This window comes from Taudactylus pleione, unplaced genomic scaffold (genome assembly GCF_031769625.1).
Source record: "Taudactylus pleione unplaced genomic scaffold, aTauple2 ptg000378l, whole genome shotgun sequence".
Classification (NCBI taxonomy): Eukaryota; Metazoa; Chordata; class Amphibia; order Anura; family Myobatrachidae; genus Taudactylus; species Taudactylus pleione.
In genome coordinates this window covers 129,982-202,070 of record NW_028284779.1, presented here as the reverse complement: position 1 = coordinate 202,070, position 72,089 = coordinate 129,982, and the positions used below count along the sequence as shown (strand labels likewise).

Genomic DNA, 72,089 nt, shown 5'->3' with positions numbered 1-72,089 from the left:
TGCACACACATACTGTGACGCGTATGCATGCACAGTGAGTAACAATGAGCTGATTGCGTGTATATTCGCAGTTGCGATCCTTGCTGAATCAGGTCCTAAGCTCAGTCACATTATACCAGCCTGTGCTCCATCATTCCACCAGACTGTGCTTAGTCACATTATACCAGCCTGTGCTCCATCATTCCACCAGACTGTGCTTAGTCACATTATACCAGCCTGTGCTCCATCATTCCACCAGACAGTGCTTAGTCACATTATACCAGCCTGTGCTCCATCATTCCATCAGACTGTGCTTAGTCACATTATACCAGCCTGTGCTCCATTATTCCACCAGACTGTGCTTAGTCACATTATACCAGCCTGTGCTCCATCATTCCACCAGACTGTGCTTAGTCACATTATACCAGCCTATGCTCCATCATTCCACCAGATTGTGCTCTGTCGCATTATACCAGCCTGTGCTCCATCATTCCACCAGACTGTGCTTAGTCACATTATACCAGCCTGTGCTCCATCATTCCACCAGACTATTCTTAGTCACATTATACCAGCCTGTGCTCCATCATTCCACCAGCTTGTGCTCTGTCACATTATACCAGCCTGTGCTCCATCATTCCATCAGACTGTGCTTAGTCACATTATACCAGCCTGTGCTCCATCATTCCACCAGACTATTCTTAGTCACATTATACCAGCCTGTGCTCCATCATTCCACCAGCTTGTGCTCTGTCACATTATACCAGCCTGTGCTCCATCATTCCACCAGACTGTGCTTAGTCACATTATACCAGCCTGTGCTCCATCATTCCACCAGACTGTGCTTAGTCACATTATACCAGCCTGTGCTCCATCATTCCACCAGACTGTGCTTAGTCACATTATACCAGCCTGTGCTCCATCATTCCACCAGACTGTGCTTAGTCACATTATACCAGCCTGTGCTCCATCATTCCACCAGACTGTGCTTAGTCACATTATACCAGCCTGTGCTCCATCATTCCACCAGACTGTGCTCAGTCACATTATACCAGCCTATGCTCCATCATTCCACCAGCTTGTGCTCTGTCACATTATACCAGCCTGTGCTCCATCATTCCACCAGACTATTCTTAGTCACATTATACCAGACCAGGGCTGCCATCAGCAATTGTGGGGCCCGGGACTGACAAAATAGGCAGGGCCCCTGGGCCCCCATCCCCCCACTACCGCTAAACGTGCATACACACGCAGTGATTTTTTTGGACGACTGAACGATAACGATATCGTTATCGTTCAGTCATCAAAAAAATCGGTTAGTTTTTGCCACAAAACGATGAACGATAACTACCAATGCGCGCTCCCGTTTGTAGTTGGTAGTTAACGTTCATCGGCCGAACATCCCGTCCAACCTGACAATATTATCAGGTTGAACATGTTCGGGGATGAGGGAGGGAGCTCGGCACTGAATGAAATCGTTCTTGATTTCGTTCAGTGTTTGTGCTCAGTGTCATTAACGACACTGAGCACACCCCTGCCGGGGACTCATGGGACGATTTAGTTCATGGAGCGAATCGACCCGTGTGTATGCTCTATAAGTCTCATTAATCATGACTTACCTTATCGCCTTGAAGAATGCTCCTTTCTTCTGGCTTCCTATCCTTCAGGTCTGGCTGTCGTAGCTCCTCTGACCTCTCCCTTCCAGCGGCGTGGCGTCATGAAGTCACACGCTCCAACTCCAGAGAGAAAAAAATATTGAACAAGAGCAGGGGCAAACGAAAGATTTTCTGGGGGGGGGGGTTGTTCTAATATACTGTGTGTGTATGTGTGTATATATATATATATATATATATATATATATGTATACACATACATACACGTATATACACACTAGCATATTCACACTAACACATACAGACACATAATTATATACACTAGAACATACACACTAAAAAATACAGACACATACACATGCTAAAACAATACATACTTCTAACTTACACTACTGAAGCAACAGCAGCTTGGTAATAGGGGGGTGGGCACCTTGCATCGTTAGGCTCTGCCCCCTCCGTGATGACGCGATTTGCGGCCGTGCGGGGGCGGGGCTTGTCACATTGGCTCCACCCCCATTGCGATCAGCATGAAGGGAATTATATCGGTCCATCGGAGGAAGGGGAGAGGGCTCTCTGGTTGGAGCGGGTGCGGGCACACGAGTAGTGCAGGTTGGCAGGTTGTAGCAGCACCCCACTCCCTTTTAACTCCAGGGGGTAGTGCGAGCTATCTATGCATTGGTGGTAGAAGAGGGTAGGAGCCGGCGCGGGCCCCCTCCCATTCTGCCAGTGTCCGGGCCCAGGATTCCAGTCCCGGCATTCCCCCCCTGATGGCGGCCCTGCACCAGACTGTACCTGCACCTCCATCATTACACCAGCTGCCCCCTAATGATTATACAGCCTGTTCCCCATCACATTATACCAGCCTGTGCTCCATCATTCCACCAGACAGTGCTTAGTCACATTATACCAGCCTGTGCTCCATCATTCCATCAGACTGTGCTTAGTCACATTATACCAGCCTGTGCTCCATCATTCCACCAGACTGTGCTCAGTCACATTATACCAGCCTGTGCTCCATCATTCCACCAGACTGTGCTTAGTCACATTATACCAGCCTGTGCTCCATCATTCCATCAGACTGTGCTTAGTCACATTATACTAGCCTGTGCTCCATCATTCCACCAGACTGTGCTTAGTCACATTATACAGCCTGTGCTCCATCATTCCACCAGATTGTGCTCCGTTACATCATACCAGCCTGTGCTCCATCATTCCACCAGACTGTGCTTAGTCACATTATACCAGCCTGTGCTCCATCATTCCACCAGACTGTGCTTAGTCACATTATACCAGCCTGTGCTCCATCATTCCACCAGACTGTGCTTAGTCACATTATACCAGCCTGTGCTCCATCATTCCACCAGATTGTGCTCCGTCACATTATACCAGCCTGTGCTCCATCATTCCATCAGACTGTGCTTAGTCACATTATACCAGCCTGTGCTCCATCATTCCACCAGCTGCCCCCTGATGATTATACAGCCTGTTCCCCATCACATTATACCAGCCAATAAAATAAGCAGTTAACCTAAACTAAATGCACCTGATATTTGCAGTTAGGTAACTATGCCAATGTTATTAAATAAACCTTAAATTTCTTATATTCGGAATATGGTACAGAGAGTCCCTGCATTATTCTGTACTATTTGATGCTATATACTGCCCTGTGATGTCCTATAGCTTAATGTATTACCAAGTGATGGCTGATGTTAATCTGTGCTGTCCTTTTACATCATATACTGCCCTGTGATGTTCTGTTCCCTTATCTACTGCTCAGTGATGTTCCATCTCTCATTGTACTGTGACTCTCTCCCTATACTTCTCTTGTATAACACAAGCTACCCTGTGTCTTACATACTACTGCTCTATGGGTGTTGTATGATTTGTCCACAGTTATCATGTCTACATGGATAATATGTCGACAAACCATCCCTGGTGGCCCAGTGGTCACTTACCTTCTCCAGGCCTCAGCGGCTGCTCCAACGGTTTGCGGGACCCGTTGACCATGTGACAGTCACTTCCGGGGCGGATCTGTGATGCTCCAGCGTTCCAGTAAGTATTTCTCTCCTTATCCCTAATCCCCTGCCCAGTGCCTAGCTCTAAACCCCTCCTTACCTCCGCGGCGCTTACCCTAAACATCTGCATCCTCAGCATTTTACATGTTCACAGTTCCATTGCCGACATGTTGCCTGTCAACAGTTTGAACCATGTTGACATTATGGTGTTGACATGGTTACGGTTGACCTTCTGCCTGGATACCTGCTCTATTACTCTTTACTGTGATGCTATACACTGCCGTGTGCTACTGTTCCTTGATTTTCTATGAAAGATGTACTTGATAGTAAAGGTGCATACACACGAGACGATATCTTTGAACAATAATGATATCGTTCAACGATATATCGTTCTGTGTGTATGCAATGAACGACCAACGATATTGTCCATGCATGCAGGCCAACCTGGATGATATTGTTCATTTTCCATATGGGAGAACAATCGTTGGTCGTTGAAGATATCTTTGGTGTGTGGATGAACAATATCGTTCATCCAGCACACCGGGAATTTCAAGGTAGATCATTCAGCGATATTGTTCGCTGAACAGATCGCCCCGTGTGTACCCAGCATTAGAAGTAAATTGTGTGGTTTTGTATTGGGCAGCACGCACATTCCCAATGCAATCACTAACAATGATGTTTTCAAGCTATTAGGCATCATTGCCCGAATGCTCAGCTTGGAGGTGACGATATTGGATCAGAACCTCTATACACACCTTCCTATACCTTCTAATATCCTGCCTATACCTTCTAAGGATGACGCTAATTTGCATTCGCAGTCATACAGTAAATAAAGACTTAGACCTGGAATCTGTGGTTCCAAAGCACAAAGTATTATTCAAGTAAAAGTACAGTCAGTTACACGCTATGATCTGTGTACAATTTAGCGCAAAGGAATTATACAGACCCAAGTACAGTATACATACGCAGCGCCTCTGGTCCAGATGTTAGGTATCAGCAAGTAACCCCTCGTCCATCAGCATTCAGCATGAAGACTAAGACCCGGTGTTTGAGCACATGTTTATACCCCCCCAGAATAGACAGGACAATAGAGAAGTTTGTTGCTGATATCATTGGTTCCCAGGGGAGAAGCATCTGTTACAGAGCATTTAACAGGCTGGTTCAAATAGACTCACCCAGCCTCTAACAGCTGGTGATCTCTGCCCACCCGCCCCCTGCAACATCATAACAGTTAATACATTTTGTTGCTTGAAGTCTCTGCGGTCCATAACTCGAGAATGCATGATGCAATCTCCCCACCGATATCACCAGAATACTGTGGAAAGAGTACGCATCAGTACAAAACCAAACACGGCTTTCTTAGCATGTATAAAACCTTAGTTATCAAATATCTTTATTTTACAGCATTTATACTAACTGAACCAACTTAAATCTTATACCTTAATGCTAATGGAACCTTGTAAGTGAATATGTAATGTGTGAGTGTACTGGGTTTGATATGAAGACGCTAGTTAACTGGGGACAGATGCGTGCGCATTTAGCTACTAAACAGTATTTTTCTTATGCATTCGCTAATGGGCGTCATGTTAGCAGCTCAATTGTGCGTAATGTGCGGTGTTTATGCATGAGATTCCATCTATGATGGACTTATCATATATATATATATATATATATATATATATATATACATGTACATACATACACACACACATATCATTCCTCACTCACAGTTTCAGACTGCAATGCAAATGTTTTATCTCCAGCTGTGAAGCTGGGGCCATTCTGTCTGGGTGTGGGGCTAAAACCTGTTTAGGATTCAGACACATTCAATTGTGTAGACCAATGCCTGGATTATATTACAATTGCCACAACTATACTTATCTGTATACAGGGATTCCCAATTTGTATGTAAAGCACTCACAGTTTCTGGTGCATTGTCTATTCTATTTACTTTTTCTCAAGAGGCTGTTCTTCTAGTTGCCCTTGGTAGATTATCAAAAACATTGCCATCTGTTCTTAGCTTGTGAGTTGTAACTTAAAGTGACGCTGGTCGCAAAATGGCGTTTTGCAGATTCTTGTTTCTAAAATGGAGTCTAGCTGCCATTCGCAAGATGGCGTCATGCACGCTTCAATTCTAAACTGATCTTGTCTCAACAAATTATCCAACTTTGACAGAGGGAACAGTGGGCCTGATTCAGACCCGCTCGCTAAGATGCATACTCTCGCTGCTGCCGATGGTATGCAGTGTGCGTGCATGGTGCGTATGCATCGCAGTGCGCGTGCACATACCTTAGCGAAAGTTCACAATGCATTTGCTCGCTGCACATAGACAGCCCAGCAGAGTGAGTGACAGGGGAAGCCGTTTGTAGGTGGTAACAGGCGTGCCTGAGCATCTCAACAGTGTTTAGAGGTGTGCATAATTAGTACACGTCACCTGGCTTGATTTTACACTGAAGTGCTCGCAGTGCTTGTGGCAGGGTATGGTCAGCCTCAAGCGCTGCGATAGCATCTGATGTTACCCGATGTACCGATGGTTGCATACACTTCCTGGACATGACGTGCACAAGTGGGTGTCTTAAGACAGGCTGGTGAGTGTCTGGATACACTATGTGATCGCTCTCTAAGAAATGCTGGGCTTGCTAATGCATTGCTGTGCGGTAGCACTGCCTATGCAATTTGCATACACATCGTGCGAGCAATCGCATCTAGTGAGCGGCTCTGAATTAGGCCCAGTGCCTAGTGAAGAGCTGTCTTCCTCTGTCCTGCTTTGTGATACCATATGCTTCCCTATTTGGTAATGTTACATACTGATCGGTGATGACCTGTCTCACACTATACCGCTTTGTGTTACCATATGCCACCCAGTGCTCATTTGTACCAAAGCATTCTGGTTGGTAATGCTCTGTGTCGCACTGTACTGCTCTGTGTTACCATATGCTGTGCTGTTCAGTAGTATTAGGGGTAAATTTACTATAGTGAGAATGTTTAGAAGTGGAGATGTTGCCCATAGCAATCAATCAGGTTCTTGCTATTATCTTGTAAAAGGTGCTAGTTAAATGTTAAGTAGAATCTGAATGGTTGCTATGGGCAACATCTCCACTTCTAAAAACTCTGACTTTAGTAAATATACCCCTTACAGTCTACACATACTGTACGACCAAGCGGTGTCCTATCTAGTGCTAAACTGCTCTGTGCTACTATATGCCCTCCCCCCTATACTCTTTTGTACCATTGCATTCTGTACATACTCTTCGGGGGTGTTCTGTGTCACATAATGCTGCTTTGTGTTACCATATGCTCTGCTGTGCTGCTCAGTAGTATTACAGGCTGCACATATGAACAAGTGGTGTCCCATCTAGTGATATACTGCTCTGTGTTACCATATTTCCCTCCTCCCCATGGTCTTCAGTTTCAATGCATTCTATACATACTCCCCAGGGGTCTCCTGTGTTGTCCTATACTGCTATGTGTTACCGTATGCTGTTGTGTTCAGTAGTAATACATTACACACATATGCCAAAGTGGTTTCCTGTTTAGTACTATACTGCTCTGTCATACCATATGCCCCCACTTTCACCCTGCCCCCGTGCTAGGGGCATGCGACCAGTGCCAGTACACAGAGCTCTGTGGGTCGGCACCATCGCCATCCCATAACCCTTGCCTCTGGCTAGCAGAGTGCCTGGAACGACACCCTGCAGCCAGGTTCACTGCTGTGGCGCTGCCAGAACGTCCTTTAGACTCTCCAGACAGGCACTCTGCAGTGTGTGCATCCTCAGGACGCTACAGTCAGTGCTGCCGCCACAGCATGGCGTACTAATGTCATGCGCCCGACGTCATGATGATGGACGCTAAGAGGGCAAGGCCGGCACAGGGCACATTTGAGCCCTGTTACTGCACTACTCTTCTGTACCATTCCATACTGTGCATACTTCCTAGGGATGTCCTGTGGCATCCTATACTGCTCTGTGTTGCCGTATGCTGTGCTGTTCAGTACTATTACATTATGGCCTACACCCAGATGGCGCCCTGTATAGCATTATACTCCTCTGTGATGCCATATGCTCTGCTGTGCTGTCATTGCCCCACCACCCATTACACAGCTCGGCAATACACCCAATTCATTAGGGAAGCGGGTGGAATCCAAGAGGGTGGCCTTCTTTAATGGGAGTCTCCCAGACATTCCGGGAGAACAGACAAGTGTGCCCCTGACGCCGGGTTACAAGATACAGTTATCTTAGGCTGGTCTGTGCTGCACTATGCTACCCTATCACGGTGACCAACCTTTTTGATACATTAGGGACTTCTATCACATTATCCCACTTAGTTATTACAATCTATTACAAATGTATCAAACGTATTTTGCCTACATGTGTATATTTGCAGGTTACCAAGAATTGCACCTAACCGTGTAAAATACTCTTTGTTTTTTGAAGACTGATTGTGTCATAGTGATACACAATTCAATTACGTTTACAATAATTCTGAAGGTCTAATACACAACCTATTGCACCAACAGCATTTTTACCTCTTTACAGCCTTATTACTTATGTAATAGATGAAATTATAATTGTATACAATATTCTCACTTTTCTATGGGATTCTCATATCAACCTGAGGATTCTCTCATTGGCTGTCCAAGGCCCAATGGCATGACAGCCAACAGTAGAAACTAGGATTGACGACGGGATCCTCTTCTTAACTTTACTATTCTCTGGACTACCACACCAGCAGATCTCTCACTCCTCCTCCTCTGCAATATTGTATGAGACTGAGCAGCAGAGCCTGGTTGTGGAATCTTTAGCCCCCCCTATACTGTATATTATAATAACCTTTATTTTTCTACGTTTGAATATAAATCTCCATATGATTACGATATCTTGAGATCACTAATATGTCCATTTGAAGCAATACACCTCTGACCCAGTTTGTGGAATTAATTTTCCAAACACTTTTTCTATACCCTCTCAGTGGATCTCATTTCAGCCTATCGGAGCACCTATCTGTGGTCCAATGGTGGTAATTGGGGTTGATGACCAGGACCACTGTTGACTACTATTCCTAGGGGTTACCTAACTAGGAGATCTCTCACTCCATTTCCTCTACTTTTTAGTGTGAAAGGAGCAGCAGAGCCTAGTACTGGATCTGATACCTCTTACTCTTCTACCTGTTATCTATGTTACGATCCTAATTGGACATTACCATATAAGGCTGTCATTTTTACATATCCATTGAATACAATTTTCTAACATCTTTGACCTGGTGTTTTTTATATCATTGTCATACATGTTTCATGTTGTATTGTCTACTACATGTTTTTTCTATATTTCGCCAACCATATATGGGTTACTATAACCTAGATTACTTTACTCACCCTTATCACATCTTTTGTCAGGTATCTTTATATCTGTGTAAGTCCTTTTATACTTTATTGAATATTAATAAAAGCTAAGTTTTATCTATGTTATTTGGCTAAATAGAGTGCACCCCTATAGAGTTTTTTGGTTATAGGTTTTTGCGAACCATTAACCGCCTGTTTTTCTCCTTTTTTAATGGGAGTCTGGAAGAACTACCCAAAATTTGTGAGTCTCCCAGACATTCCCGGGAGAACAGACAAGTGTGCCCCTGACGCCGGGTTACAAGCTTAAACGATTTCAAACTGCACGAATACCTCATGTTTTCATTTTACTAGATACACAGAGATTTGCAGCTGTAAGCACAGGCGCTAACAACAAATTCAGGGGGTGTTTCCCAGAGTGATGGGAGACAGGTTATTGGCATGGAATGCTTGTATAAAGCAGCGCTACAGCAGCACATCCCAGCTGAGGACCGTGGTATGAGCAAAGGACTCACGCATCCGCTTCAAATGAAATGCCCCGTAATGCCCTCGGTATATATCTGACTTACAGTCTTCCTGCACCCAGCCCTCTCCATGCCACACTGCTCTATATATGAAGGACCTATAAATGTTCTGGATAAAACCATAAAAGCACTATTCCCCTAAGATGACAGACATACCGGAGCTCTCCTCCTCTGCACACTGCACTTTTTTATACGAACTCTTCTCTTTACACTTTTTGTTGAGTATATAGTAGAAACCTATAATGAAATTTTAAGTTTTCAGAAAACTACAGACAAGTTAAATAAAAGCATTGCAAGGAATTTTTTTAACAAGAAAAAAAAAAATCTGAGTAAAAGGCTGAATAATCCTTCTTGCGTCCAGCAGGTGCCATCATAGAGCTAAAAATCCAGCATTAGCAGCGAGTTCCTGGCTCCTTCTGCATCATGTGTGTGAGATAGAATCACACTCGGGTTTATTTAGTAAGAGACGGCTTGTAAAAGACTGATACGTAAAAGGATAATGGTATTGCTATTAAAAGCATTGTCCTTTCAAATTTGGGGCTTAAACACAGCGGTAAGCAAAAGCCGCCACTTTGTAAATAAACCCTTGAGTCTGCTCCCAGGGGACCCATAACCTGACACCACACCATTTGCTCATTTTTATAATCGTTATCTTCACAAAGTGGGTGACATTCCTCTTCCAGGGAGAATTGGAATAATATAAAGTACATTAGGGGATGCATTGCACCTTATAATGCACAAGTTTTCCTTGTGCATTATAACTCAGACTATCCAGAAGTTCTAGAGAGGGAATATAGGGGCATGGGGTAGTTGGGAACTATAGGGATCAAGCAGCCAGGGGTGAGGGGGGGTAATATTATAATTTTACCTTCTAGTGCAGGAATTTCTTGGACACAACAATACATCCGGTATCACTGGTCCAGACCGCAGCGGCCAACCGTGCCTCCTGCAAGCACTGATCGGATCAGACCCAGGAAGGAACTGGCTGAGATTGGGTGCTCAGATGCGGAGGAATGGGGCCCAATTCACCAGCCACATTGCTGCATGTATGGAAATCTTCAGGGATTGGAAGAATGACCACAGGAGTGTTCAGGTGCATCTGGGGCCCAGAGTAATATGAAGGGGTTCTATGGCATAATAACAGCTTGTTGTCTGGCATTACATATATATGGGACCATATATTCCCGACTGTACTTTTTATGAATATTAGAAGTCACCGTCGTCTAGCAGTCGGGAAGCCGAAGAACGGAATCCCGACCGCCGGCTTCCTGACTGTCTAATCCCAGCAAGGGTTAAATTACAGGCGTCGACATCCTGACGCCTGTCATTTTACCTACGTCGGGAGCACGACACCCGGCTTACCGATCGAAGATAAACAGGGCGCGGACAACCGCGGGGGGAGGGTTGGGTTTAGGGCTCCCAGGGGGGGATTAGGGTTAGGCACCCCCCGGGAGGTGAGGGTTAGGCTAGGGGAAGAGGGGGTTAGGGTTAAGCACCCACAGGGGGGGGGCTTAGGTTTAGGTGGCGGGGAAAGGGGGGTTAGGTTTAGGCACTTTGAAGAGGGATTAGAGTTAGGCACTTGGGGTGAGGTTAGGGTTAGGCACCCCTAAGGGAGGGTTAGGGGGTAGAATATACTTACCTTGGACGATCAGGATTTTCACCCCTGCCGTTATCGTTATCATGGCCGGCGGTAAATCATACCGAACCCGTTATTTGACCATATAATACAGTTAGGGCCCGCATAGGTGACCCTGTAACCTTTATAAGGGCTGCATGTTAACCTTTTCTTTTTTTTACCAGTTATTTATATAGCGCAAGCATATTCCGCAGCGCTTTACAGAGAATATTTTACCATTCACATCTGTCCCTGCCGCAGTGGAGCTTACAATCTATATTCCCTACCACATGCTCACAAACATACACACTATGGTCAATTTTGTGGGGAGCCATTTAACCTACCAGTATATTTTTTGGAGTGTGGGAGGAAACCGCAGTACCCGGAGGAAACCCACGCAAGCACAGGGAGAGTATACAAACTCCACACAGTTAGGGCTATAGTGGGAATCGAACCCATGACCTCAGTGCTATGAGGCAGTAATGCTAACCATTACACCGTCTGTGCTGCCTTTGTGAGATATGTATCACCAACCAATCAGCTGCTAACTTACATTTTGCAGGCTGTGGTTAAGAAATGATAGTTTGGAGCTGATTGGTTGGTGATATATATTTCACAATTTTATCTCACATCAAGCTTTGATACATATGCCCCTTAATCAAAGACAGAAATGTCTATATGTAACATATCAGCATTTTAAACAAGTATTACAGGCTGGAACAAACGCGACAAAGCAGGAAGGAAATTGGGGGCTGCAGGTGAAGGGCCACACGTGGCTCTAGGTCTGTATAACAACATTAGGGAGACTTGCAATAAGTGACAGGAGAATGTGCATTGTTCCTTATAATACACTAGTTTTCCTAAAGCTCAATCATAAAAATGACATTGAAAGGGATCAGCAATGCCTGTGTGTTCTGTGCATTTATTACATAGAAGGTGAGGGATGTGACAGGACCCTCTGCTGTCTAGAATGCAGCAATGTGAGTCTGTATAATATCCATGGTGCTGCTGCTGTACACTACAGAAGAACGATCTATATATATATATAGAGAGAGAGAAGGCTCCTCCCAGGGGGGGCAGGGACATGGAGGGGAGGTTCTGCCTGTAACTATTGCTCTGGGTAGACGCTGACACACATCCAGCGAGCAGCAGCCGAGGTGTGCACACAGTGTCCGGCTTCCAGACAGCAATCACCATATAGCCGGCAGCAGCAGCAGCAGGGAATCAATCATTCTTCTCGGGCCCTCCCGCACTGGAATTATTACCAACATGGATTGAAAGTTATTTGGCTTCAACTTTTTTTTGTGGTGGGATCTGTTACAGTTTTGGTTTTGTGGCTTCATGGAGTGACCCCCGGGCTCTGACACCGATCTACAAAGTCCAATCTGGGAGTAGAGGGGGGGTGGGGGTCTCTCTCTCTCTCTCCTGGGATCTTACCATATACCATCGGGGGCTATTTGCACCACTGCGGATGTTACGGGGAACCATGAACTTTCTGGTTTCTTGGATCAACTGGGGCTTGCCTGTGCTGGTCTATATCTACACTGCCCAGGTAAGAGCGGCTCCCCAGGCACTCAAGGTTACCTCTTGGGGGTGGGAAGGGGAGATCGCCCCCCAGCTCTGGCGAGACGGGGGCATCAGGCTGGTATATACCCACTTCTCTGTGCTGGACCCAGGGACAAAAGATGAAATTACCCCAAGGTCTCTGGATCCCCAGGGAATCAGTGGGTCGAACAGGGGGCGTGTAGGGACAGAGATGAGGAACGCTGAGTGTTACATTGTATCCATCAGGCATGTGATCTGCTACAATGTTGCACTTGGATATAACACGTTTACTGTATGAATGAAGTTTCCCTGTTCAGCATGTCCTATGCTTATTCCCATCCTGGATACCTAGCCCTATCTATAGATCACCCTCGCTTAAGAAATGGCCATCACATACAGTGTAGATTAGGTAGACATAGTTGTGCTGTCATCAGCAGTCACATCACATAAATCAGGACAAGGGGGGGGTCATTGGTAGCCGTTCTGCACAGTGGCCAGTGACAGCCGGTGGAGCACGTATGCCCGTCCCTGAGAAGGAGCGCAGAACGCACTGTTACATATGGCACCGTGCACCGAGCACCCCATTGTATGCGCAGGTGGAGCAGTGTGACCGGAGTGCTGATGGGTCATTCTGACGACAGAGATCAGTAGGCCGGCCTGGGAAGCGGCTCGGGCTGCACGTAGACTATTCCCTAATGTAAACCAGCCTGGAAACAGACTAAAGGGCTTTAAATCTCTTTCATGTGACTGGGCCCAGCTTTTTTCCCCCTTCATCTCCTCTGCACATTGGCAGCATTCACTAGGCCCCAGTTCATGCTGTGACTTGGAAAAAATGTCCTTGAAGAAGGTAGAGAGGGTGAACTATAGAGAGCAGGGCTAGGATTAGGGAAGGGACCTTGTGCTCCCTTTTTATAGAAAAAAAAAAAAAGCCTAATTGTTTTTGCAGCACTTACAGTTACAAAGCTCAACTAATGATTGTGGCAAGACAGGCGGAGTGAGAGGTGTTAACTGTTTCCTTTCCAGTCACCCCACCAGGTGTGCTGCTCACCTGTCTACCTGATCCCAGCACAACAGGGATCCAAAGAGTCCTTAATCCCATCATCTGCCCTACATTAGTACAGGAGGGCAGCTGATGTACCAGTGCACCCTGCTTTCTGTGACCTGTGTTCAGTCACATGTATGACGTGACATGACCCATGGTAGTCCATCTCTGGGCAGTGTTTGGGAAGCTTGGCATGGACTAGTGGAATTGTCTGTTTGGAGAAGTGATTACAACACATGCCTGGTGCTGACTCCATAACCTTCTGCAGGGAACTGTCCTTGTTTCAGGATGGAAACATCTGACTACTTTAACTTTCAGTTTGTGAGGCAGAAAAATGCTGAATCCCAAGAATCCGCCACTGGTTTTCAAAATCACTGCACTGTACAGTTTCTGTAACTGAATGATTGTTAAGGGTATCTGGAAAACCTGGACAGAAATTTAACCTCAAATTCTATAGTCTAGTTCAGTCTAAAATACATATACGTTTTTTTTTTCTCTTAAGCATAGTGTTCCTAGAATTTAATGTATTTTAAAGGAGAGTAACAGTTTTTTTTTTTTTTTACAGGCTGCAAATGTAGTTTTTTTTATGTGGTCATTAAAGGGTTAATTCTCTTTACCATTAATGTACTTTACCACTGTCAGGAGTCTCATACAAAAACTTGCACCCATTACACAAATAAAGGCTTTATATGGCCGTGTCAGCAATCGCTGTTTGTGTGTGTGTATAATATATATAAATATTACACACAAATACTGCCATGGAAATATGGATGAGGCTCGAATGATATGTTGGTAAATTAGTAGCTGATGTACTTTGTTTTACTTACTGTTGGCTAAAATCGAAGAGAAAAAAATAAGTGAGTACTTGTACAAAATAGAATGAAATGATGATGATTAATAATTCATTAGGATTTTTTTTTTAGCATTAATAATAGAGAACTGTGGGGTCTGCCCAGCATAGCGCAGGCTAGGAACCCCTATATTGTGGAATACTCTTGTGTAACCTGACGCTTAAGGACACTTTTGACAACAAAAACCTGACACAGATCACACAATTGGTGCAAAAGACTCTTTTCCCAGTGTCCGGTTATCTTCCCAGATCACAGTACTAGTAGCGAGAGTCCTTACAGGAGCCCTGCACTGTGTGACAGATCCCCAATGTAGTCCTCTGTCTGGCCCTAATGCCATCATTTACTGCTACTATAAACAGTAATGGTAAAGTGTAAAGCTGGCCACACATCTAAAGATTATCTGTCCAACCAGCCAACTAGTTGATTGGCTGGAATGAAAATCTGGTAAGGTATGGGAGTAACTGATGATCAACAATTTGCTCCTAAATGCCAGAAAACAGATGAAAATGGTCGTTCAGACAAGTTTGTTAAATGTTTGATCTAAAGAATTTGTTCAAACAGGTTTTGTCCATCTTCTGGCATTTTGGAGAAAATTTGCTGATTGTCATTTGCTTTCATACGTTACCAGATTTTCATTCCAACCAATCAACTAGTTGGCTGGTTGGACAGATGTGTGGCCAGCTTAAGAATATGAACTGCACGGTCTCTGCACTAAAAGGCCATTGTTTAAACTATATATATATATATATATATATATATATATATACATACACACAGTATATATGATCTATATTTCTACTGCATGAGAATCTGCTCCGTCTCCTTGCAGCGTGCTATAGAGCTAGTTATACTGTATTCTGCTGAAACAGCCAGCGAAGCATCAAGTGGCAGATGCATTGTTTGTGGGTGAGATGATGGCAGCTCCTTTCCTGCAAGGGAAAAGGTCCCGGGTGCTGCAGCTCCTCTGTAGGGTCTCCCTCCAGGCCGTGGGTGTCTGATGCAGATTCAGGGGCCTATTTACTAAGCAGTGTTAGGAGACCGAGTGAGAAGTGATAAGGTGCCAGCCAATCAGCTGCCAACTGTCATCTCACAGGCTGTGTTTGAAAAAAATGACAGTTGGGAGCTGATTGGCTGGCACCTTATCACTTCTCACTCTGTCTCTTAACACTGCTTAGTAAATAGACCCCTAAAAGTACATGCAGGACCCACATAGTTTTATCCTTAGATGGGACTCATTCTAGACGCACAGTAATCTCCTACCGGATCCCTGACCGCTGCAAAGTCACCAATGCTGGTCGGCAAGCAGAGACCTGTCAGTGTAGCATTAATATCCTGTGATTAGCTGGATCCCAGCATTATGATATGAATCAGTTTTGCAGCTGTGAGCAAGGTCCCCTCTAATCCTTGGACTACTGCAGCAGTATGTGGGGGCTTCTGCATTATAGGCAGGGGGGCGTCCTCAGCGCCCTCTCTCCACTGTGTGTCCTCTGGTTTTGTTGCGGTTCAGGATTGCTCTGATAATTCTGGCTGGCCGGTAGCCAGACAATATATTTCAGCTCCTTGTAAGCAGTGATTTTATTGGCCGCCGCAGTCGAGCACTTGTGAGCAGCTGCCGGATTGGGCTGCAGAAGGCCATTCGTTTGAATGTCGTACCCTCCACATATGCTTGGTTTTATTCATAACTGCAATTAGGGGAAGGGTATAGAATAAATGGGTGGATGAGAGGGTCTGCTGCTGCTCCATGCCCAGCTGTTATACTTTCTCCTCCAGAAACCCGCCTAGATTGTTAGGAAAGAAAGAGAAATTCAGATTATATAGTGTGTCTAGCTATATGTATGTGTTCTGTAGGCCTTTATTTACTGTATGCTTTCCAGTGTATTGGTCACAATAAGGGCATATGTATCAAAGCTTGATGTGAGATACAATTGTGAAATATATATCACCAACCAATCTGCTGTAAACTATCATTTCTTAAACACAGCCTGCAAAATGTAAGTTAGAAGCTGATTGGTTGGTGATATATATCTCACAATTTTATCTCACATCAAGCTTTGATACATATGCCCCATGCGGTCTGCTCTCTGTATCCACATTAACCAGCTAATCCCATGTACACTGACTGTACTATCAGCCAGCAACTTTATTTTTGCCTTTTTATTGGGGGGTTGGCCCATGCTGAGCTGTACTGATGTCCTGGAATCTGTGGATGGCCATTGGGGATAACCGGCAAGGGTGGGGTGTCACTTCACTCCCTGCTGTTCAATTGCTGCCTATATTGCACCCGCTAGACCTGCTGACGGAACGTGCAATTCCTGCAAAGTTTGTCTGTAGATGAATATAATTGAATGGTGAAAATGCACCATGCCATGGTTTAATCAATAGGATTCGGATGACAAATTAGAGGGAATTTTTTTATTTATTTTTTGTAACCGTTGCTATGGCAACAACCACTGACTGTCCTTAGAAACGAGATGCGGTTCACAATGGCGCCTTGTCAAGGTAGTAGGGCCACACACTCATTCCTCATTGTATGTGTGTGATCATATTATATACACTATATTAGGCACCACGGATGGACTGTGGTTGGTATTGCTGCCTCCCAGCATTGGGTTCATGTGTTTGAATGTCTATCTTGTATGTTCTCCCCATGGCTTTCTTCCCACAGTCCAAAAAACATACTGGGAGGTTTATTGACTGCTGACATAGTGGCCTCTAGCCTGAGTTAGGGAATTTGGGGTTTAATCTATGATGCCGGGATTGATGTAATCGATTTCTGTGTACGGTGGTGTGTACTATTGTGGTGCTACAGTACGTTAACAGTAAAATATATTAGGGAGAAGTTTAGCCTTGGTAAGATAACGAACTCCCAGCTAATTTTTGCACATATGTAATATAAGCTATGTAGAATGGAGTCGGCCTGTTACACATTGCCCCAGGCCGCGTAAGCTGCTCCTGCTATTGGATCATAGACTTTGAACCCATCAGAGCCAACGTTGAAACAAGTCTGAAGCTCGCACGGAATTAACATTCAAAGCGCCGGGCCCAAGCTGTCCTGTTTGTTTCGTCACTGTGCACAGAGGCAAGGGGTGAACAAACGCACGCATACAGCCAGTGATGCAAAGCTTTGTACATCTAATTGTTACATGGCTCGCTACCGATCTATCAGTGTGTCATATCCCTTCTCTTGGTATGTAGGACTGTATGATGGGATAATCCAACAGAAGGCGTAATTACAAGGCAACATATGGCGTGTTAAAGCACTGTTATATGAGCAGAATGGTGATTTCCACTACATGCTATTCGTACATCTTACAGAATTTGTGGGGTCTATTTACTAAGCAGTGTGAGGAGACAGAGTGAAAAGTGATAAGGTGCCAGCCAATCAGCTCCTAACTGTCATTTTTCAAACACAGTCTGTGAGATGACAGTTGGGAGCTGATTGGCTGGCACCTTATCACTTTTCACTCTGTCTCCTAACACTGCTTAGTAAATAGACCCCCGTGTCTGTTGCACACATGACAAATTCAGGGCTGCAAACGATGAATGACTAGATCTCTGGGCATGTGGATTCACCCTGATCTTGCGGTGTTTCCAGTCTTTTATTACGCCATGAATGACAGTATGATAAATGCTGTATTGCACTAACTCAGCCCCTTCAGATATGTGTTTATAGAGGAAGAAATACTCTGTGCTGCTTTCTCTCTTTATTGTGTGTGTTTAAGGCAATTGGCAGAGAAACGGCTGAAATGGTTTTTGTTTTTGTTACTGGACATGTTTCCTGACAGTGCAGTTTGCAGTTGTCCTGTTGCAGTCTCCAACACTGCGCTTTGGTGCTATCCTGCGGATTTTTAAATATGGAAGCCATTGTCTCGCCATTTGTTGTACATCGTCTGCCGCAATTTACAAATCTTCGTGCATTTCATCATGGGCTTAATTTAAGCCACAGAGATGAATATATTGTATGTTTAAGCACAGATTTTAATACTGTATTTTGCATGGGTCACACAAACTATTTTGCCCAGAAAGTTTTATATTTTTACAGTGTTGTTGTTTTTTTTTTTGTTGTTTTTGGATATACATATGACCTATAAGTATGTTTTTGTTACAGTGATAGCCTGATTCTGAAAACCATATAGGTTAATTGGGGGGAATGGAACAATATCACCAGGTGAGACTGACTGCTGCACAAGGCCCTTGTAGAGAGACACTGGATGTGCGATCTATGATTCCAAGCCCTTAAAACGGCAACAAATATTATTAATTTGTTGCTGTATATTGGTTTATAATCGCTAGACCTAAAACCTACACTTATGATGATGCCCCTTTAAATCTGAGACAGACAGGGAAATTTATAAGTGACCCTATATTTTCCCGAAGGCCCTGGGGCAGGAAGTAATGTTTGAGTATTGACTCTTAAGGAAGTTGTTGAATATTCATAGTCCTGATAATAATCCTGCTTCCTTTCAATTGAACATTATGGTTTCCTGCAGTACTTGTCTACAGGAATATTGAATTCTACCTATCTGACACTGCTGGCAGGGCTAGCACAGGGCTGGCTTGTCAGTCTAGCACCTACGTGGGGATCACAAGGTCATAGGAAAACCAACAGAAGCACAAAATCAAATAAAAGTTGTACACAAGCTGTGAAGGCCAGCGAGGGCGGCCATAGCACGGTAAGCCTGTGTCCTCGGATTACTGAGGGGCCGCAGAGTGTTTTTCACTTTTTTCCCCTCTTGTCACTGGATAATCTACATATTTATTACACTCTAAAGGGAGATGTATCAAACCTTTGAGAAAGATGACACTGGGTTGGTGGTTGTAATGGGGTCGAGGGAGGTTACTGAGAACTTCTCAGTGTTTCCCGTCTTCCTGCAGTTATACCTTATGTATACCGTGCACTACGATTTACTTATGTTTATCATAAAAATACAAAGGTCCTAAAAAGTTTGCCCAGCTCTGGTTACACCCTTCAGTAACATTGCCATGTATGGGTTAGGATCCTGTTCTCAATGTAAATAGGAAGGAAAGGCTGGACATAAAATAAACTTTTATAACGCATGTGTGGCTCTAGACCTTGGGATATATCATTGTTATTAAGGAAGCAAATCATTCTCTGTTGTGGGTAGAACTAATATACTAGAGTAGAGGTTCTGAGATTAGAGGACTGTGCAAATAATTGTATCATCCGATACGAGTGCCGCTTTTCCGAGCTCCATAGTCACTGGATGGCTAGGTCCAGGCTTCCACTCAGGTGTGGCGGCCGTTTGCACCATTAGAACCTGACCCCACCAGTGCTCAAGCAGGGTTATTATGTGGAAAGCCTGGAGGGAGCTTGTGGCTGGTAGGAAGCCAATTTCTCTCTCGGCTGCTACAAATAGATTATTTCTGTGTTCTGACGCTGATTTCTTTTCTCCCCAGATATCCCGGGCGGCCCCTCCACACGAAAGGGAGCATAAACCCACAGAAGGTAAGGAGAGATGCTGGCTGAATGCACTTTTGTCTATGTCCTGTGAACAGCTCCCCCTTTCTGACACTATGCAGGGGGGGGGGGGTTATAGCTGTTGTATTCACTGACGTTATTCGTCACATGCACATGGAAAACAGAGAACGTGTGTTCCTCTTTCCTCCATGTGTCCGTGGAGTGCACCATTCCCAGGTACCGATCAGCGGATGGCCCTGGTCACGACAGTCTATGTTACGGGGCATAGATGGGGTGGCCGTCTGGTGAGCAGTGGCAGACGCTCTCCACCTATACTGGGCACCTGAGGTTAATTTGGCTACTTAGCTTGGCTTACCCTGGGTTATCTCCTCCCTGCCTGTATGTGGTGCAGTCTTACATTATGCACAGACAGGAGAGCTGTGACATTTTCATAGTACACGCATAGAATGTCTCATTGTGATTTCCTATTATTACACAGTTTGCAGGTGGCTCAGGATTAGTCAGCCCATTTATTTTAAGCTACTGATATGTGTGGTGCGTGCAGCAGGGGGGGGGGGGGGGTGTTCTGCGCCCCTCTACACCGTATTGTCAAATAGTCACGACTGCAGATTCCACCTCCCCATCACATGAGTCTGCTGGGAGTTATCAGTTAGGTAGGCATGGATCACTGGTCATTGACAGTAGTATATATTTACCCAAAGTTTATATTATAGTTTATTAGGGAATAAATGAAAGGCACTTTCCAGGCAACCTCATCACCAGTGACAATAGACAGCGAAATACATGAGGGTTCTCTCCCCATTCAGCTCCAGCCAGTGTAAATTAGAGCGAGAGGCAACGTTCTTTGTGGAGTGAGCACCAGGATAATACAGGCTCTGCCTTGAGTGTGCACTCTCCGTATAAAGCCGAGCGGGCGGTGACTACATTCAGTGCGTTCAGATGCTGTCTAGGAAGCTGTAGAGTAAGTGAGTGGAAATTATATATAATTTTATGGCTTCCTAAGGTTAGACTGAAAACCTGGGAGAACACAGTGGGGGTAGGGTCCTCTCTCCAGCTTCTTGGCTGTGTTTAGCAGAGGGGGAAGGGCTGATTTCCAGCAGCTGCTCTGGTGGTCTCCCTAGTTGGACCACTATTGCCAGAAAGACAGAAGCAGAGAAGGAGGGAGGGAGCCTGGGAGTTAACTGAGGACTTGTGACAAACTCGGTAGAGGGAAATGCCTATGGTAACATATGTCTTTACCTCTATGAGCCGTAGTCAATTTGAGCGGACCCGCAATACTTTTCCGCCTCTCGGACTTTTCGCCTACGTCGAGTGTTTTGCAGGCGGAAAAGTATCGCGCGTGTGCCTGCGTATCCCCATATTCAATTTGAAAGTAGGCAAAAACGGGATCCGGCGAAACTGAAACAAGCGGAAAGTCCTGTCAGATTTGGGGAAATCACCCTGACACCCCCCAAAAGATGCCCTGACATGAGGGTTAGGTATGGTACCCCCCGACTTGGCTTGCTGAAGGTATTTGGCGTTTTGAAACGGGCTCAATAGCTGCTAAATAGCGTTTTTGTATAAGTGGTGCAGAATAGTATTCAGGAGGTTTTTTTGCAGAAAATAACTTATCTCAGCAAATTTGGGGTACTTGAAAATGGGGGCCAGCATATTTTAAAGTTGCTAAAGTTAAGTTTGAAAAATCCACCTGCCGCAAGCCCCTGCAATGAAAAAAACACATGGGGCATACTTGGGGACCCCCCCAGAGTCTAGTTTGCTAGTTTTTAACTTTGTCCCCCAACACTTTTTTTTTTTTTTTCGCCCCCAAATTCAAAGTGATTTTTTTGGGGTGTCCTTAAGTGTTTTTTTTATTTTTTGACAGTTTATCTTTGGGGGACTGTCTGAAGGCTGCATGGGGATTCCCGCAACGTTGCACCCCAAAACCCCAATTCTGCACTTTTTTCCGCCTGCTATTCATAGGTGAAACTTTTCCGCCTATTACATTGTATTGACTTTCCGCCTAGGCGGAAAGTCTTTCAAATTGAATACGGCGATACTTTTACGCCTGGCGAAATGACGTCATCGGCGAAACTTTTCCGTGGATTCCGGCTTTTCGCCTCAAATTGAACACTGGCCTAAATGTTCTGTGCAGTAATTGGGACACGTGTTTTGAGGCTGCATGAAGAATTGCTCTCTCGTATTTGAGCACCATCCTGTATGGAGAACAGTTACATTCTCAGGAGACAGGTGGCATGGGAGCTAATCAATTAGTTCTGCAACAAGTGTTTTGACTTTGGAAGTCTGGAAAAAGGAGGTAATGGGGTGTTGTCCCGGGGGTGTGGTGGATCAGCAGTTGTATGGCAGATCCTATAACGGCTACTAGTCACTGATAGGGATGCCGGGGCGATTTTTTTAAGGGCTTTAGCGGCTAATCCTTGCAGCCAATGAAGCAGTCTCGCTGGGATGCAATAAATGCAGGGGGAATTTTTCTGCTAATCCGGACACCATGTGGCTAAACAGTTTCTGACTGGGAGTCTTTGTCCGCTAGCTAAGAAATGCCAGTCTAATTAGTTCCCTCACATGTAGCTTGGAACACACTTACACTGGGAATTACTTTAATAAGCAAAATGGCATTTCTATGTGTTGCCCTTTTTCTCATCGGTGATCTTAAAGTGCACCTGCTGACTGGGCTCGATAGGGACTGCTGCCAGGGACTAGAGGCGGAGAAAGCAGCCAGTGTATGAGCTGATCCGACCTGCGCGTAGGCGGCACATATGCTCTAGAGCGCTACGGTAAAGTGCTGCGGTTCTAATGCTAGAAATTCTCACCTCATTGAAGGAGAGATGCATCAAACCTTTGAGAGCGAGAGAGTGTAGAAGTTGCCAATAGCAACCAATCAGTGTCTAACTATCATTTATCCAGTCTAGCACAGTTTATGAAGTGACAGTTGCTATGGGCAACATCTCAACTTTATCACTCTTGTAGGTGATTATATTCTCTTGTCCATTACCTGTAACACTCTTGTGTGTCACTCATGCTCTCTGCATAGAAGGAATTCCTCTGTGGAGTGCGGTACCCTGATGTCTCCTGCTCTCTCTTTATAGTGGTGATGTTCAGTAAAGTGTACGAACGCAGCATCTGTCAGGTGCGGGAGATCTTGGTGGACATATACCAGGAGTATCCGGATGAGGTGGAGTACATGTATAAGCCATCCTGCGTGCCCTTGATGAGGTGTGCAGGTTGCTGCTTTGATGAGACCATGGAGTGTGTACCCACAGACTTTAACAATGTCACAATGCAGGTATGTACCAATGCAGACCCTCTAAGCTCAGCTTCTCAATAAACGTTTACCGGGACACACTGACATTCCGCAATAAGTAGGACATGACTGTGACCAGCAGCCGGCTTACACCTGATATAATGCAACATGAGTATATTGAGCTTCTGTAGGAGCTCCCGTGTGGAGACTTGACCTCCGTTTAGTTGACTGTTTGTTCAGTTTAGGATATTTTTTTTTATTGTGTATGAATAAGGTCCAGTCTGAAAGTGCTGTTAATGTAACTATTCTAAACCAATAACCATTGTTTATTTCTTTCAGATCGCGAGGTTAAAGCCTCATGTGAGTACTGTGTATGTACATAAGAGCTTCCAGCAGCACAGTCACTGTGAATGCAGGTAAGGGACTAATTGATCACTTAATTATTCACTAATTGTTCACACTGAGAATTAGCTCAGTTTCCTTCAGTCATTTGATTTTATTTATTTTTTTCTTCTCTAGACTAAAGAAAGAAATTAGAAGCAAAGAAGAAAAGTAAGTGACCCTTTTTCTCCTATCACTGTTCCCATCACATTCACCACCTAGAGCCACACCCCTGCCATTTACCCTTCATGCACTGAAAGGGGGCTGCAGCTCTGGGAGAGTCATTTGTATCCCATTGGCTGACGGGGGTACCACCTGTGCGCTGATCCGGCAGTACGGGGGCTAGTTCCCCTGATCATCTGACCTTTGGTATTGCGATATGGTCAGACAGGGCAGGACATTAGTTGGCATCCAAATGCTGCGGAACATGTGCACAATACATGATAAATAGAATGCAGTCTTCTGTTAGGGGTCTATTTACCGATCCTTGGATGAAGATAAAGTGAACGGCGATAAAGTACCAGCCAATCGGCTCCTAACTGCCATGACACAGGCTGTGTTTGAAAAATGACAGTTAGGAGCTGGTTGCCTGGTACTTTATCTCCATCCAAGGCTTAGTAAATAGACCCCTTAGTCACTCCGTATTGTGTCCAGCCTTTGTCCTGACGTTCTCCGCCTGTAATGTAGAAGGGAGGGGTATGCCGTGCTTATTACCTGGATAACATTTGGTGTTGGCTGTTGGTGCATCCAGCCTTTGCAGTGGTGACGGTTGTGGGTAATGCTAACTGAATTACACGCATGTTCTGTTCTAGAAGAAAACGTCTCACAATTCTACATGGGATTATACATTTTTTATATATATATATATATATATATTTATATATATATTTTTTTTTTTTTGCAGTCATCTGATTTGGTTTTTAATTATGTTGCTCTTTATGTGTGTTACTGGGCCTGGAAACTCTCTCTCCCGATCACCAACGCGCACAATGATATCGCAGGCTCCCTTCCTCCTCCCCCGGCTTAGCCATAATGTACTGTATATTTAATATAACTGTGGTCCCAGCACGCTGACAGCAGCCACCCTCCTCTCTTCCCAGCTGAAGTTCACAGGAGAGAAGGGGGAGGGACAAGAGCCCAAGGGGATATGGCGAGGGCGTTTTCCCAGACCCTGTCGGGGCCTGTCGACTGGCATCGGTGCAGCAGAAGCCTGCTCTTGCTACAGCACGCTTACTATACTGCTGGGTAGCAGTTGGGGGTCCAGGAGATGCTTTTTAACCTGTTCATTGTCTGCGCTGAAATGGTGCTGTCAGGAGATCGCTCTCTGCAATGTATACTTCTATAGACCCAGCAGTCGGGCAATAGCCTCCGCCGGTGCCTGAACACACCATTTCTGAGTTCTGGGGGTCTAGTTACTAAGCAGTGTTAGGAGACAGAGTGAAAAGTGATAAGAAAGTGATAAGGTGCCAGCCAATCAGCTCCCAACTGTCATTTTTCAAACACAGCCTGTGAGATGACAGTTGGGAGCTGATTGGCTGGCACCTAATCACTTTTCACTCTGTCACCTAACACTGCTTAGTAAATAGACCCCCCTGGTCATTTTACTTATGTTAATGTCTCCCCTGTCTTACTACACGTGTGTACCATACGTGGCGAAGGAGTTATACGCTGAGCTACATGTTGCATAGTATAGATGCAGCGCCTGCTTCACGTCATAGCCTGGCATTTGTAGTGAGACTCAGAGCACCCAGTCACCTGCTGAAAGTGTCTGAGCAAGTCTTGGAAACACTACTCTAGGGCACGTCCCACAATGCACGGCTCCCGAACGGCCTCTTGGAGAGAGATGTTTTTCCTATTAGGCTTTCTATTAATATCCAGCCACGTGTGTGGGAAAGGTCACCTCTGCTGTCCATGCAGCTTCATAATGAGGCCGGTCGGAGATGGCGCAGAGCTAAATATCTGGGGTAACGTTACTAGAGACTGCTCTGTCCACCTGCAGTCTCCTGCTCTTCACACCTGTGTTAGGCGGCAGAGCAGTCACGTACAGCTTCTCCTGTTTGTGTATGAGGGCCCAGTCATGGAGCAGTCACGTGGGCTCGCACCTGCGTTCCAGCAGAGTATGCGGGGTGCAAAGGCCTGTATGTATCTGCCCGGTGTCTGCCAATAAATCCGACCGGTACCTGCTGCCGTCAGCGACATTTCTGCAGCAGCATCATGTCCCGTCACACCCCTCTTACCAGGGCATTTACTAATAAACTTACGTTTTGGGCCGGATTGTATTGTACAAGGTGATATTATTTTATACGTTGGTCTCAAGGTTGAGCAGTAGATTAGTGACATTTGGGGAGATGTATCAATCCTTGGAGAGAGATAAAGTGGAGAAGTTACCCATAGCAACCAATCGGCTTCTGTCAGTTTTATAGCACAGTCTATAAAATAACTATTTGAAGCTGATTGGTTGCTTTGGGTAACTTCTCCACCTTATCTCTCTCGACGGTTTGATACATCTCCCCAGGGGAGAGTGGTCATTATACATTTGCAGAAATAATTTGGCACTTATTTTTAACATAGACCAAGGGCCGTATTCATTAGAAACGAAAAGCCGTTTTCCTGCGAAAAAAGTATCGCCGATAACGGCTTTTCGCGTGGTCGGAACTTATCTCCGTATTCAATTCCAGACGGTTGTCGCCTACGCGGAAAGTCAATACAATGTAATAAGCAAAAAAGCTTCGCCTTTGAATAGTAGGAGAAAAGAAGTTCAACATTTTTGTTTTGGGGTGCAAATGTAGGGAAACCACTCAGCACCCTTGGGACAGCCCCCAAAGGACAACTGTGTCAGAAAATCCCAGGGAATAAATTAAGAACACCCCAAAAGAATTTTAATTTTGGGAGTAAAAAAAGCACAAAGTGGGGGGGACAAGCATAAAAACTAGCGAAATAGACTTTTGGGGGTCAGCAAAAAGTCAGGCAGGCGACACTTTTCCGCGGGTGCGAAACTAATTGAATATGGCCCCAAGTGTTACATGGGTTTTACCTGTTTATTTTCTACAGCCACTGAGGTAGGAAAGAGCGCTGCCCTACTGCTTTAGAAACCCAATCAAATGTTCTGACACTTCATCTGTAGTAGATTAGTAGATCGTAATGCTGCTTGGTAGCATCCCTACACAGCATTATCCCTCATTGTCTGTGTAGACCTCTCCTACCCCATCCATTTGTACTCTACTTTCTCTCGTTTTCTGCCCTTTCTCTCTCTTTCTCTCGCTCTTCCCTTTTTTTTTTTTTTTTTTTTTTTTATATTTTTTCTTCCAGAAAAGCAAAACGAGGAAAGGGCCTTAAACGAAAGCGCAAGAAAATCCGGTACAAATCGCAGCACTTGTACGTTTGTGTCGTGTGCTCATTAAAAAAAATCCCCCAAATGAATCTGGCATTGCATCATATCACTCCATAAATTAATCCCATTAATCTACTTGCCTGGCTTGCGGAACGGTGTAATTGAGAAATCGCCCCCCTTGGTCTTGGTGGTGGGGAGCAGATGAGAAAGGGCAGGGAGTTCCTTTTTATTCTCTTAATGTCATCATGAGACTTAGTGTAATTATTTGGTACCACGGTTAAAGCTAGAGAGAGGCTTTAATGGTTCATTTCACATTATTTCCCAGAATATCCCGTTTCTTAGGGATGCGGGAAGTGTTGGGTCCTTGGCTTGCTGTGACCGCCTGTCATGTGCTTTAGTTACTGGACCGTAAGCAAAAAGCAGTGGTGATGTGGAGAAGGATCTGGTGTAATGTGCTGGCTTTGACCCTCCGTTATTTGCAACCTGGTTCCATAGCACAACATTGCAAGATACTACCTTGTCTTGTCAGATCTCATGATTACATTACATGAGGATGAGGTGTGAGAGAGAATTGGTGGTGGGGGTGCTCGCTTCATTCACAGCACGTTTGCCTGGACGTTGGTGGTTGCCGTGTTTATGGGTCTGGTAGCTCTCTGTGTGCTCCACCGATCAGTGTGTGTTTATGTATTTGTTTTGTTGCAATCGCAAAAGATGGTGACTGTTGAACTAGGTTGCAGTGACCATCTTATTGCGAACCCCACCATTCTTTTCCTGGTATGCTCACTGTTAAGTTGTTGCCTGGCAGTCGATGCTGGACACCGGATCTGAAACGTTGCCTGTTATCAGCGAAGCAGCCAATAGTGACCTTTTACTTCAATTATTTCTAATAATAAGATAGATCTGCAGAAACTGCGGCCTCTCCCTAAACCAAAACGACAGAGTGTTGTCTCGGTGCAGGGAAATTCAGCACATTCATTTATTAGAATCTGTGGATGACCCTTCTTATAGGGTGAGTGTAATAGCCTGCAAGTTGCAGGCGTCGGTGACATTTTGTCAATTCAGGGGTCTATGTATCAAGCCATTTCTTTTACATAAAATTCTGCAGAAACTGCAGTTTCATTTTATTTAGTGTACCTATGTACTAATGGCACATTGCAGGAAATTTTACAGAAATCTCCGGCAAAGTGCTAGTTAGCACTGCAGATCGCAGTCTCCATTATTATCAATGGGGACTACGATCTGACCCTTATGTACTAAACTCCCCCCCAAAAAAAGTTAAGCTTTTCGGAGCACCTGTAGTTTACACCATCTTAAGAGTAATGCATCTTAAGATGGTGTAAACTGCTGTAAGCCTATGGGGGGCTCCAGATGCAGGAGGGGAGATCTTTCAATCTCTCCCCACACAGCCCACAGGCGACCCCAGAATCTGACGCTGTGCGCAGTGTCGGCTTCCCCCGGGGAAGTCTCTCAATTCTGTGAAAGACTTCCACAATTTGCCGGGGATTTAACTCACAGGGACAGAGGTTACCACAATCGCTGTCCCTGCGAGTTCCCCTTGGTACATAGCGGGAATATTTTCATTAAAAATGGAAATCTCCTCTGTGAGTTGGACCGGTAATAATCGCGGCAATACAGCAATTATTGATACATAGACCCCTAGATTTAAAGCAACAATATTTTAAAATCTAAATCCAATTTGGCTATTACATCTACTCCTAAGAGTGTCTAGGGGGGATATTCCTGCAGGTGTATCTGCTTCACCTTGGCTTCTAATTGAGACTGCGATCCCGAAAACACACGCTGTTATTCAGTATTCAACGTTTTAAGTTGTGGATAGTTTATATACTTTATAACCGTTCTGACATATGCAGCCCGGAACTCATTTACAATTAACATTAAAGTAATATAAACGCTCTTTGATCCATGTGCCGCTTTCTAACAGCTAAACAAAAATAGAGGGGGGGAGAGAGAAGAGCCAGGGTAGAAGTAACAATGCCCCCAAAAGGAGGCGGCCATCTTTGAATTCTACTGGTTATTTCCGCTATGTTTCATTGCGGCGTTAATTGTAATCTCATTAACCGTACTACAGGGGCAGCGTGTAGCACGTTTGCTGACATATGTGTTTGTTCGCTCTACTTTCTTTCTATTCTAAAGTTCTAAAATGCTGCATTTGGAAGGCTCGATAAAGTTCTCTTGATCTCCCCCCCCAGTTTATCCACCTAACCGTCTCAAAACCTAACACTATAAATTATGCTTCAAGCATCATCTGACATCTCCAGATATTACTCCCAACCTTAATGTTTGACTATGAATATTTAAAAGCTTGTTCTGCCTTCCAAATGCAGTGTCTAGCTTACTAACGCTATGCTGTGTCTGCTTCCTCTCGGTGACTAGCGAGTGATCCACATACAGGGAGTGGTGAGCAGCCAGTCACCACCTCTCCATAGATTCCTTAGGCTGGGAGATAACTTAACCTAGAAGCTATCGATGGACTAGGCCTTGGAGAGAGAGAGAAAGTACCAACCAATTAGCTCCTGTCATTTTACAGGATGAAAAGACAGGAGCTGATTGGTTGGTACTTTATCTCCATTTCCTTTCTCTCTCCAAAGCTTAGCACATAGACCCCCTAAGTCTGCTGGTCTCTCTTGGAGTTGCATTACCTTAGTTTATGGCAACGCCTCTCTCTGGTGCATTACGAGTCAGGGTGACTACTGAATGTGAGATGTTCTGCTATTCTAGCCACAGACCTGCTAGGGTGGGAGCTCTAGAAGCGGGTCAGGTCAGTGGTCACCCTGGCGCTTTGCGGGGGGTTGGAGGGTATTGCTTGTCATGTGTTCAGGAGTAATGCATGTTGACGTTTCTCTTGCTAATGCGCTGTAGCTTAGAACTCTCTTGTTTTTTCCTTTTGCTTTTTGCAGTCCTTGCGAGCCTTGCACAGACACAGAGAGGAGAAAACACTTGTTTGTCCAAGACCCCCAGACATGTAAATGTTCCTGTAAAAACACAGACTCGCGTTGTAAAACGAGGCAGCTTGAGTTAAACGAAAAGACTTGCAGGTTGGTTTCTTTCACTTATGTGGGAATTAAAATGCAAATGCAACCATGACACTCCTGCTGAGAGTCAAAGATGGCGCTATGTACCTACAGCTCTGTTTCCAATGTTCTCTGTTCATTCTCTGTGTGCATCATGTCCCTAGAGTAACACCCCCATTCAACTTCAAGGGGGGGGGGGCGTTAACTAATAGCACTTATTGGGGGACAATGACTTCTCAGCTAGACTGAGGGCAGGAAGGGGATCTCATTTGTAGAAGCTCGGCGCTCGCCCCCATTACACACATGACCGACACTCCTAAGGAGCTCACAGGCTGTAGTGGTTGGTTAAATTTGGGGCCTGGTGGCTTTTAGCGGACACAGGTGGATAAGCGTGTAGAGCAGGCCATTGTTCCCACCAGCCTGCCTCCAATGTGCTAGGCCTTTCATGGGGTTGGCTTTGATTATGTAGAAAGTGGAATATCCTGGATTCCCCCCCCCCCCCCCCACAAATCATGTTTCTGTATAGGTTTTGTAAAGCGGGAGTGCAGATGTCTTATACAGCCCTAGGCTGTTCTAAATGTATCTGTGTAGCACCAACTAGAATTTGTTTCGTACCCAGTCGAGTCCCTCGTAGTGTCATTTTCCGGTTCGTCCTCTCTGTGTTCTCTGGGTGACTGGGGGCTGTAGAACGCCCCAGTTCCTTTCATACATAGTGTTACAGCCGTTGTTGATGTAGCTTCCACCCGTCACCAATTAGAGCAGTATGTTGTCTTTCACTAGGAGAGGCAAGAAGCCTAGTCCAGCTATATGGGGCCCCCTTTTCTGCTGACCTCGCTCATTAACATGTGCCCTGCCACCTTTGTGCAGCAAAGTAAGTTACCCCGAATAACCCTTGTTTCTACCCTGATTGCTTCTCCAATTCTTGTCAGTCTACGTTTCTCCAGAGATGTTTGCGGCATATTTGGAAGGAATGGAAGATATTGATGTTAGATACAATAAGAGTAAATGTCTCTAAAATGATTTGCATGGCTCTCCCAGGTCGCCTCTCAAGTGTCCAATAAATACGGAACAATTGGGCAGTGATCACGGCAATTGGGGCGTTAAGGCCTGGCTAATTGTATGCAGTTAGTGCCCGGATAGAAAGGCAGACTAGATGATGTAATATTGATTCATCTGCATTCTCCAACGTATCTGTGTTCTCCGTGTGTTGCGATAAGTCGTAAGGACTCTGTGCTATCCCAGTGTTTTCTGCCAGTCGTTGACCCGTGCGTAATATGTCAAACAGCGATTACGTTCTAGTCATTGGTTTTAGCATGAGCACATTCCTCCTGTCCAATTTAAGGAGCTCCGCAAACCTTTCTCCTAGTATGATGTCGCCCAAAGACCGTTTTTCACATAGTTGATCATTTTCTATACATAAGGAGCTTTCTGGAGTATATTAATATCATTATTTATTTCATTTTATTTTTTATTTTGTCTCTTCATTGTGACATTTCCTGCCAAATGCTCCCGGGCTCTGTGGAAATGAGAAGTCGGGGGGCAGTATCTGTAGCATTCTCATACTGTACATAGGCTACTGTGTGTTGTGGTGAGGACAGCTGGGCCTGATTCAGTAAGGACTGCAGCTGCTTATGCGCACGCAATCGGCCGATTGTTGCTCACTGCGAACTAGCCACTGCGATCAGGGATGAAATCGCAGCGTTTACGCAGACCCATCGCAGAGTGATTGACAGGAAGTGCTGTTTGTGGGTGCTGGCAGGGTTGTCGAGCGAACGCAGGCGCGTCAGTGCGTTTCAACGCCGTTACAGGGGTGCGCATGAATTATCCAGTACGAACCCATATGCAGCAGGAAGTTTAGCAATTCCTGAGTGAGGTCAGGTCAACCACTATATTCCGTATGGGTCCGATGGTACTCGATTGTATCAATGTTTTCGCCAGCTTGCTAAGTATTACGGATGTGAGTAAAGAGAAGGGGGCGGCTTCATGTGGAGTTTGAGTATTGTGCTGCGGAAGCATTGCGGTCGCATTCATTTGCATATTTTCGCCGTGGCAGATTGCGTGCGTATATGCAACTGCGTTCTTTGCTGAATCAGGGCCAGTATGTAAATTAGTTATTTAAGGAGATCCTTTATATGGTGTAGTTTTATATGCGTGACAGATCCTCTTCATATAAGACAAAGTATAGGCTGGTATAGAGGCTGTTAGGCATTAGAGAAGATGTATTTCTCCGTATTGTCACTCCAGAATAAAAATACGGATATATAAAAACACATATAGGTATGTATTACTAAACACTTTTTTATTTTTATTTTTTTCCCCCTCCTCTCAAATATGTTTAGATGTGAAAAACCACGGCGGTGAAACAGGGGATTTGTCTCCCGTGAAGAGACAAGATGGAGTCACAATGAAGGATCGAAACTCCGCACAGCACTTTGGTTTTCATGCATTCCGTGTCCCTCAGGAGGGGGAAGAATAGCGATATCATTCAGTAAAATGCTATTTCTCCTTATCTTTAAGAAATTTGATGCTGCTACACACCAAGAGCCAGAACAGCGGGGGTCATATCTTTTTTTCCGGATTCTTATAAATATATTATTATAATAATAAGTAAATATAGATATATATATATATATATATTTGTGTATATATATTGGTTATTTTTTTTTTTTTAAACTGACGTACGTGGGGTACAGCCCGCTCAGCTGAGGCGTAACTCTAATAATATAATTTTTTTTTTTTTTTCTGGATTGTAACCGGTTGTCGCTATATCTAAACTCATAAGTACCTGGCAAAGTTCAGATCAAAGGTCAAAGAATCCCTGCTGAGATGTTCTGGAATCATGCAACTGCAAAATTCGATCCTTCATGAAACATGCCCCATGCCCTCTCCAGGCATAAAGACTTTGAGGAAACGGAGGCTGAGCAGTGTCGTGCGTTGGACTGTGCCCATCATTCTCGGTATCCATCCTGGAGGAACTTTTTGTGACGTCTAGTCACCTTGCTGGTGTGTGTACTGGATTTGGGTATGTTCCCCACTTTCAGAAAACCTCTATGATTTTGTCTCCGATGGACGCTATCATATCATTGTCAGCCAAAACAACAACTACTTAATGATGTGACCGGTTGGCTCCATTTTGTCAGGCATACGCTGAGCCAGTACCGGTGGTATATCTGTGGTCTTAACACAACACTAAAAGCCCAAGATCTCATACAAGCAAGGACAGAGTCTTGACCAAAACCCAGGAGGTCACAAGAGGAATGGTTCCGGATTAGACCTGGCCTGATGTTTTAGAACCTGTTGGGACAGGTACTCTCCCAGTGAGCAATCGGCAAATAACGTGAACTTTTATACATTTGAGTTAATTACTCACCCCAGTGAGGAGCCTCACTCATAATGAGTGGAAACGTCTATAATAAGAGTAACGCTCACTCATAGTGAGTGCAGCTTGCTCTCTAATGAATGAGACTTGTTTATGTTGAGTGAGACTGCCTTCCAGTGGGTGAATGGTTCCCCCACCCAAATCACAGAACCAGGACTGGCTTAGCATGTCTGAGAATCTGAAGCAACCTGTTCCAGGCGGCACCGGATATCTAAATCTTACCACGAGTCCCGAAGCTGCGGCTTGTGGCATCACTGGAGTCTTTAGAACATATTCACTGTAGCCTTGACCATGTAACTCATGTAAACACATACACACACACCTGTTACAAGGTTCCACGTGCCTTGCAGCCTAGTAAAGAGTGAGGCTCTTGCTTCTGCACCAAGAGACCCTAAGATATGTTTAAAGGACTATAGTGCCGATGAAAGATTAAGTGATAATAATGACACAAATAAAGGGTTGATCCCTGTATGAGGGACTTGGTTCCTTTTGCTGCTAGACTGTGTTAGAACGGACACCCAGTGTGAACGGCAAAGTTGTCTGGGAACTCTATTCACTGGGGTGACCTTTTGTACCTGTGTGGATGTGTACGTGCGGTGATCAGTGTTACCCCATTCGAGGCAAAGAAGCCTACAAGTGATCTTGTGATTTGGTAAGCCCACGGAAGAGTTACGTGATTCCAACAGTACCAACATATACAAAGAAAATGAACAGCGCCCCCTTTACTTTCTAGTGCCAAATACAGACACGAAGTTACTCTTCTATTAGTTATGTACAGTAAGTGCCTTTCTTGGATGTAAAGCACATTGTAAAGCTACTGATAACCCCAAATCTTCAGTCCATGGATAAGGGTCCTTTGCGTAATTGTCATGAGCCTCAACTGATGCACAGAACAGAGGGAGTTAATTCCATATTTTCAGCTCACACCATAGTGTTATAATGTCAGTGTCGTCCATCCATTTGTGTATAGTCTTTCATATTCCAGCTCTGTCCGCGGACAGTAACTCGTCCCCGGGCAGAAGCTACCACACCGTTCTATTATTTAATGACCCTTTTGTCATACCTGATAAATGAATTCATATTAAAGTGAGGACGGGAGGCTACAGTATTTCTTTTGTTGTATTTAAAGTAATTTATGAAAAAAAAAAAATACATGAATTGTCCAATGTTTTTAACTATTTCCTGTGGTGGTCTTTTAATTTCTTACTCACCGTGCTAGCCAGTCCCACTGCTGCAAACTCAGGGGGGGGATTGGTCACTTATGGTCTATGCCAGAGCGTCTCTCTCAGATCAGTACCCTCGAAATCTCCTTGTCACAAACATTAGTCTTGTTCACATGACCACTCTGACATCTGCGCTCCCACGCCCCGGTTGCTCAGGTGTTGGCTCGCCCCAATTTTTACTACAGCATAATCTATTGCAGATGGCACCTGCAGATTTGTGTCCTGCACAGATGGGAGTATAATGCTTAATGTATTTCCTGAATGTTTCTCTGGTGCCGGCAAATAAGTAATCTGTGGTTCCCCAGCTGTCGTGAATCTACAGGTCCCCTACATGCCCAGTCATTCTGTGTCTTGTAGTTCAACATCAGCAACAAGAGAACCACATATTTCCTAGCTTTGCACTAGAGCACAGGTTCTCAAACTCTGTCCTCGGGACCCCAAACAGTGCATGTTTTCCAGGTCGCCTCTCAGAATCACAAGTGCAATAATTAGCTCCACCTGTGGATATTTTAAAATGTCAGTGAGTAATGACTACACCTGAGCACCTGCTGGGTGACCTGGAAAACGTGACCGGTGTGGGGTCCTGAGGACTGAGTTTGAGAACCACTGCACTAGAGAAATGCCAAGTAATTTCGCAGCAGTGGATGGTTTCATGATTTTACTTGCATACTCGCAGGTAAGATAATCAGTGTGTCTCTCTCGGAAGAATCTTGCCACTTTTGTCTGGGCTGCCTGGCCTGTGGAACCCATCGCCCCAGTGCAATGTATAATCAGTACATTTGTATGTATGATTCCCTCACCCAAACTCCTCTTGACTGCAAAACCAATTTATTCAAATGAGAAAAGGTCTGAATGGCAGTATTTATATATTTATTTATTTGATAAATAGCGTACTGTTGTGTAATAGTGTAAGCTGATATTCGGACTGCGAGAGAGCACCAGGTTGAATGAGAATGGAGTGTAGGGCTCGTCACAGTTGTGCAGGCAGGAGAAATCCACAAATCATATTTTTAATTTGTATTCCAAAGCGCGGTGCACGTGACACCTGGTGGGTTGAAGTATCCATTTCTAGGTTTATTTATTGTGTGATGGAGAAATGGTGGCCAGGATCTCCGATTCTGCTTACGTGAATCCAACAGATCAATCATTTTTGTTGACTCGTCTCTGCAAAAAGTAAAGCCTTACCCACCCGCCCCTATGTTAATGATCCCAAAAGTGCTGAATACAGTGTGGAATGTCTGATTTGTTTTCTCTTGTTCCGTGTGAGCTTGTCTCGGCAGACTTGCACTGCGCACACAATACCTGTGGGAGGTTTGGGATGTGCCGATCAATCTCACCATTTGGAACTCATGGATGAAGTGTTGTTATCTTCAAAGGCAATCTTAAACCTTTTGCAGATGAGGCTACATCAAAGTGAGCACAGGGAAGGCAGTGAGGCTGATAAAACTCCCCAGTATAATACAATGTGGAGCTCTCTGGAGCTAAGACAACTTTCCAGATATAATATTTAATGAGGATTGTAGTGTAATGATGATCAGTGTTTTGAAAGGGTGAGTCTTCTCTATCCTTGTTCTGGCTTTTCCCAGCTGTAGTTGACACTTTAAATTTCTTTTTTGTTCTGGCTTTCTATGTACAAAAATGGATGTATTCAGCATTAATACCAACGGTTACTAGAAGCTAGTAGTGGTGCATAGTCTGCACCTTTGGTGGAAGTTGAGTATTGAATCACTAGGGGCCAGTGGGTGGGAGAGAATCCACACCTTTGGTAAAAGTTGAACTATGAATCACTAGGACCCAGTGGATGGGTGAGAGTTCACACTTTTTGGTGGAAGTTGAGCTCTGAATCACTAGTAGTCAGTGGGTGGGAGAGCAAACATACCTTTGGTGGAAGGTGAACTATGCATCACTAGGACCCAGTGTATGGGAAAGAGCACACTTTTTGGTGGAAGCTGAGCTTTGATTAACTAGGAGCCAGTTGGTGGGATAGAATCTGTACCTTTTTGAAACTCTAGGACTAGAGGGTGGGAGAGAGTCTGCACCTTTTGGAGGTCCAGCTTTGAAGCACTAGGTGCCAGTTTGTGGGAAAAGAGTCCACACCTTTTGGGGGAGGTTCAGCTTTGAATCACTACGAGCCTGTGGGCGGGAAAGAGTACACATATTTGCTAAAGTTTTTGAACTTTAAATCATTAGGAGCCAGTGGGTGGGAGAGGGTCAGACCACACCTTTGGTGGAATCGGACCCCTTACACTAAGACTCCTCGGTTGGACCCATTTCACGCACACAGTGTATGCAAGAATTCCATCACAACCTGGAGTGGTAGCAGTTTTTGAGGCACGATAAAGTTCTTGGTGGGCTGAATACTGTTTTTACCCCCAAATCTGCTTCCTCCACTATTTTATAGGGTGTGAGTCACCATTAATACCTGGTGTGTCTTCAGTATTCTGTGGGTAGTGTGACCATCCATTTCACCAAACCGACTTCACAATCCTGGACCGTGGCCTTCACCCATCCTCTGACTGAAGATTTGCTATACACTTAGAAGTTATGATAGTATAGTGTTTTATAGTTTTCTTCTATTGCATTATAAAGACAAATCTTCTATTGTTTTCACCCTAAAGTAATTTGGTTGAACGTGAATGGATGGCTGTTTTTCATGCTTCACCCTCTGTTATATGAGGAGACTTCTTGCCAGAAATCCATGACCCTCAAAAATAAGAGCCTACTGTAAAGCACTGAGGAATATGATCTTGCTATATAAATAATTGTTAATAATAATCTGCCCTGACGCTGACTAGACTGGCGCATTACAGCTGCATGTTGACCATTTTAGTACGGTTAGTAATCAATATAAGCCATCAAACTCATAGTGATAATGGAATCTATGCCAGCCAAGGGTTTATTATATGTATATTGAGCATTAAGCATAAACACTACACATTTTCTCTTTTTGTAAATAGATGAAAAAAATTAATTCTAACAAATCTTTTTTTTTTTTTTTTTTTTTTTATTGTAATGTGTTTATTTATTGGTGCTACCATTTTGTTATTGTTTGAGTTATTAACACATCTTTCTCTCCAGATTAATTATTATGTAGAAACATATTTATTTTTTAAAAGAAACTATAAATACAATATTCAAAATTACTGTTTGCTTTGTTTTCATTAAAAAAAAAAAAAGGCGCACGATGCGGACAGTATTTGGGAAGTTGAGGCGTTGCCTAGAACCTGCGCAGCCCTGCCCTTTACTACTTTCACGAAATGGAACTGATCACGTTCATGCAACCTATGTTACTGCAGTTTTCGGTCTTGCCTTCTGCGGCACATGCGTCCTACTTCTTCTTGCTGAATTATGCACTGCGGCACCAGTTGCCAGGAAGCAATGGTTGCCGGCCTTGTCTGTATGTTTTGTTTGAAAAGAGAGTTTACGTAGCAACCTGTCGGCAGGCTGTAAGTATAAACGTTTCTACAGTGCCGTTATTATGTACTCCAGCATAGCCAATGGTGGGGACAGACAGTGCCGTAACTAGCTGGTACTGCGCCTTGTGTTGGCCACGCCCCCTCAGCATGACATCATGATGTCCTCTGGTCAGGGGGTGTGACCAGTGCGGGGCACAGTGCCAGGATGTACAGAACTGCTTGGAGTGTCCTGAATGTGTTTGGGAGGCTGTACATGCTGCTGTGTGCATGTCTGGAGCTTCCAAAGGACTGACTGCAGGGTGCTGTTACAGGCATCCTGCTATCTTGAAACAAGGGCCGCCCACAGAGCCCTGAACTCTGTACTACAGCACGGCTCTTTAACCCCTGGTTAATGCTGTATAGATACACTTTGTCCCGCAACTATGAAGTTACAAATTATGATCTTTAGAAACTATCTCCCTTTGCTCCCGTAACATGAGGCCTATGCCCCACCACCTCCATTATCACTGCAAGATCGGATGGAGATGCAATTAATGTTAAAAACTCAAATGATTACAGCAAGGGTGTAAAGTTTACAAAGTGGCGCTTTTTAAAACCGTCGCACCATGGGTGGTTTTGGCCACTGGATTTAAAGGAGCAATAATAAGTATTTAAAAAAAAAAAAAAAGTGCAGTTTAGCAAATGTACCCAAACTATTAATCCTGTAATCTGCAATAGACAAATGCACTTGTAATGGACATAAATTACAGTAATCAATAAGCAGATCCTTCCTGTAAGGAGAGGACAGACGCCATTCTCCCCTGAGGACCAATTCTGGGAAGGTCGTTAGTAATAGTAAGGGGATATTGACGATATAAACATGTCTATTATGTTCCTGTCTGATGCAGGACAAAGAGTAATCTTAATCAAGATGTCTCTTGGGCTACCATCAATACATTACTGTAAATGGACTATGAAATTGCTTTTGATACACCTACTGGGACCATACTATAAATACTAGATAGTATCTGTCAAGTACTTACATTTGATTGTTACTCATTTTCTATACTTCACCTGTAATTAAACAGCTCTGCAATATGTACATAGTATGTGGTGCCAGGGCTGTCAATGATGGAATGCATCACCATCTGGATTGTCCCCTATTATAGCTGAAGATAGAGCTGGTAACACTGTGAATGTCGAGGGGTGTATACATGTTTATTAATCTGTGGCCCTCTGAATGCTGGGTGTATACATGGATGAGTATTAGTACCCTGAACAGTCCGGGTGTATAAATGAGGAATTGGTGGCCCTCTGAAAGCCGGTTGTGCACACAGGAAGGAATTTGTGACCCATGAATTCCGGTTGTATAAATGAGGAGGAAACTGTGGCCTGAGAAGGTTGGTTGTGTACAACTGAGGAAATGGTAGCCCTGAGAAGGCCTGGTGTATAATTGGGGAGGAATCAGTGGCATGAGAGGGTCAGGTGTACAAATGACATATCTGTATCCCTGAGAAGGCCTGGTGTACATATTGAGAGGAATCGTTGGCTCTGAGGTTGGGTGTACTCATGGGGGAGGAATTGGTGACCTATGAAGGCCAGGTGTACACATGGTGAGAAAACATTAGCCCTGTGAAGGTTAGGTGTACACATGGTGAGGAATTGTTGGCCTTGAGAAGGTTGGGTGTACACATGGTGAGGAATCGTTGGCCCTGAGAAGGTTGGGTGTACACATGGTGAGGAACCGTTGGCCTGGAGACATTACAGTCTATACATGGTAAGGAATCAGTGGTCGGGTGGATACATGGAGAGGAATCATTGGCTCTGAAAAGGTCAGCTGTACACATGGTGATTAATTTTGGGTCCCGAGAAGGTAGGATGTGCTGAGGTATTGTGGCCCTAAGAAAACAGGGGTGTAAAAATGGGAAGGAACTAGTGACCCATGAAGAATGTGTGTGTTAATGATGAGGAATCTGGCTTGAGGAGGGTTGGTTCACACATAGGGAGGAATGTGTTCTTTTAAAGCTCAGGGGCCAAATGTAATAGGGTGAGAGTTTTCTCACACTTTTTAAACTCGGAAATTGTAATGGAGTCCGAGAACATGCAAACTCGCGTGTTTTTCAGGCTAAAAAAAACTCACGATTTAAACTCTCACCCAGATGTTTTCCCATTTTGAAGATACAACTCAACCAATGTAATAGTGTGGTAGTTTACTGCTAAACTCTCTCTGGGGCCTATTCATCAAAACTAAAAAAATCGATGTAGGTAATTATGTTTAGAACTCGCATGAAGTTCTATCTGATTACCGGAGGAATTAATCATTCCTCCTCCCTCTCCATAACTATCTATTCCAAAAAGATGTCATTTTTGTGATGACAGCTTTTCGGGAAACAGATACTTTTCCCTCTCTACTCTTACCGCAGCTGTAATCCGTGCTGCGCATGCAGCGTTACGTTCACAAAATTGGCGCATGAGCAGCACTGATTACAGCTGCGGTAATTCTGTTCCCCACCCTCCCCCCCCTCCGCTCACCTCCCTGTCCCCCACCTATCTGGCCGCCGCAGCCGAGGAGCCCGACCTCCTGTCTGAAGCGAGAAAACAGTTAAATTGAGGAAAAAAAAATGTTTTTATTTTATTTAAACTTTACTGTGTTCTACCGGGAGAACACAGTCGGAGCAGCAGCCGGAGGAAGGACCGGGGAGTGACGGAGCGTGCCGGAGGAGAACTTGCCCAGCAAGAAAGCAGGTAAGTATAACCCTGCTATACGCCATCTGAGAGTGGCGGATAGTAACACCATCAAATTTCGGAAATACATAGTTTTTGATATTTGATGAATAGCCTAATTTCTACACCCCCATACTAATGTACTAATGTATGGGGAGTGTGAAAATGAATGCAGGCGGACTTAACCAGGAGATATCAGTGATATTTTAGTGTTCATTAACACAGGAGCTAACGGTAATTAAGGAAAATGTCCTTAAAACTGTTATTTTAGTGTTGATGAATAGGCCCCATCTTTACTAAACTCTCACTCTATTACATTTGGCCCCAGGTGTTTACATAGTGAGGTGAGGGGGAGTATTGGTGGAGATTTCTTACCTGCTTGGTGCACAGGAAATAGCTCATTGGATAAATGACAAACCTGCTGAAAGCCCCAATTTGTGTTCCGGTGTCAGATTTTTGTGGATATGGATTAAATATCCACTACCAATATACCAGATTCCAGATATTAGATTGTAGGTTCAACTAGTTGTAAAAAAAAAATTCACCGTACATCAATGGGAAAATTAAATGAAACATGCTGGAAAAACTACTGATGGATGATGATATTCACTTCTCCATTAAGTACCTGTCAAACTATGGTAATTTACACCTAACCTTAAGATGCATACGCACACAACGATTTTGTTACCAACGATTTTATGAACGATTTTCTGTCAGATTTTTTTTTTTAAAGTGTAATGAACGATTTTTTTGAACTACAAACGATTTTTGTAACTTCCCTTAATGAAAATCGTTCAGTTGGTCAGTCAGAATGAACTACAAACGGGAACGGGCATGAACGATAATTGTTCATAGTTATAACTCAGAAACTGAACGTTTTTTTGAACGATAACGACGTCGTTATAGTTAAATTGTTCAAAAAAATCGTTACGTGTGTATGCACCTTTTAATAATAAAGTTACAATAACCACATTGTATGCAAGTCTGTCACCAATACACAGTAGAGGCAGCCTCAGGGATGTCATTAGTTACTAGAGGATTGATAGGATGTATATTACATAAGGCTGCCCCAATATTGTTTAGGAAGAGCACACTTTAAATGCGGTAGAAGCTGGAATTTTAAGTCAACCCAAAACAGTCAACTCCATAGCTGGAATTAGGTGGAAGGTGTCCCCTGGCCTAATAAGCAGCTACTTGGACTCTACGCTGGGGTCCCACCCTTGTTTACAGACGCATAAAATCGTAACTCAATATTGCATAACACACAACAGAGATTGCACAGGAGAAATGTACGCTAGGCTATGCTCCAACATGTATTGGATCTGTTTCTTCATGTTTTGTACACAAATTGCTAGAAAACCAGTTTTTGCTCATATAACAGGCTGCAGGATCTCCTCTTGTAAATCACAATTTTACTTACAAAGCGTTGACAAGAAACTACATGGGTAACTATACTGGCAAATGTATTTATTTATTAGCAGTTATTTATGTAGAGCACATATTCCCAGCCAATCACTTACAGGGTTACCTAGTACCTTTAGATAAAATAACAAAAACATAGGAGACGTGGTAGTTATTGTCTTTTTTTTTTTTTTTTTTTAAGTGTCGCTTGTGTCTGAACTTGTGCAGCCGAAGCCGCTGCATGGGGTACCCTGCGTGCGTCCGGCAGTTTGCCAACGCTGGACTGCGACACATGGGAGTGATGTGGCAGGTTTAGAATGGGGTGATGGTGCAGGACCACCTCTCGGTTTTCCTGAGGAATTATATTTTTAGCGTAATTCTGTTGAGCACCTTTTATTTATACTTCTTTTTTGAATGCCCCTAAATAGTAGTGCCCAGCAAAAATATAAAAATGTCTGCAATAGATCCCCCCCCTCGGTCGGCGTCATGTCACGCATTGCGTCAGCAGAATTTCAGTGTCCCCCAGTCCTCCCTCACACAGCAAAAAGTGACTGTCGTCGTTTATTAACAGTAATTGGTGTAGTGTCTACATGTCACGCAGCGCTGTACAGGGAATATTTAATCGTACACATCAGTCCCTTCCTGCGTGCAGCTTACAATCTATAATACACTGATATATAATTCTGTAATACACACGCTGGGACTCATTTTGTCAGAGGCCAAAGAGTGGGAGTGGCTGAGTAGGCTCCTATGGTCAATGGGCGTTCATACAAGCTGCACACGGATAGCACTCTGCTTGGAATGGAAACCGTGATCCCAGTGCTGGGAGGAAGCAATGCTAACCACTGTGCCAGGAGAGGTGTACCTATGGACAATAAGTGACAAAGGACAATAAAAATCAGAGACTGCAATATTATACATATATAGGGGGAGATATATCAAAGCATCTAAAAAAGACAGGTGCCCATGGCGACCAATCAGCTTGTAGCTATCATTTTATAGAATGTACTTGATAAATGAAACTGAGAATCTGATTGGTTGCTACAGGTGTATCTGAGTTTCCACCGCAGCTCGAGGTGAAAGTAATTAAAATGGTTTCTTCAGCGCAGAAGACATCATATAGTTTTTATACAATGACTTGTACGTTATGATTCTTTTCCGACACCCCCGGCCATTGAAGGACACCTAGGAGACGACAATCCATTCACATGCCCGTCCCCCTGTTTTCCCCAGACCAGGTGCTAGCCAGGCTCAGTTAACTAGCATGATATTGGTGACCAAAATGTAAGATTTACCCTCATAATTAAACACAAACACCCCCACACTGAAAAGTGCATGGGTTCCTTATAGCCTAGGGGGCCGCTTTATTGCCCACCCCTGTTATAGCCACTGTGATGCTGGAATGGCCTAAGAGAAATAGTGGGAGCTAAGGTTCCATCACAAGGTCCCTACATAATGGCTCCATACCCACAAAACCCTAATGTGAAGACCCCTTTATACTCGTTGATCGTCTCTCCGTCCCGTCTCTTTCTACTCACCCCCTCCTCCATCAGATTTCCTTCTTCTGCACATTGGTATGTCCCTGTGTGCACCACTCGGCACACTGACTGTCCCTCCTGTGTTCCTACGGTTGCCTGGTTTCTCTGGCTATTTAGAAACGAATGTCTTCCCTAGCGTGCTTAGGGCTGAGCCTCGGTAAGGGTTAACAAACCATGCACGCCTGTTTACCAATACACACAACAATGTGGCAGGAGGCAGCTCTGACACCCGGCCACTGCCTCCCTCCAGCAGCCAATAAGGCCCCGGAATCCTGAAGCGACCAGTTGACCAGTGTCCTGTGCTCAGGGTATGCTGATGTGGACTGAGCTTCCGATTGGTTGGCTGGGCTGGAAGAATTGTTATGGAATGTATATAACATTGTTCTGACTTCCCCTCCTTCCAGGGAATATTGCCAGACTGGGGGATTCATTGAATGAGGAGTTTGTGTGGCTCTGCCAGTTTCTCAGGAGATGTTCAAATCCTATGGGGGAGTGGGTCTCTAGCAGCTCCTGAGTGGCTTGCCCTGCAGATGTTCTCCTAAACCCTCCCCAAGTCAGTACGACACAAATCCCTGCACACAAGGTCTTCCCTGTTCGATCTCTTTGTGTGCAGTAGACAAGAGATATTACTAGCCAGCAACCAACCCCTCCTGGGCAAGTGAACCACGGGGTTTACGAATAAATATATGTAGTGACATGTTATTACACAGATTTTTTTTTTATTAGTGTATGTCCGTCTTTGCCACAGTGAGCTTACAATCTAATTTCTCTAGAAGCAGACACACTTAGGGGGGAGATGTACTAAGCTCTGGAAAGTGATAAATTGGAGAGTTGTAAACTACCAACCAATCAGCACCTAACTGTCATTTTTCAAACACATCCTGTAACATGATAGTTGGGAGCTGAGTGGCTGGTAGTTTAGCACTTTGCAATTTATCACTTTCCAGAGCTTAGTACATCTCCCCTTAGGGGTATATTTACGAAACTGCGGGTTTTTAGAAGTGGAGTTGTTGCCCATAGCAACCAATCATACTAGCTATTATCTAGAACATGGGTGGGGAACCTTTTTTCTGCTGAGGGCCATTATGATATATATATAACATTATTTGCGGGGCCTGTGCAGACCACACCCCCTACATGTGACATCACACAGGGGCGGGGCCACAATCGCCGGTAATTACAACAACGCCAGGATGCAGTAATACTTAGACTCCTTATGTTGTCTTGATATAAAATGTAGATGTCCACCTTATGGTCACTTCAAGCATCAGCTCATATGAGGCATAATTCACAATATAAAAAGAAAACAAGAAAAATAGAACAACAGTCAAGGTCCTTTCTGAACAAGTATTGGAAATCAATATACAGATCACAAAGTCTGTTTTTAGGTGTGTTGTTGGAGCATACCCCACTCACATATGGTAGGAGTTATAAAGACATACAGTATAAAGGTATCTCTTTCCTTTCCCTTTCATCCAAATATTCCCCCAGTGAGTACTTCAAATTTGAACAGGGTGATGGTGCATACCTCCACTTACAATTGAATTTAATTCTATGTTCTCATCAAGGTTTCTTTATCTTTTCCAAAAAATTTTTACATTTTCCACCGTCACCCGTTCCTCCTCCCCTCACATATGCATTAGATATAAAAAGAAGAAGGAACGGTCCATGTATCAGAATAAAAGAACATATTTATTGAAAAGATATATATTAAAAAAAATTAAAATGGAACAAAGGATTATTTATCATGCAAAACAAATGCTGGACAAAAGTTGGTATATAGGCTCAAGTACAGTAGGTGGGATATCCGGATTCTCCACGTGAGCTGACTCAAGTCAAATAGTTCCAGACCAAAAAATAATGCAAAAGTAAATCAATCCATACCTTGTCAAAAGGTCCCTCCACCAACGCGTTTCGATCAGCAACACACCTAAAAACAGACTTTGTGATCTGTATATTGATTTACAATGCTTGTTCAGAAAGGACCTTGACTGATGTCCTATTTTTCTTGTTTTCTTTTTATATTGTGAATTATGCCTCATATGAGCTGAAGCTTGAAGTGACCATAAGGTGGACATCTACACTTTTATATCAAGACAACATAAGGAGTCTAAGTATTACTGCATACATTATTGACAACCAGCGCCGAACATTTGTTCTAAAAATATTTTGGATTGTATGTTATTTGTATTAGAGTGTGGTGATGCTCTTTTTTTAGAACGGTGAACTAGGCTGCAGGTTTTTGATGCGCACCTGTTAAGGGATCACAAATTATTGTTTAATCTCTGTGTTGCAGTCATCTACCATTCCCCAGGCTCCCCCACCCAATCCTTTACAACTTCGCTGCCTGGCTTCCCTACTTCCTCTCTGCTGACCTCCCCACTATAATCCTTGTGCCTTTAACACCCTATTGACATCACAAATCCTGCATCCACCAATCTTCTTGCCCTCTCCTCCTTCTTTGGACTTTCTCAATGGACCTTCCACCGCTACCCGCTGTCTCGGCCATTCCCTTGACCTTATCTTCACCCATCTGTGTGCTCTCTCTAACTTCTCCAACTCTCCCTTCCCCCTCTCTAACTACCATCTATTCTCCTTCACTCTCTCAACCCCTCACTCCTCCCCTCACCCAAAGCACTGTCACCAGGCGCAATCTTGAGACTCTCGAACCTGCTGTCCTCTCATTTGCATTTGACACTCTCCTCTATCAACCCTGGCCTGCCCCAACCAGACGGCCTCCTTCTACAACATCACCCTCACTTCTGCACTTGGCGGGGGACAGAGGAGATGGGGGCAACAGAGCCATCATTCCAAACCCTAACCCTAGCACTCCAAACTGACAGGTTTCTCCAAAAATGCTTGCAGACTTCCTTCACTTCAAGTTTGTCCTCTACAGCTCGGCCCTCTCCCTTGCCCAGCAATCCTTCTTCCAGTCACTCATCTCCTCTCAGTCCCCCAATCCCTGCCACCTCTTTGGTACTTTCAACACTCTCCTTTCTGTATCTGCCTTTTGCTCCACCTTCCATCCTTCTCGTTGGTGTCCCACAGGGTTCTGTCCTGGGTCTCCTGCTCTTCTCCCTGTACACCTTTACACTAGGAGAACTCATCAGTTCCTTCGGCCTCCAATACCACCTCTATGCCACGCAACTATACCTCTCCTGAACTCTGCCCTTCTATCCTCTCTCAGGTGTCCAGCTGCCTCTCCGCCATCTCTTCCTGGATGTCTGAGCGCTCTCTGAGGCCCAAAACCGAACTCATCATCTTTACCCCTAATAGAGTCTCCACTCCAACCAATCTCGCTATCACTGTTGACAACACCATCATCTCCCCTGGGTGTCACCCTTGACTCCACCCTCTCCTTCTCCCCCCCACATTCAATCTCTGGCTCAATTCTGTTTGTTCCAGCTACGCAACATTGCTCGCATTAGACCTTTCCTCTCCCAGAATGCTACCAGACTGATTATTCATTCACCATTCATTTCTCGGCTTGACTACTGCAACCTTCTCACTGGCCTCCCACGTTGCCATTTTGCTCCCTGTTATGATTGCCAAAGCCTGCCCCACGTGAACAGACTAGAACCCAGCTGACTAGTCTTCCGCTAATAACAACCGCGCGTTGTTCCCTTAGAACTGGTCATATTCACCGGTACTTAGGCGGCCGCCTGGTCTTAATAATAAGGGTGGTAGTGGTTCACATGAAGGTACAATGGAATCTAGTGGTGAGTGGGACAACAAGAAAAAAACAGTTTGAGAAATGGCTTAGAAACCGGGTTTTGAGAGCCAATGTTGCGGCTTGTATGCCGATGGTAAAAAGCTGGTAACAAGTGCTGTGGCTATGAAAGCCAATGGTGTGGCAAATATGCAGATGGTGCGGCTTGTGTGGCAATGTGCCGATGATACAAAACTGGTAGCAAGTGCTACGGCTATGAAAGCCGATGGCTTGGCAAATATGCAGATGGTGCGGCTTGTGTGCCGATGGTGCAGCAATAGCCGATGATACAAAACTGGTAGCAAGTGAAGCGGCTATGAGAGCCGATGGTGCGGCTTGTGTGTCGATGGTGCGGCAATAGCCGATGATACAAAACTGGCAGCAAGTGCTGCAGCTATGAGAGCCGATGGTGCAGCAAATATGCAGATGGTGCGGCTTGTGTGCCGATGATACAAAACTGGTAGCAAGTGCTGCGGCTATGAGAGCTGATGGTGCGGCAAATATGCAGATGGTGCAGCTTGTGTGCCGATGGTGCAGCAATAGCCGATGATACAAAACTGGTAGCAAGTGCTGCGGCTGAGAGAGCTGATGCTGCGGCAAATTTGCAGATGGTGCGGCTTGTGTGCCGATGGTGCGGCAATAGCCAATGATACAAGACTGGTAGCAAGTGCTGCAGCTATGAGAGCCGATGGTGCAGCAAATATGCAGATGGTGCGGCAATAGCCGATGATACAAAACTGGTAGCAAGTGCTGCAGCTATGAGAGCCGATGGTGCAGCAAATATGCAGATGGTGCGGCAATAGCCGATGATACTAAACTGGTAGCAGTGCTGCGGCTGTGAGAGCCGATGACAGCACGGCAGTGTTGATGCGGCTAGGAAGTCGTTGCAGAAGCTGGGGAGCCGGAGACAGCACGGAAGCTGCTGGTGTGGCTTGGGTGACAATGATGTGGTAATAGCCGATGATACAAAACTGGTAGCAAGTGCTGCGGCTGTGAGAGCCGATGGTGCGGCTTGTGTGCCAATGGTGCGGCAATAGCTGATGATACAAAACTTGTAGCAAGTGCTGCAGCTATGAGAGCCGATGGTGCAGCAAATATGCAGATGGTGCGGCAATAGCCGATGATACTAAACTGGTAGCAAGTGCTGCGGCTGTGAGAGCCGATGGTACGGCTTGTGTGTTGATGGTGCGGCTTGTGTGTCGATGGTGCGGCAATAGCCGATGATACAAAACTGGCAGCAAGTGCTGCAGCTATGAGAGCCGATGGTGCAGCAAATATGCAGATGGTGCGCCTTGTGTGCCGATGATACTAAACTGGTAGCAGTGCTGCGGCTTTGAGAGCCGATGACAGCACGGCAGTGTTGGTGCAGCTAGGAAGTCGTTGCAGAAGCTGGGGAGCCAGAGACAGCACGGAAGCTGCTGGTGCGGCTTGGGTGACAAAGATGCGGCAAGAGCCGAAGGTAGAACGATGGTAGCAAGCGCTGCAGCCCTGAGAGCCGATGGCAGCACGGAAGTATTGGTGCGGCTAGGGAGCCGTTGGAGAGGCTAGAGTGCCAGAGACAATACGAAACTAATATCAGAATCTTCACCACGAGGAGGTTCAGTACGCTGACCGTGCAGCCTAGCCCGGGGAACCTACAGGAACGCTATAATCGGCGAGGCAGCAAAAGTCCAATGTGTAGAAATAGGAATACTATCCAATCACGCTGTGCTATGGATAGCATGTGACTTCCTGAGGTGTGTTGATCACCTGGCAACCAACGGCGCCGGAACAACAGCGTCAGTAAGAGGTAAACTGCTAGCACACAACGATTTGTCACCGCGACTTGTAACACTCCCCTCCAATCTGTTCTCAATGCAGCAGCCAGACTTCTATTTCTTTCCCTCCGTTCCACTTCCCTCTGCCAAAACCTGCACTGGCTCCCATTTCCCTTACAGAATCCTCTTCAAACTCCTCACCTTCAGTTCATATACAAGGCCCTTTCTAACTCTACTGCTCCCTACATCTCCAACCTCATCTCCTTACATACTCCCTCCCCCCCACTCCGGTCTGCCAATGACCGTTGCCTCTACCCTGGTCACTTCATCTCATGCTCGTATCCAAGATTTTGCCCGTGCAACCCACAATCACTGGAATGAGCTCCCTCGCCCGATCAGGCTCTCCCCGACGTTGCAGAGCTTCAAACGTGCACTGAAAACCCACCCATTCATCAATGCATACCCTTCCACCACATAACCATGTCACCAGGTCGCTCTCCCTCCTGTCTCAGCCATCTCTACCTTGCCTACATCCTGCATTGGGGTCCCCCTCTACACACTCATGTCTCATGTTATCTGTCTGTCTCTCCTCTCCCCTTGAGCAGGGTCCTCCTCCCTACTGTCTCACAGCCTTCTTCTCTAGCACTTCAATGACAGTCTTCAGCTTCCCAGCTGTATTGTGTATGGAGCATTGTGTTGCTAATTGTTACTTGTGCTCTGTTTATATTTTGGTTACTGTATTGTAAAGTAATGTTTTGTGTACCCTGTACTGTATGTACGGCGCTGCGGACCACTTGTGGCGCCCTATAAATAAAACGTAATAATAATAATAATTGCAAGCTGGGCCCTCTTCCCTCATGTGCTTTTCCTTCACTCACTGATACCATAATCTCCTCCCCACTGCCATCAACATTATCGGCTAATTTGGGTCATGAGCAGCTAATCTGCAAAGTGTACATGGAAGATCTCACTTTTCCTAGATAAACACCAGCAGAAATCTTCTATCCTACAAAGACTCATCCCACAATTCCCCTGTTCTTAAAGTAACAGACCAGCATCATTGTACTCACTGCATTACTACAAACAGTCCTATGTAGCCTAGCAAGCCACAAACATGGCCTGACCAAAATTGGCATGCTTTGAGGAGTTTAGGTTGGGCTAGATTATGTGGATTTACCGGGATCCGGTTAAAATCCCGACAGTCAAGATGCCAGTGCTTGGAATGCCGACACCGGAATCCCAACATCTGTCAGAATCCCGGCGATAAGTAGCGGGGTTAGGGGTAGGCACTAAGGAGGGAGGGTTAGATTTAGGGTGCGGGGAGGAGGTTAGGTTTCGGCACACCAGGGAGGGAGAGTTAGGGTAGGGAGAGGAGGAGGGTTAGAAAATTGACCGACAAGTGTTAGTATTCTAACCCTGTCAGGATGCCAGTTTCAGGATTCTGGGCCTGATTCAGACCCGCACGTGAGCGCATAGCGCTCGCAAGTGGGTCGATGGTGGCCCAGTGCGCATGCCGCACGTGCACCGTAGTGAGTGAGACCTTCACTCGCTCCGGAGCTCACACCGAAACGGGGCGGCTGTCGATGTTGAGCGACAGCCTGCCCCATTTTGTAGGCGGGTGGGGGGGGGTGGCTGAACAAACGGAGGCATTTCTGAAGGAACGCCTGCCATTTGTGGGCGGCCCTACTGACATCACTCTATTAGAGCTGGAAGTCCAATTGGCATTGCAAGTGCTGAGACCCTACCACAAGGGACTCCTCGCAATGCCGATGGTCGCGATAATTGCGACCATCGCCAGGCTGCTCACACAAGTTGTGCGAGTGGCCTGGAGGCCAGAATGAAAAAAAATAGGGACGCCCTGATTCAGAGCGAGCGCATGCAAATAGCGAGCGCCTCTGAATCAGGCCCTCTGACCGCCGGGATCCCGTACCCAACCAGGATTTACCATACCTGCTATGATTCATTCTCCCATACTGCTATCGTGTATCCAGGACCATGACTTATTCATAAAAGAAATTTATTTAACCCTCTGCCACGGCTGACCACCTTCTCACATGTTTAGCAATAACCCTGTTAGATTTCCTTTTGCATGAACATATGATGGCCGTTCACCAAGCTGATGGAGCAACGGGGTCAGACGGGCTACACGGAGACATTTTCTCTTCCTAACTCGTTTTCTGAGTCTTGGACGCAGCCAGCACTGCAGAATTACAGGTTACTGCTAGACCTTTACATAATTACTGGACATCATGGAAAATCACTGTCATTTCAGGCATCTCCTAGGTGTCCTCAGAATCAACTCACAATAAAACAAATTCCTAAACGTCACCACAGTAAGCAAACAACAAAGATGCATGTATAGACCAAGAAACCGCAAGAGTCTATCGCAAAGAATAACACAATAAACAGAATAACAATGAACAATGCGGGGCAAAAACACAATGGACTGACATACACGAAGACGCATGCACACACACAAACGTCTGAATCGGGTCTACCCTGCTGTCCCGAAGCCAAATGCTTTCTCCTTTAGGCCAGAAGGTTGGAAAGTCCTGTTCAATCACAGCAACAATGAATGGATGATTACTGCTTTTAGGGGTGTTCTTACTTATGGGAAACATCTCTCTGTTGTCCTAATATACAGCCCTCTGCCTGGGAATCTATTACACTGATATACAGCCCTCTGCCTGGGAATCTATTACACTGATATACTGCCGTCTGCCTGGGAATCTATTACTCTGATATACATCCGTCTGCCTGGGAATCTATTACACTGATATACAGCCCTCTGCCTGGGAATCTATTACTCTGATATACAGCCCTCTGCCTGGGAATCTATTACTCTGATATACAGCCCTCTGCCTGGGAATCTATTACTCTGATATACAGCCCTCTGCCTGGGAATCTATTACACTGATATACATCCGTCTGCCTGGGAATCTATTACACTGATATACGGCCCTCTGCATGGGAATCTATTACAGTGATATACGGCCCTCTGCCTGGGAATCTATTACAGTGATATACGGCCCTCTGCCTGGGAATCTATTACAGTGCTATACAACCCTCTGCCAGGGAATCTATTACACTGATATACAGCCGTCTGCCTGGGAATCTATTACTCTGATATACATCCGTCTGCCTGGGAATCTATTACACTGATATACAGCCCTCTGCCTGGGAATCTATTACTCTGATATACAGCCCTCTGCCTGGGAATCTATTACACTGATATACGGCCCTCTGCATGGGAATCTATTACAGTGCTATACGGCCCTCTGCCTGGGAATCTATTACAGTGCTATACAACCCTCTGCCAGGGAATCTATTACACTGATATACAGCCGTCTGCCTGGGAATCTATTACTCTGATATACATCCGTCTGCCTGGGAATCTATTACACTGATATACAGCCCTCTGCCTGGGAATCTATTACTCTGATATACAGCCCTCTGCCTGGGAATCTATTACTCTGATATACAGCCCTCTGCCTGGGAATCTATTACTCTGATATACAGCCCTCTGCCTGGGAATCTATTACACTGATATACATCCGTCTGCCTGGGAATCTATTACACTGATATACGGCCCTCTGCATGGGAATCTATTACAGTGCTATACGGCCCTCTGCCTGGGAATCTATTACAGTGCTATACAACCCTCTGCCAGGGAATCTATTACACTGATATACAGCCGTCTGCCTGGGAATCTATTACTCTGATATACATCCGTCTGCCTGGGAATCTATTACACTGATATACGGCCCTCTGCATGGGAATCTATTACAGTGATATACAGCCCTCTGCCTGGGAATCTATTACAGTGCTATACAACCCTCTGCCAGGGAATCTATTACACTGATATACGGCCCTCTGCCTGGGAATCTATTACACTGATATACGGCCCTCTGCCTGGGAATCTATTACACTGATATACGGCCCTCTGCCTGGGAATCTATTACACTGATATACGGCCCTCTGCCTGGGAATCTATTACACTGATATACAGCCCTCTGCCTGGGGAATCTATTACACTGATATACAGCCCTCTGCCTGGGAATCTATTACACTGATATACAGCCCTCTGCCTGGGAATCTATTACACTGGTATACGGCCCTCTGCCTGTGAATCTATTACACTGATATACAGCCCTCTGCCTGGGAATCTATTACACTGATATACAGCCCTCTGCCTGGGAATCTATTACACTGATATACAGCCCTCTGCCTGGGAATCTATTACACTGGTATACGGCCCTCTACCTGGGAATCTATTACACTGATATACAGCCCTCTGCCTGGGAATCTATTACACTGATATACTGCCCTCTGCCTGGGGATATCTATTACACTGATATACAGCCCTCTGCCTGGGAATCTATTACACTGATATACAGCCCTCTGCCTGGGAATCTATTACACTGATATACAGCCCTCTGCCTGGGAATCTATTACAGTGATATACGGCCCTCTGCCTGGGAATCTATTACACTGGTATACGGCCCTCTGCCTGGGAATCTATTACCCTGGTATACGGCCCTCTTCCTTGGAATATATTACACTGATATACGGCCGTCTGCCTGGGAATCTATTACACTGATATACGGCCCTCTGCCTGGGAATCTATTACCCTGGTATACGGCCCTCTGCCTGGGAATCTATTACCCTGGTATACGGCCCTCTTCCTTGGAATATATTACCCTGGTATACAGCCTTCTGCCCTGGAATATATTACCCTGGTATACAGCCCTCTGCCCTGGAATATATTACCCTGGTATACAGCCCTCTGCCCTGGAATATATTACCCTGGTATACAGCCCTCTGCCCTGGAATATATTACCCTTGTATACAGCCCTCTGCCCTGGAATATATTATCCTTGTATACAGCCCTCTGCCCTGGAATATATTACCCTTGTATACTGCCCTCTGTCCTGGAATATATTACCCTTGTATACAGCCCTCTGCCCTGGGATATATTACCCTTGTATACAGCCCTACACCCTGGAATATAATACCCTTATATACTGCTAACTCAGGAATTTTGTAATCTCTCTAGTCTAAACCTTGGATTAAGACATTTTAAATTCAGTGGGTGTTGTGGAAACATATGCGGGAATTATGTTCTGTCCTGGAATGGTGATGCTCTCTTCCACAGCACAGTGGCGTAACTAGGGTATTTGGTGCCCAGGGCAAATTTGAACAGGGAGCCCCCCCCCCCGATGTGCGCAAAATAATGGGGGTGGTCACTTAAAAACATGACACACCCCTTTATTTTCACACTGAACATTCCTATCCATATGCACCATAACCCCAGTAGTACCCCTTATACAGTACCCCCAGTATGCAGTTGTGATCCCTCTTATGCAGGCCCATAGTAGTGCCCCTTATACAGTATCCCCAGTAGTGGTCCCCCTTATACAGCCCCCAATTAGTTCCCCTTACTCAGTACCCCCAGCAGTGGCTCCCCCAAATGCAGTGCCCCATGTAGTGTTCCCCCTTATGCAGTGCCCCCAGTAGCAGTCCCCACAATGCATTGCGCCCAGTAGCGGTATCCCCTTATGCAGTGCCCTTTATATGGCGTCCCCAGTAGTAGTCCCCCCCCCTATGCAGTGCCCTTTATATAGTGCCCCCAGCAGTAGTCCCCCCCATGCAGTTTTCCTAGTAGTGGCCCCCTTATGCAGGCACCCAGTAGTGATCCCCCCTATCCAGTGCCCCCTGTAGTGGCCCTTCCAATTATTGCCCCCAGTAGTGGTCCCCCGAGTGCAGTGCCTCTAGTAGTAGGCCCCTTTTATAATGCCCCCAGTGGTAGTTCCCCCCCCCCCAAGTTGTAGTCCCCAGTAGAGCTTCCCCCTCCCGATTAAGTGCCCCCAGTAGTAGCCCCCCCCCAGTAGAGGTCCTCCCAATAATGGTGCCCCCAGTAGTAGCCACCCCTCCCCCGTTGTGCCCCCACCCCCAGTAGAGGTCCCCCCAGTAGTAGCCACTCCCCTCCCCCGTTGTGCCACCACCCCCAGTAGAGGCCCCCCAGTAGTAGCCACCCCCCCCCTCCCCCGTTGTGCCCCCAGTAGTGCAGATAGGTTAAAAAAATATATATATATATATATAAAAATATACTTACCTGAATCCACGCTGCTGCTGCTCCGGTCTACGACGCCGCTCCCGCCGCCGCCCGCCAGTCCTCTCGGGCTGGCGCGCTCAGCATTATGGGACTGACGTCATGACGTCTGTCCCATTACCCACTGCAGGAGCCGGACGGAAGCCCGGCTCTTGCAGTGGGTGCTGCAGCAGTCAATGAGAGTCTATCTGACTCTCATTGGCTGCTGTTTAACACACGCATCGCCGCCAGCGCTGGCGGTGATGCGTGTGTTATGCACAGCCTGAGCCCGACTCCTGGCACTATTGGGCAAGCGCTCAGGGGGAGGGAACGGGATCAGGTGTGCAGCACAGGACCGGCGCTGGAAGCCTAGCGCCGGTCCTGTGTAAATGTGTAGCGCTGACCGCACTCATTGCAGTCGGCGCTACACTGGCTAACTAGGGCGGGCGGGCCGGTACCGTGGCCGGCAGCGCCCCCCTGCGCCGCCGGTCCAATGGCACCCAAGGCACGCACCCCGCTCGCCCTGCCCTAGCTACGCCACTGCTACAGCATACTTACCTACTAACGGCTGGGAGGTTTACTAAAATTTGGGTGGTATTCCCGGCTTCCAGGGAAAGTGGGCATGTCTCCTGAAACCGCGCAGCTGCCACCCCCTGTAGCTGCCCACTTACCTAACAAAATTGCGCACTCCACTAAATTGCATCATCGTCAGATCCGTAACTAGACTTTTTGGTGCCCTGTGCCAGAAAGATGCACACCTGAAAAAGGGCCATGGCCTCATGGTGAGGGGCCAGGGAAGAGATAGGGGAGGCCAGGAGATGCTGGGGATAAAAGAAGAGGAAGATACAAGTGAGAATGATAATAAACAGGAAAATTGACAGGCTCGAACAGCGCCCCCTGCCCCACCCTAGTTACGGCCCTGATCATCGTAGCCCCTCCCCATTTTATAATACCTGTGATCTCGGCACTGTATAGTAGCTGGCGGGGTCATTAAGATGCGATCGCTGCCATGCCCCCCACACACCCACCTGTGCTTTTGCTATGCTCCCTGCTGTGTTAACCTCGCTGCCCCCTCCCTGAGAGGGAATCGAGAAAGTCGGTAAGTATGTTCTGCGCAGGGGTGCATCTATAATGGGTGCAGAGTGTACGGGGAACACGGGCCCCTGGGTCCAGGGGGGCCCCGCACCGCACACCCTGCACCCATAATATTACTTACCTTTCTGGAGTTCCACGTCAGCGCGGGGGTCCGGCACTGTACAGGGAAAATGGCCGCCACGGCCATTTTCCCGGTGACCTGTGCATTCATTATAGTCTTTGGGCACACTCTAGTGCCCAAAGTCTATAACTCTGGCGCTGGCCACCAACAGCTCAGTGCGCTGCCGGCCGCCGGGTGGAGAGGAGGGGGCCCGTGTCGGAGACTGCACACGGACCCCATCCTCTCTAGAAACGCCCCTGGTTCTGCGGTCTGTCATACATTTTATAAAGTTATAGAATTACTTTGTTATATACTGTATAAAGACACTTCTCGCCACTGTGTCGCCTCTTGGAGCCTCTGTTTTCCACCAACTCTATCAGCCATTTCCCTGTCTTATTCTAACATCCTTCAGTCCTTACTATAATTCACCACAGACCCTCTGTCCCCTATTCCTGCTCCTCTATCACCTCTCTCTCTCTCTTCCTGTATCACCCACTCTCTTTCACTCCCCGTCCTCATTCTCCCCCCTCTTTATTAACCTGCCTTTTATATAACCTCTCACTCTCACCCTCGCTGCCTCTCTCTTAGGGGTAAATGTACTAAGAATCGTGTTTGTCCGAGATTGGAATCACGGGAGTATATTTGTCATTTTTGCAGGCACAGGAATTTACTTAGAAAAAAAACGGGAGTATTTTCTTTATCTTTAGAGGTGATCACGGACGATTTTGAAGTTAAAATGCACCAGAAAATACAGCTAGAAATGAATACCATTGTCTGAACACAGAATACAACCCGGGAATTTACCAAAACACGGTGCAAGAATAGAACTTACAAATAGACCCCCTCCTGAGCAGCGTGTCTAGCATACCCAGATCAGTGTGATCCCCCTCCCCACCAAAGCATAACCAGCCCCTTCAGTTCCTGAGCTAGTCCTGGTTCTAAAAATACGGAGAAAAATATGTAGGGTTTCCCAGTATTTTAGAAACCAGCAAAGCCAGTCCTGGTTTTAAAAATAGGGGAAAACAAATTGTGTGGGCTTCCCCCTATCTTTAATACCTACACCAGACTCAAATCTAGCTGGGGTGTAATGCCACAGCCCGGGGACCCTTTCACTGGGTCTCCCCGGCCAAAGCATTTACACCCCAAGCTAGGCAGCACAAGCCGAGGATATCAGGGGAGGTGGGGATTGGCGATGACCCATGTGCTGTTCTGTCAGATACGTGAGTCACAGCCAATCAGCAGCCACTAACTGTAGAGCGGCCTCTAATTGGTTGGCGGGCCTGGAGAAGAACAGAAACCATGCCGTCTCTGTCATTCACCACGGTACAGATGTATGTGTTAACACATACATCTCTCTCTATATGTATGAAATGGATCTGGCACTAGTTTTTTTGTTTTGCCAAGTCCTGTGGAGCCTACAGGAGAAGGGGACCGAAGCTACACAAGGAGGTAGGTGAGTATTGTTTTTTTTTTTCAACAGGTAAACCCATGGGAACTCTACTGGAGAAGGGGACGGGAACATCTGGTAGAAGGTAAGTATGTGTGAGTGTGTTAGGTATTTAATAAACTTTTACATTCTATGGTGTGTATGTGTACTGTCTTTTTTTTACTATTTCATTTACAGTGGGGGTACGGGTCCGGGTCACCTACTGGCACTTGTAGTTCCACAAGTGCCAAAGGGCAGGCACGCTGGCACCTGTAGTTATATTGTAATAAACAATAGTATAATTCTAATTTTCACAATATTACCCTGCATCCACCGGCCAGGGATGTAGGGAAGTGCCCCGGGCTTCAGCGTAAGCCTGGGGTACTCAGGAGAGGGGGACCCCTTTATTGGGGATGTCCCCACATCACCTGAGATTTCTGGCTTGTGCTGACTAGCTTGGGGTGTTAATGCTTTGGCCTGGGAGAACCGGTAAAAGTGTCCCCTGTTTATGGCATTACACCCCAGCTAGATTTGTCCGGTGCTGGTTTTAAAGATAGGGGGAACCCCACGTAATTTTATTCCACTATTATTAAAACCAGGACTGGCTCTGGTAGCCCAGTGCTGGTTCCTAAAATATGGGGAAACCCTACACGGTTTTTCCCCCTATTTTGAGAACCAGGACTGGCTCAGGAGCCCGGGGCTGCTTATGCTTTAGCGGCGACGTAATTTTTTTTAAAATTAACTATTTAGTCACTAACACACACACACACAATCATCCTGCACGTATCTCACTGATATGTGCAGGCTGCTTGTTCGGGAGGGAAACACGGGCAGGAAACATGGGGATTAAACATGGGTTGAAACGATCACATACATAATCGGGAATCACGATCCTGACAATCATGGGAGCTTGGTGAATTCCAGAATTTATTTTACAAAACTCTCAATTCTGATCAGTCATACCCGTGTTTAAAAACGGACAAACACATGGTACATTTACCCCTCACTGGACCCTCAATCAAATCCCCCTTTCTCTCCACCCTGCATATTATTTCTCCATCCCTGTAACTATCTCTCTCTCTCTCTCTCTCTCTCTCTCACTCTCTCTCCCTCTAGCTCTGTATCCCTCATTCAACCTCTGTCAGGCTTGCTTTCTTTCTCCATGTAACCATCTCTCACTCCTTTATTGCCTCTCTCTCTCTCTCCCCTTCATTCATCCTCTCTATCAGACTCTCTGTAACCATCTCTCTCTCCCTCCTTTTATCTATTTACCTATCTATCTACAGTATCTATCTATCTATCTCATATCTATCTATCTATCTATCTATCTATCTCACTCTCTCTATCTCTCTATATTTCTCTCTCTCTCCTTCATTCACCCTCTCTATCAGACTCTCTGTAACCGTCTCTCTCTCTCTCTCTCTATCTATATATATACACATTTCTCATTCGCCCTCTGTCAGGCTATTTCTTTCTCCCTCCTTTATCTATCTATCTATCTATCTATCATCTATCTATCTTTCGATAAATCTATCTTCTCCTCTCTCTAGCTATCTATGGGGGTCATTCAGACCCACTCGCGAGCGGCAGTACGCTCGCAAGTGGGTCAATGTTCCCCACTGCGCATGCGCACAACGGAGGGAGCTCCGTCGTGCGCATGCGCGAGACTCGGCGAGCGAGGGCCTTTCCATCGCTCCGGATCTCGCACCAAAGGGGGCGTGCTGTCGATGTTGATTGACAGCGCGCCCCCTTTGGTGGGCGTGCCTGCCAGACGGAGGCGTTCCCATGGGCGTGCTGTCGATGTTGATTGACAGCGCGCCCCCTTTGGTGGGCGTGCTGGGGGCGTGCCTGCCAGACGGAAGCGTTCCCATGGGAACGCCTATCGTCTGAAGCCGGCCCCACTGACATCACTAGTGACATCACTAGTGATGTCAGTGGGAGTGATTTTGGCTCTGATAGAGCCAAAATCACTCCAGGGCTTGTGGTTGAGAAACCCGACCACAGGGTTTCACTCGCAAGTCCGATGGTCGCGATGGTCAAGACCATCGCGACCATCTTGTTGGACGCTCGTATATGCTGTGGGTGGTGACCCACAGCTATACGAGCGTCCAGGAGGACGCTCCATTTTAATGGAGGAGGGCCCTGATTCAGAGCGAGCGCTCTGGTCAGAGCGTCCGGCTCTGAATCAGGGCCTATATTCTCTCTCCCTCTCTCTCTCCCTCTCTATTTTTCTCTCTCTCTCCTTCATTCACCATCTCTGTCAGACTCTCTTTCTCCCTGTAACCATCTCTCTCTTTTTCTCTCTCCCACTCTCCCTCTCTCTCCCTCTCCCTCATTCACCATCTCTGTCAGACTCTCTTTCTCCCTGTAACCATCTCTCTCTCTCTCCTTCCCTCTCTCACCTTCATTCACACCCTCTGTCAGGCTCGCTTTCTTTATCTCTGTAACCATCTCTCTCTCTCTCCCTCTCTCTTTCTCTTTCGCCTTCATTCACACCCTCTGCCAGGCTCGCTTTCTTTCTCCCTGTAACAATCTCTCTCTCTTTATCTCTCTCTTCCTCATTCACACCCTCGCTCTCTTTCCCAGTTACCACCTCTCTGTCTCTCTCTTGCTCTCCCTCACTTACTCATAGAGGTCGATTCAATTGAGTTCAATGTTATGCTGGTAATGCCCACAAGTAAATTGGAGTATGTGCAATGCTCACAGAATTTGTAGACTGCCATATGGGACTGTGAACAAAATTCCATCATTCCGAATCACTCTCAATAAATGGACTCCTTATTCTCTCTCTCTGGGCCTGATTCTGTAGAGGACACAGCTTGGCATCCTCACGCAGATTCACGATTATTGGGAATCTGCGCATACGCAGAACGGGTCTTGCGAGAGCGCATGCAGACACCCCCTATGGCTCACACATAAGATGATTATAAACGTTTATGGGAATAAGGTAGTATATCAGGCTTGATCTCTAAATCAATATATGAACATCAGAATAATCAATAATAAGATTCATTATTATCCACTTCAGAATAAATACAATACTAAAAACCTCAGTTAGTGGTATGAATGACTCATAATCTTTTGTAACATCTGTTGCAATTTACACTGATACTTTCAATTTGCAAGAAACTTACTAATAAATTGATACAAGTAATTAATACTGAGATTATCGTAGTTCTTGTAAACGATTGTACATAATACCACTGCAACGGATTCATCATATCCAGACATACCATTAGGATATTTATATACCCTCTAGCTAATATTTATTCACCACTAGAGAATTAACACATAATCAATAGTGGGACATAGTGAATTAATTTCAATTTTACTGATACACATTTATTTGTATACTTATTTTTCACATATATAATATTCATTTTGCACTTTCATCACATAAATATGACATTTTATTATTTTGTGTTGAGTTTTTGTCTTAGTGAGTTATATGTGTCCTTTTAAGTTATATTTTATATTTAATCAGTCCTAGTGCACTGCCAGATAGACTTTCTTTCTCTCTTTTTTTGTGTCACCCCCTATGGCTCTGCCTGTTTTCATTTCATTTACACTGTCTCTTTATCTCTCATTTTCTATCTCTGGCCTTCATTCAGCAAAGATTGTGGGCCTCATTCAGAGGCGGTCGGAGGATGCAAGCGGTCGCTCAGAAACTGGGCGGCCACTTGCATCCTGACCGGCCGCCTCTGTTTTGGTCGTTAGGCTGTGGGTTAACACCCACAGCTCTAACGACCGCTAGGGTGATGGTCGCGATGGTCAGAGACCAACGCGACCATCGGGGCTTACGACGAGACCCTAGGGTAGGGTCTCACTTGTTGTAAGCCCCGAAGAGCTTCTGGCTCTGTCAGAGCCGGAAGCTCTCCCCTGACATCACTAGTGATGTCAGTGGGGCCTCCCCCAAATGGCAGGCGTTCCCATGGGAACGCCTCCGTTTGGGCTGCCACCCCCCCGGCCCGCCTTCCAAATGGGGCGAGCTGTCAATCAACATCGACAGCTCGCCCCCTTTGGAAAGAGACCCGCTACGACCGGTGCTGTCGGTCATAGCGGGTCTCACGCATGCGCACGAAGGAGCCGGCTCCCTCGTGCGCATGCGCAGTAGACAAACATCGAGGCGGCCATGCGGTTGTAAATCGTACGGCCGCCTCTGAATAAAGCCCTGTGATCCTTGCAATAATGCAAATGTAGTAGGAGGTGTATGATACTCCCTGTATGACACCCCCTGTATGACACCCCCTGCTGCATTTGCGATGTCAGCACTGCGACGGAGGATGCAGGCTGCGATCACCATCGCGACCATCGGTTGTTGATGGTCGCGATGGTGGGTGACCGGCAAGTTGAGTAAGCCTCAGCTTACTCAGGCTGGCCGGCTTGCGAGCCCAGCAGACTGCCTACATCCACGCAGTTCCTGGGCTGGCCACTCTCGGAAAACTCCCCGTTTACGGGAACACCGGCCCGCTCCATCCCCGCACCGCCCGTTAAACGCCTCTGCCTGTTTGCATTCAAGGGCTTGCATGCTTCTTATGCTGGGCATACACTCCACAATTATCTGTAAGATCTGTCTGGTGGGAAAGAAAATCAGGTCCGTTTTCTAGCGTTTGGGAGAAAATTTCTAATGTCATTTGCTCCCATACATTACCAGGTTTTCATTCCAACCAGCCAGATTGGACAGATATCTGACAGATAATTGCATAGTGTATGCCCAGCATAAGCAGGACCCATTCTGTACACTCGCAGAATGGGTCCTGCGCAAACGCAGATTCCCGATAATCGGGAATCTGCGTTCAGCAGTGCACTTGTGTGTCCTGCTGACTCGGGCCCACTGTCTCTTGCTCTCTCCCTCATTCATTCTTTATTTTTCTCTCTCACTGTAACCATCTCTCTCTCTCTCTCTCTCTCTCTCTCCTTCCCTCATTCATCCTTTGCCTCTCTCCCATTGTCTTTCTCTTTCTCCCTCATTCGCCCCCTGGCTCCCTCTCGCCCTCTTTGTCTTGCTCCAGCTTAGGGACGTGCCAGTTTGCAGGTAGCACTCTGAGCTCTGATAAATGTGTTCTGAGAGAGATCGCTGGTCATGTGATCCCATCCACAGACGCAGTAATGAGAGAGATCACACGCTCACCTCAATCCGTCCTCCGTGTCACCAATCACAGATAATCCGTTCCCTGCTTAATTGCATTGACATTAACCCTCTGATAAATAACTGATTGCAGTGTAGAGCAGCATTAAGCGGATAAATGAGATGGGATTATTCGGACGTGTTGAGCTGCAGTTTGTTTAATACAGAGAACAAAATATTAAAAAGGGAAAGTTGTTGTTTCCCAACGATGAACCCAAGGGCCTCAAATAAAAATAATTCCGAAATGTAAGTCGCCAGAGTAAAATAGAGGATTGTATGTAACAGCGTTCTTTCAGAGAGGCTAATTAGTAGTTCTATTGTCTAAATATCAATCTATCTATTTATCTATCTATCTATCTATCTATTTCATATCTATCTAATTTCTGTCTAATATCTCTCTATATATCTCATATCTATCTATCTATCTAATTTCTATCTATCTCATATCTATCTCATCTATCTTTCTCATTTCAGTCTATCTAATATCTATCTCATATATATCTGTCTATTTAATAACTATCTATATGTCTGTCTATATCTCATTTCTATCTATCTATCTATCTCATATATATCTGTCTATTTAATAACCATCTATTGATCTACCTATTTCATTTCTGACTATCTAATATCTATCTATCTCATATCTATCTATCTATCTCTCATATATATCTGTCTATTTAATAACTATCTATTGATCTACCTATCTCATTTCTGTATATCTAATATCTATCTATCTCATTTCTGTCTATCTAATATCTATCTATCTCATGGGTTGCAGTCAGGAAGCAGATGGTCAAAATGAATACCGCCGGCTTCCCGACTGTCAAATCCCAGCAGGGGTCTAATGATAGGCATCGAAATTCCGATGCCTATCATTATTCCTACGCCCGACGCCTAGCATACTGAACGAAGGTAAGCCGGGTAGCGGGCACGGACAGCCGTGGGGGGTTTAGATTAGAGGCTCCCGGTGGAGGTTAGGGTTAGGCACCCCCTGGGGAAAACTTAGGTTTAGGATGCGGGGACGGGAGGTTAGGTTTAGGCACTTAGGGGGAGGTTAGGCTTAGGCACTAGGTGGGAGGTTAGGGTTAGGCACTAGGGGGGAGGTTAGGGTTAGGCACTAGGGGGGAGGTTAGGGTTAGGCACCCCTAAGGGAGGGTTAGGGGGGGGAGTAGGGTTAGTTTTAGTTACCTTAATCCCCTGTCGGGATCTTCACTCCTGCCGGTCTTCAAGCGTCGGGATTTGAACATTCATACTGATTCCCTATCTCATATCTATCTAGCTATCTATATGTCTGTCTATCTCATTTCTGTCCATCTATCTATATATCTCATATATATCTGTCAATTAGTAACTATTTAATTTCCGCTTTTTCCAAATGTAACACAAAATTCAATCACACATCTCTAACATAATCTCACAGACACGTTTTCCTCCTCCACCATAACGAAACGTATGAAGATCTTCCACTGGCTGTGACCAAATAAAGAGGACTACGGCAGTCCAACCACAGGTTCAGACGCATCGATGTATGATCTTCACAATAACCAGCATAGCGTGGCCACGTCTACCTATGGGAGAGAAAATCAGAGGCAGTCTCATTACTTTTCAATCAGCCCACTTGTGTGTATATATATATATATATATTAGAGGTGAGCGGGTTCGGATTTCTGAAATCCGAACCCCCCCGAGCCCCCTCAATCCGAGGCCGATCCGAGTCAGGCTCGACTTTTCCCGCCTGACTCAGATCTGAAATCGAGGCAAAACGTCATCATCCTGCCTTCCGGATCTCGCGGATTTTGGATCCTATATATGGTACCCGCGTCGGCGCCATGTTCTCACTCGGCTGTGGACAGTGAAGAGGGAGGGTGGGAGTTAGGGCTGGCTGGGCTGTGTAGTGTAGTGTAGTAGTGTAGTGTAGAGTAGTGTTGTGCTGCGCTGTGCTGCTGTTGTCCATAGGGGCTGTGTCCACTACTTCAAAGTCCATAGGGGCTGGCTGGACTGTGTTGTGCAGTCAGTTGTCCATAGGGGCTGTGTCCACTTCAAAGTCCTGTGCAGTGTCCCAGTCCTAAAGGGGTGCTGTAGTGTTGTCCAGGGGGTGCTCTGTCCGTCAGGGGTGCTCCCCCCAAGTGCTAAAAAATATTTTTTTTCTGTGTTTGTGAATTGTGTGCGCAGTAGCCGCACGTGCATCAACAAAGTAGTGCCAAGCGTGCGCCTGTGTCATAAGTAATGGGCCGGCTGGCTTGACCGTTAAAGGGTGCTGTAACCCCCAAAGTACACTCCAAACCAAATAAAAATTTTTTTTCTGTGTTTGTGAATTGTGTGCGCAGTAGCCGCACGTGCATCAACAAAGTAGTGCCAAGCGTGCGCCTGTGTCATAAGTAATGGGCCGGCTGGCTTGACCGTTAAAGGGTGCTGTAACCCCCAAAGTACACTCCAAACCAAATAAAAAAATATTTTCTGTGTTTGTGAATTGTGTGCGCAGTAGCCGCACGTGCATCAACAAAGGAGCAGCGCCAAGCGTGCGCCTGTGTCCCATAAGTAAAGAGCCAGCTGGCTCATTTCTTAAAGGGTGGTGTAACCCACAAAGTGCACTACTCTCCAGCAAAAATAAAAAAATATTTTCTGTGTTTGTGTGCGCCTTAGCCGCACGTATATATCAAATCGATATAACATAAATGGAGGACCAAACTTTCTCCGATAAAAATAAAATAGAGAAAGATCAAGAACCACTTCCTCCTAGTGCTGAAGCTGCTGCCACTAGTCATGACATAGACGATAACATGCCATCAACATCGTCTGCCAAGGCCGATGCCCAATGTCATAGTAGAAGCCACATACAATCCCAAATGACAAAGTTCAGGAAAATTACCTTAAAAAAAACATTTAAATCATCTGAAGAGAAATGTAAACTTGCCAATATGCCATTTATGACACGGAGTGGCAAGGAACGGCTAAGGTCTTTCCCTATGACTAGTGTGTGTCATACTAGTATGACTAGTATGTTCATGACTAGTGGTTCAGCTTAACATGACGATGGAAGCCCTCCTCCCGCTAAAAAAATCAAACGAGATAAGCTGGCAAAAGCACAGCAAAGAACTGTGTGTTCTAAGAAGATATCACAAATCCCCAAGGAGAGTCCAAGTGTGGTGGCGGTTGCGATGCCTGACCTTCCGGGGGAGACAGTTGTTGTCCGTGGGATGAAAAAGCCCATCACGGTCATGCCTGGGCAGAAGACCAAACATTCCACCTCTTTGGTCTGGCAATATTTCTATCCAAATCCGGACAACAACTGTCTTGCCATATGTAAAGGTGGAATAAGTAGGGGTAGGGACGTTAACCACCTAGGAACATCCTCCCTTATACGGCACCTGCAGCGCGTTCATAATAAGTTACTGTCAAGTTCAGAAACTTTGGCTAAGACCGTAAGCAGTCCAGGGACACCTAAATCCCGTTGTCCTATTGTATCCAAGCGCCTGCAAACCACACCGTCAACTCCCTCCTCGTCAATTTCCTCCTTAGTCAGGATCGGAAGTAGTCCTGCAGGCCATGTCACTGGCATATCTGACTCTCCTATCCGGGATTCCTCCGGAGGATCCTGCATTGCTACGCCTCCTGCTGCCGCTGCTGCTGCTGGGAGTTGTTCATCATCCCAGAGAGGAAGTAGGAACACCACTACTTTTACTAAACAATTGACCCTCCAACAGTCCTTAGCGAGGAGGATGAAGTACGACAGCAGTCATCCTGAAGCAAAACGTATAACTGAGGCCTTGACTGCTATGTTGGTGTTAGACGTGCGTCCGGTATCCGCCATTAGTGCAGTGGGATTAAGACAATTGATGGAGGTAGTGTGTCCCCGGTTCCAAATCCCGTCTAGATTCCACTTCACTAGGCAGGCGATACCGAGACTGTACAGAAACGTCAGAAAAAGTGTCCTCAGTGTCCTGAAAAATGCCATTGTACCCAATGTCCACTTAACCACGGACATGTGGACAAGTGGAACAGGGCAGACTAAGGACTATATGACTGTGACAGCCCACTGGGTAGATGTATCACCTTACGCAGCAACAGCAGCAGCATCACCAGTAGCAGCATCTCAGAAACGCCAGCTCGTTCCAAGGCAGGCTACTCTGTGTATCACCGGTTTCAGTAAGAGGCACACCGCCGACAACCTCTTAGAGAAACTGAGGGAAATCATCGCCCAGTGGCTTACCCCACTTAGACTCTCCTGGGGATTTGTGATATCTGACAACGCCACTAATATTGTGCGGGCATTACATCTGGGCAAATTCCAGCACGTCCAATGTTTTGCTCACACAATAAACTTGGTGGTGCAGAATTTTCTGAAAAGCGACAGGGGCGTGCAGGAGACGCTTTGGGTGGCCCGAAAAATTTCTGGCCACTTTCGCCATTCAGCGTCTGCGTGCCGAAGACTGGAGCGCCAGCAAACACTCTTGAACCTGCCCCGCCATCACCTGAAGCAAGAGGTTGTGACGCGGTGGAACTCAACCCTCTATATGCTTCAGAGGATGGAGGAGCAGCAAAAGGCCATACAAACCTATACATCCACCTATGACATAGGCAAAGGAGGGGGTATGCACCTGACTCAAGCGCAGTGGAGAATGATTTCCGTGTTGTGCAAGGTTCTCCAGCCCTTCGAACTTGCCACACGTGAAGTCAGTTCAGACACTGCCAGCTTGAGTCAGGTCATTCCCCTCATCAGGCTTTTGCAGAAGCAGCTGAAGAAAGTGAAGGAGGAGCTAAGACAGAGCGATTCCGCTCGGCATGTGGGACTTGTGGATGAAGCCCTTCATTTGCTTTGCCAGGATTCCAGGGTGGTCAATCTGTTGAAATCAGACCACTACATTTTGGCCACCGTGCTCGATCCTAGGTTTAAAGCCTATGTGGCGTCTCTCTTTCCGGTCGACACAAGCCTGCAGAGGTGCAAAGACCTGCTGCTGAACACACTGTCAGCTGAAGCGGAACGTGACACGTCAACCGCTCCTTCTTCATTTTCTCCCGCAACTGGAGCTGCCAGGAAAAAACGTAGCTATCCTAAGCAACCTGCTGGCGGTGATGCAGGGCAGGCAGGACCAAGTTTGGACATCTGGTCCGGACTGAAGGACCTGGCAACAATTTCTGACATGTCTACTGTCACTACATATGATACTGTCACTATTGACAGAATGGTGGAGGATTACATCGGTGACAGCATCCAAGTAGGCATGTCAGACAGTCCATACCTGTACTGGCAGGAAAAAGAGGCAATTTGGAGGCCCCTGTACAAACTGGCTCTATTTTACCTGAGTTGCCCCCCTTCCAGCGTGTACTCCGAAAGTGTGTTTAGTGCAGCCGGGAACCTTGTCAGCGAAAGGCGTAGGAGGTTGCTTCCACAAAATGTGGAGAAGATGATGTTCATCAAAATGAATTATCAACTCTTCCAGGGAGACCAGCCTCCAGAACGTACAGAGGGACCTGTGGTGGTGGATTCCAGTGGGGACGAGTTAATACTCTGTGAGGATGAGGATGTACACAACACTGAAGAGGGTGAGGACGACATCTTGCCTCCGTAGAGCCAGTTTGTGCAGGGACAGATTAATTGCCAGCTTGTTTTGTGGGGGCCCAAACGAAGCAATCATTTCAGCCACAGTTGTGTGGCAGACCCTGGCGCTGAAATGATTGCTTTGTTAAAGTGTGCATGTCCTGTTTATACAACATAAACAGGACATGCACAACATAAACAGGGTGGGAGGGCCCAAGGACAATTCCATCTTGCACCTCTTTTTTTTCTTTGCATTATGTACAGTTTGGGGCCTAGTTTTTCAAACTGCCATCCTGTCTGCCACTGCAGTGTCACTCCTAGATGGGTCACGTGTTTGTGCCGCCGACTCGTGTCGCTTAGCATAGTCATCCAGCTACCTTGGTGCAACCTTTTGGACATAAAAACACTATTGTGAAGTGTGAGGTGTTCAGAATAGACTGAAAATTAGTGGAAATTAAGATTATTGAGGTTAATAATAGCATAGGAGCAGAAAAACCAACACATTCTGTGATTTCAGCTGTTTTTATACTTTTTAAAAAAAAAAATACAGATCCAAAACACAAAACCCAGAACCCAAAACACGGAAGGGTGGTTTTGGAAAACCAATCCAGATCCAAAACACGAAGAAAGATCCAGATCCAAAACCAAAACACAAAACACGAAAAGTGGCTGGTGCACACCCCTAATATATATATATATACACATATATATGTGATGTACTGACTGGTTTGTACAGTGCTGCACCACTAGCACCAGGTTCAGGTGTGTTCGGATTGCTTCGGTGGCCGATTTCCCCGTGTTCAGATAGGACACACCGTGACAGAGAGGCAAGCCTGAATTCCCCTTTTTGCAGACACAATGACCAGTCAGGAGGGAAGGTGCAACGCAATTTTATTATTGGTTAATATTTAACAACAAATGACAGGAGATATTTACCATATACATGGAATTAAATAAATTACACTATTCAATGACAAGGTGTTTATTACCTCCCCGTCATCTACCGGTGACCCCAGCTGGCAAGCATGTGAAACCAACAAGAACCACAATTGCTGCAGAACTTTACCAAAAAAACAAATGAGAGACCTAAATATGAAACCTGCTGGTCTAGCTTGAATCAATGGTGCTCCGGCAGTCTATAGCTGTGAAATACCGTCTGTGTTAACGCTCCCTTTTTGCTGACAAAAACACATGCAGGTTAGGCTTATATCAGTAGTTCTCCAGCTGTAATGGCTAACAGTTCATGCAGAGTAAATGGCCCAAGCTCAATAAAGCACATGCAATTTAGGCTGGTACTTGTAGTTCTCCGGCTGTAACGGCTAATAGTTCATGCAGAGTAAATGGCCCAAGCTCAATATTGCACACGCAGGTTAAACTGGCACTTGTAGTTCTCCAGCTGTAATGGCTAACAGTCTATGCAGAGTAAGTGGCCCAATCACAATAAAGCACATGCAAGTTAGGCTGGTACTTGTAGTTCTCCAACTGTAACGGCTAACAGTTCACGCAGAGTAAATGGCCCAAGCACAATAATGCAACTTCAAGTTAGGCTGGTACTTGTAGTTCTCCGGCTGTAATGGCTAACAGTTCATGCAGAGTAAATGCCCAAGCACAATAAAGCAACTGCAAATTAGGCTGGTATTTGTAGTTCTTCAGCTGTAACGGCTAACAGTTCACGCAGAGTAAATGGCCCAAGCACAATAATGCAACTTTTACTACCAGAATTGCCAGCCGGGGTTACGCAGGGCTAAATAAACAAGTAATGTACATTACATCACGGGAATTGCCAAAGCAGCAGATTCACAGTAAGCATGCACCTTTTGCTAATGAGATGACAGCACAAGTAATATAAATTACATCAGCATTAATGGACTTTAAAATGGATACCGGGCCAAGCAGTGTATAAGACAATTTACATTAACTCCAATATCAGTAAAGATTTAAACATTTCATACAAGCAAAATATTAGTCAGCATTTACCATAATAACACAGCGAGCAGTGAACAGCTTTACAGAGTGCTATAACAGATAAAGGGCCACGGAGGGCCACTATCAACCACTTTAGCTAACACATGAGTCAAACAGTAAACAGCACATGACATTACATTTACTTTAAAGCTAGACATAAAATACTTTGTACATCACCCACAGTGGCATCGGACATGAGCCGACACCCATAAGGCACGTCCCCTCCTGGACATGAGCCAGAGGTTCACAGGAAAGTAAATGACTCTTGGGGAAAAGAGGGGGTGACCTATCTTTTACTTCCCCCCTATTTCATCACTACACACACACTTTACCTAATTTAAAACACTATGACCCCTTTCTATACCCAGTTGTGTGGGAGACTAACTCCCAGTCCCAACTTTTACACAAAACCTAGTCTCCCAGCCTAATCATGGTTAGCCACAAGGTAAAGGATAATGCAATAGACCCAGGGGACCCAGATAGGATAGGTGTACAGAGGGGCAGGGCCTTAATGGAGGGGAGATAGGAGCTGTGGAGGGACATATAGGGAGGTTCTGGTATGATCTCACCCCTGGCAGTGGCTATTCAGCCTCCTCCGATGTCCAGGGCAACTCTGGGATGCCCAGCACCGCACCAGAGCTCCCAGCTGCAGACCTCCGGCAGGTATTTTACAAGGTGCAACAGGTGCAAAATCCTTTTCCACAGGGGCTCTGCCCAGCAAACACACACAGCAGCAGGAGGGGTCCTGAGGCACTCTTCCTCTGGGGCTGTCTTTTCTTCTGCCTGTGCGGGTGCCAGCAGGGTTTTCGTCACTGGCGGGACCTTTTCCTCAGCTGGGGCTTCATCTGCGATGATGGAGCGATGAGACCTCCTTCCCAGGCAGCTCCTCTTCTCTCCCAGCATGCGCAGACTTCCATATGCAGTGACTCCTGATAACAGGCACTTAGGGAGGCAGTCCTTTATTCAGAGGGGGCTTCTTCCAAAGCAGGGTGCTCTATGCAAATCCCCAGGCAAGCTTCCTCCAGGGACTCACATCCAGCATCAGAGCACCTCCCCTGGCAGATTGGGTAGGTAGCCTTCCGGGCTAATGTGAAGTCTGGTAATTGTAATCCAGGGCAACATTAAAGTTATAGCATCCTTATTTTATCAGCTCTAAGGGCAGTCCACAGATTCCTTACAGACAGCATACCAGGTGCAGTATTTGTAATCCAGGGTAAATGAGAGGGGTTACTGCTCCCCTATTTGTACAAATCCAGGGGCACTTCAGACAAATCCTCCCTGACTCCTTTTCCAGGAATTCTCCCCAGACTCCGCACTGACAGCCTTGAGAAAGGTATTATATAAACTCTCCCTCAATCTCCCTGTCGGTCCGGCATCTATGAGTGGACAGAGGGGACTCAGCAACAGGCCGCCTACAGGGATCTCTGCCAGGACACCCAGGCTACCAATCAATGGGGCAGGATTTTACCTCCTAAATGGATCGCTGACCAAGGGGCACCTTCTACCTCCCTGTCTGCACATGCTCAGTGGGGTTCAGGGAGAGCAAGGTCAGTCAAAGTTCACTATACCTGCCTATTATGTGGAATGGGGCTGCAGTATATCTATGTGTACATATATAAAAAAAATATTGGGGGACCCCTATTTGGGAACAAACTTGGGGGTACCATATATATATATATAT

General features: G+C 45.7%; 1 protein-coding gene across 4 annotated transcripts; it reads left to right on the top strand.

The window, feature by feature from the left end:
- Positions 1-12,207: 12,207 nt before the first annotated feature.
- On the top strand, positions 12,208-37,652 carry VEGFA (vascular endothelial growth factor A). Of its 4 annotated transcripts, none has more exons than XM_088445340.1 (8): positions 12,208-12,630; positions 19,935-19,983; positions 23,040-23,236; positions 23,534-23,610; positions 23,714-23,746; positions 26,885-26,932; positions 29,825-29,962; positions 32,278-37,652. In XM_088445340.1, the coding sequence occupies exons 1-8, from the start codon at positions 12,550-12,552 to the stop codon at positions 32,297-32,299; spliced, it is 645 nt and encodes a 214-aa protein (XP_088301466.1). In that variant the 5' UTR covers positions 12,208-12,549; the 3' UTR covers positions 32,300-37,652. The 4 variants fall into 4 exon arrangements, with proteins under 4 accessions (XP_088301466.1, XP_088301465.1, XP_088301469.1 ...); XM_088445339.1 differs by having other exon boundaries at positions 26,885-26,950; XM_088445343.1 differs by lacking the exon at positions 32,278-37,652 and adding an exon at positions 30,724-30,835 and having other exon boundaries at positions 26,885-26,950; positions 29,825-29,966.
- The last annotated feature ends 34,437 nt before the right edge of the window (positions 37,653-72,089 follow it).

Bases quoted from the DNA above. Each gene is read 5' to 3' on its own strand.
- VEGFA (XM_088445343.1), top strand. From the start codon at position 12,550: ATGTTACGGGGAACCATGAACTTTCTGGTTTCTTGGATCAACTGGGGC. The intron at 23,237-23,533 runs GTATGTACCAAT...TATTTCTTTCAG, and splicing joins TTAACAATGTCACAATGCAG to ATCGCGAGGTTAAAGCCTCA. The intron at 29,967-30,723 runs GTTTCTTTCACT...TCACTAGGAGAG, and splicing joins ACGAAAAGACTTGCAGGTTG to GCAAGAAGCCTAGTCCAGCT.